Source organism: Paroedura picta, chromosome 1 (genome assembly GCF_049243985.1).
Source record: "Paroedura picta isolate Pp20150507F chromosome 1, Ppicta_v3.0, whole genome shotgun sequence".
Classification (NCBI taxonomy): domain Eukaryota; kingdom Metazoa; phylum Chordata; class Lepidosauria; order Squamata; family Gekkonidae; genus Paroedura; species Paroedura picta.
Window position 1 is genome coordinate 164,442,551 of NC_135369.1, and position 72,089 is coordinate 164,514,639.

Sequence of the window (72,089 nt, forward strand, 5' to 3'; positions counted from 1 at the left end):
ATAGGAATCTGCTGGTTATCCACAGCCCCTGGGAGGCACACCTAGCCTCGGCCAGGGTCAGGGCCTTTTCAGTCCTGGCCCCAACCTGGAGGAGTGAGCTCCCAGAAGAGCTAAGAGCCCTGACAGAATTGTCAGCATTCTGCAGGGCCTGCAAAATGGAGCTCTTCCACCAGGCAGTTGAGGCCGTGCCAGGAAAAAAACGGCTCCCTCCCTAGACAGGCTTAGGGAAATCTGTTGAACCAGACACTATCTGAAGCTACCTCCTAGAGGGTTGACAGCTGTGCATGTGGGGATTGGGGGTGTAGGAATGGAGTGAATATCCTGCGGATAGTGATCTTACTGCCGTCTGGATTTTGATTTGTTGTGGGCATTGCTTTTATGTGGGGTTTTTAAATGCTATGTAAACCGCCACGAGCCAGCTGGGCCTGAGAGTGGTAGTTAACAAATACAAGAAAGAAAGAAAGAAAGAAAGAAAGAAAGAAAGAAAGAAAGAAAGAAAGAAAGAAAGAAAGAAAGAAAGAAAGAAAGAAAGAAAGAAAGAAAGAAAGGAAGGAAGGAAGGAAGGAAGGAAGGAAGGAAGGAAGGAAGGAAGGAAGGAAGGAAGGAAGGAAGGAAGGAAGGAAGGAAGGAAGGAGTGGCAACGGACAGACACAAATTTACCACAATACTGAGAACAAGGGATATTAGGGATAACAGAACTGTTTTGTTTTAGTTTTAAGTTTGATTGTTCTCTTTCTGTACAAATGCTTTACACATTTAGTTATATTTTATAATAATAATCAGTATCAATGAAAAAGCACATATCCAGGTGTAATCTTTACTCTATCCTATTGGAATTAAATTTTGAGGCACTGTGTCATTCATCTAAAGTAAATTTCAGGCATGCAGGAGAACAGGTCCCTATTTTATAGGCAAATGAAACCATCACTTGCGCAGCTGACAGATGTAGATGTTTGGCAGCCAAATAAAGCAGGCAGTAAGTGTAAATAATACATGAACCCAAGAAAACACCTTCGACTGATACAGTTCATTGTCTTTTAAGTTATTTGTTTCATACTGTGACTAGCACTGGCTCTCCAGGATCTCAAGTCAAAGATCTTTCACATTGTCTACTACCTGATTCTTTTAGATGGAGATGCTGGAGAGTGAACTTGAGACCTGAATTCAAAATAGATGCTACATCACTGAACCCTGGATCTTCACCCATATACAGTACAGATTTTCATTTGTGAGTCCAACATTTAGATCTAAAGTTGTCCTGGAGAGCTATTATTTTAATAAAAAACAGGAATGTATTGATGAAAGGGTCTAAACACTCCTGCGTCCTGTACTTTACTTAAGTGAGCTCTGATGTTTAAAGTTTTCATCTCCCAGACAGGATCTAATACAAGGCTGGGTCAGAAGAAGAATGCTGAAAGAAATAAATCACAGTGAGGTAAGGCATAAAGGGGAGCAGGGTGCTTCTTTGCTGGCCTGCACACTCAATTTCTGGTTAGACTCCACTCCACTTTCTGTGCATGTGATAGGGACCCCGCTTCCTGTGAGAGGGCTCTCACTGATTCTTCTTGGTCCCCACTCCAGCTGAGTTGAGTAACAAGGGGAAACAGGGAGGAGAAAATGATGCTCTGTAATACTGCAACATTATTTCTGGCTAAAAAGCTGGAAGCAAGACAAGAGACTTATATTAGATGCCCCAACAGGCACCTAATATATTCAAAAATAGGCATGTGCTGGTTAGAAACATAGTTATGAACTTAAATATAGCAGAGATCCAACCAAGGACACTTGAAGTCTATACTCCAATAGAGTTACTCTGGCACTGGATCAGAAAAAAACCAAGAGGAAGGTGGAAATTAAATGATACCCTTTTACTACAAGATGAAGTACTAAAGACATGTACAAAAGATTTGGTAGAATTCTTTAAGAGAAATAACACAGGAGGAATGCCTTCAGCCACAATCTGAGAAGCAGGAAAAGCTTTTACAAGAGGAATCTTAATAGCAGCCACTGCAAAGAAGAAAAGGGAAAGAGCAGAATAAATGGGCTTAATAGGAAAATACAGAAACTAGAGCAAGAGCATTAGAGAATCTTAATAAAGAAACATTAGTGGAAATAAGACAGAAAAATAATTAGACTTGTTGGAAGAAGAAGAGTTGGTTCTTATATGCCACTTTTCTCTACCCGAAGGAGCCTCAAAGTGGCTTACAGTTGCCTTCCCTTTCCTCTCCCCACAACAGACACCCTGTGGGGTGGGTGAGGCTGAGAGAGCCCTGATATCACTGCTCGGTCAGAACAGCTTCATCAGTGCTATCGTGAGGCCAAGGTCACCCAGCTGACTGCATGTGGGGGAACGCAGAATCAAACCTGGCTAACCAGATTAGAAGACCGCACTCTTAACCACTACACCAAGCTGGCTTTCTGAGAGTGAAGAAGTTCAGAAAATATGAAAGTTTTCAAGCAGAAGCAATTCAAAGATGCAAATAAACCTACAAGATATTTGGTGTACTGTCTCAGAGAGGAGGGGAAAAAAGAATAATAATAACATGCATGAAGAGATGAGAGCAAGGTGCTTTCTGCATTCTCAGCTTAATTTCGATTCTCACTGAATTGAAACTGGTATCCCTTTAATCTACATCCTGTTTCTGCACTATGCACCTAACTTCTTTCTCGGATTTTTCTCCTTCAAATAGCAGAGTTTAACTCTGCATACTAATAAGAAAAACCAGATTGCCAAGATTTTTTTCTTCTTTTTTTTTGAGTGTGCTCCATTTCTAAAGCATGAGCTTTTCAAAAGTTAAAAAAAGAGAGAGTTTTATGTCTGGAAACACCCTGATTCCCATTGCTCAAGTGTTTTTGGGCAGTCTTGTGTGGTCTCTTTAAACTTTGGCTCATGATCATTCTACTCTGTCTGTGTTTGTCCACCGAGGGGAAATTCCATTCAGAAGATTTGTGACCATATGATTGCGAAACAAATCAAGTTCTGCATGACAAAATGGGCTCAGAATCTCGGTGAGAATATAAGCATGGATCAATAGGAGGCATCATGGGTAAACAAGCACAAATTTACCGAATGTCTAATGTTAAAAGAAAACTGGTATAAAATGTCTTTAAGACAGTATATTGCTCCTAGAGATAGAGCAAGAGCTACTAAGGGTTATAATGAGAAATGTTGGAAATGCTAGGGCATAAATGCATCATTTTGTCATATGTAATAGGCCTGTCAGAAAGCAAGGATTATGTTTCATGTTGCGATGCAAAAGATACTGAAAATTAGATTTGTATTAGATCCAGAATGAATGGTATTAAACCTGGTACCAAATAATATTACAAAGTACAGGGAGCTAGTTAAGTATATAACAGCTGCCAGGATCTTCTATTCATCAAGATGGTAAAAAGAAACTCTACCTGATCTCATGGATAGGTCAAATAAACTGATGAAATATATAACAATGGCAGAAATGACATATCTGATATACAACAGATCAATATCAGACCTTTGAAGAGAATGGAGTCCAATCTTAGATTATATCGATCAGTAAAAATGTGACAGATATGTAAACATTGTATACAGACATTTTGAAAAAAAATGTCTTATGTGATATTATGAGGATATCAAACCATCAGAGTTAGGGGTGTTTTTTGGAAGCTGTTTGTTGGAACAAGCTGCATTCTTATGTATGGAGGAATGGCATTGGCACCTTAACGCATTTCAAAATAATAGTTCTGTAACATGTAGTTTATGAGCCTCTTGTGGCGCAGAGTGGTAAGGCAGCGATATGCTGTCTGGAGCTGTCTGCCCATGAGGTTGGGAGTTCGATCCCAGCAGCCGGCTCAAGGTTGACTCAGCCTTCCCTCCTTCCGAGGTCGGTAAAATGAGTAACCAGTTTGCTGGGGGGTAAACGGTAATGACTGGGGAAGGCACTGGCAAACCACCCCGTATTGAGTCTGCCATGAAAACGCTAGAGGGCGTCACCCCAAGGGTCAGACATGACCCGGTGCTTGCACAGGGGATACCTTTACCTTTACCTTTAACATGTAGTTTAATCTTTGCATCATTCTTTTTCCCTCTTTTTTCTCGAATATATAAAATGTATTTTAAAAAAAGAAAAGAAAAGAAAGTTTGCAGCCAAACATTAGCCTATTCTTGGTGGAAGGTAACTTTTGGAGACCTTACATATCCAAACAAAAATTTCAGACAAATAATGATTTTTTAAAATTTTTTCAATGTGACTTCTGCAGATCCCACTTATCAAATGCTGAGTCCAGTAGCACCTTTAAGACCAACAAAGCTTTATTCAGGGCGTGAGCTCGGCTACCCATTTGAATTTATCAAATACTGTTAGATTGTGTGAAGTCACATTAAGAGCTGCCTCCCCTTCTGCCTTCTGCCCTCTTCCTTTCTGTGCAGCCCCAAAGCATTAAGCATCTATTTGCATTTTTTCTTGTTTTTTAGGAAAGGCTGCTGACCTGACCTCTGATTTCTTTGCCAATTTCTCCTGATTTTCATCCCCAACCTCTTGAGGCCTTCCCCCTTTATCATTCTCCGATAATAGCAGCTGCTTTGTCTTCTTTGTTCTTTTCCATTATCCTTTGAAATCATTAGCATCCTTTCATTTTAATAATCTATCATTTTCAATATTATTTCTAGGATGATACAAACTTTTAAGCATAGGCCTTTCAGTGTTACTGTTCCTTTCCTTCATTTCAAAGGAATTGTAGCTCAAAGTTGTAAGTGCTTTGAAAAGAGCTCGGTCCAATCCGGAGCCACTCGCAAATTTACATATAGTTAAAAGTTATGAGTCCATAGCTACTACTTATGAGGGGTTAAATAGAGCCTCCATATTCCGAGACAGTGCACTTCTCAACCCCTCTTGCTAAGGAGTTACAGTAGGAGAAGGCTTTGGGCTACATACTGTGATTAGCCACTATGGGAAATAGGATGCTGGTTGAGAGATGGACCATTAGTCTGACCCAGGAAGAATTCTTTCATGTCCTTATATTCTTATTTAGCTGTCCATGCATTTGCCTCTGTGTGATTTCGCTTCCCACTGTTCAAAACAGACTGTTCTTTAGTTTGAACAGTGCCAATCAAATCTTTGAAGGTGAGCGGGACTTTGCTTCAGTTTCTTCTCGCTCTGTCAAAAGTGATGCTGATCAATTTCACACAGGTGGGGCTCAGAATATGCACATGACGATTTGAGTGGGATTCAGATTTATTCAAGAAGAAGAAGAAGAAGAAGAAGAGTTGGTTCTTATATGCCGCTTTTCTCTACCCGAAGGAATCTCAAAGCGGCTTACATTCGCCTTCCCTTTCCTCTCCCCACAACTGTGAGGTGGGTGAGGCTGAGAGAGCGCTGATATCACTGCCCGGTCAGAACAGTTTTATCAGTGCCATGGCGAGCCCAAGGTCACCCGGCTGGCTGCATGTGGGGGAGCACAGAATCGAACTCGGCATGCCAGATTAGAAGTCCACACTCCCAACCACTACACTAAACTGGCTCTCAGCACCAAACTGGCTCTCAGTTTGCAGAGGTGAGCCGAAGGTCACTCAGCTGGCTGCATGTGGAGGAGCGGGGAATCAAACCCGACTCGCTGCTAACCACTACACCAAGCTGGCTCTCTCAGGACTGTCCCTTTCCCAGACAGCAAAACCTTATCTTTGCAAAGGAAATGGGTAGGCAGCAGTAGGGGCTTATTTATTAGACATGGGAGCACCCTTTTTGGGGGGTTCGCAGATTTCTAGTGTAGATTTCTCTGTCCCTCAATTTGATGCTAGAATGTAATGAAAACTACAAGCCCCACAATACTGTTAGGTGCAACAGAGCAACGGGTCCGCAGAGGCATTAGGACTTCGACTATAACGGGGTTTTATTTCTGTAAATTTTTACTTATATTTATATTTGTGAACCCCCATGAGATGGCTGGGCCATGAGTGGCAGTCTAAAAACAAACAAACAAACAAACAAACAGGAATGTGTTTCTTGTGTAAAGTATGCTTGAGTCATGAGGTCCCAACACTATAATTATATGATTCTATGAAGAACCTCTTGTGGCGCAGAGTATCAAGCGGCAGAAATGCTGTCTGAAGCTCTGACCATGAGGTTGGGAGTTCGATCCCAGCAGCCGGCTCAAGGTTGACTCAGCCTTCCGAGGTCGGTAAAATGAGTACCCAGCTTGCTGGGGGGTAAACGGTAATGACTGGGGAAGGCACTGGCAAACTACCCCGTATTGAGTCTGCCATGAAAACGCTGGAGGGCGTCACCCCAAGGGTCAGACATGACTCGGTGCTTGCACAGGGGATACCTTTACCTTTACCTTATGATTCTATGATTCTATAACTGACTTCTGGCAGCATAGGATATTCAAGACAGGGGACTAACAGAGGAGATTTGCCATTGGCTGGCTCTGTGTAGCAATCCTGGAATTCCTTAGTGGTCTCTGTGAAGACAGGGAACATTTGTTAACATTCGTGCAGCCCTGTTGAGATCAAACAGCTTTGATATGGCCTTCCTGCATCTTTCAGGGAGACTGCTGTAAAACTTTTTGACTGCTCCAGGTACCAACTCTATGCACCTGGGCTTATCCCTTTCAGCTGATATCAATCACCCTAAATTGGTCACCTTAATTGCTTTCTCAGTCCCTTCAATAAGCTTTGTGGTTGGTGAAGCTGAACCTCTCAGACTATAACTGCCCAGTGATTCTAGTCCCGGGGCCCTTAGTCTGACCAAGGGGTGTGTGTGGTTTCACTTTTGGTCTGACTGCTGAAGCTTCACATTAAGAAATCTCTTTCAGCTGGGTTAATTTCTTTAGATCCATCAGCTCCAGGGATGCATCTACCCGAGATAGAATTCTGGTTTTACTGCTGATTTGTTATTGACACTCTGGTTCCTTCTCAATGTGGTTTAAAACATCTTTCATAACATTACTTTTCTAACCTATCTTGGTCTCAGTCTGAATTCTTTCCAGCTCTCCAGGCCCTGTGGGAACCCAGTGGGGCTGAGCAGCAATAACGCTCCTCAAGAGTTGCTGAAGCCATCCAAATACTATCCAGGGCCGACCCTGAGATCTGATGACATCAAGCTAGCCTGGACAAGCTAGGTCAGGACTATAGGTGGGCATGTTGCTGCTTGAGAACAATCCCTGCATTCAGCTTCTCCTTTCTCCAAGAAGTCATCCTCCCATTTAACCTCATCCTTTACAAAGAGAATTGTTTGGAAAGTGGATGAACTAACAGGAAAAGGGGCTACAATCTATTTCTTCAGCTTTCGTGAGTGTTTGTATGCCTGAAAGCCCCCTTGATATTTTGGGGGCTGTAGAGAGATGCCAATTTGTTTTCTAGTGGAGACAGAGGTCACTAGGACTGCCAGCCTCCAGGTGGAACCTGGGGATCCCCTGGAATTACAGGTCATCTGTAGGCTACTTAGACCAGTTTACCTGGAGAAAATGGATGCTTTGGAGAGTGGATTCTATGGCAAGGTATCCCATTGAGGTCCCTGTTCTCCCCAGGCTCCACCCCCATATCTCGAGAAGTTTCCCAGCCTAGATCTGGTAACCCTGCCCCCCCTCCACCATGTTTGTTTGATTGTTCGTCCACCTGTCCGTCTTTCATTCATTCATTCATTCATTCACATTTGTATACTGCCCTCCCCTGAGGCTCAGGGCAGTTCACATGGGACGGAAAAAACAGTACATGGAACTTTATATGTATAATATATAATTACCTAACTCTACATAACATATGAATGGACTACAACAATAATAAGAACACTAGCAACTGAAAACATTCTATTCAAATAACAGTTCAACAGGTCCATAGTTCAGAACGGGTGTGGATTCCTGGGAAGGAGGTAAGGGGCCCCGTATATATTGAAGATTTCGCTTGGCCTCAACCATATGCCTGGTGGAAGAGCTCCTTTTTGCAGGCCCCGTGGAAGTGCTTTAGTTCCGTCAGGGCCCAGTTCTCCTCCAGGAGCTCATTCTGCCAGGTGGGGGCCAGGACAAAGAAGGCTCTGGCTCTGGTTGAGGCCAAGCGGGCTTCTTTTGGGCCAGGGATCCTTAGATGGTTTGTAGTGGTAGAGCGTAGGGCTCTTTGAGGGGCATAGGCCGAGAGACGGTCCCTCAGGTACACTAGGCCCTGACTGTATATGGCCTTAAAGGTAATTACCAGAACCTTTAGCCTGATCTGGAATTCGACTGGTATGGAGAGAATTGCCTGTGCATCGGTTAGTAGCCATTAATTCTAGACTAAATCAGTTCCAGATTCCCAGCACCAAAGATGTCACACTGGCCCCAGCCTGATGGAACGTTCTCCCTGAGGAGATCAGGGGTCCATGAGTGTTCTATAGGGACTGCAGGACAGAGCTATTCTGCTGGGCCTGCAGTTGAGGCCTAAAACAGTGTCGAAATCCTGGCCTCCTTATTCAAAACACCAGCTAAATTTACAACCGTATCTGAAATCTAAACTCGTATCAATCTTCTTGCCATAAGAAAGAGGAGGCTGTGGAATTAATTCAGGGATCTATAATGGATTTTAAATGTTATTATGTTTTTCTGAAATATGTTTTTTTTTTAAGTTATTGCCTGCCCTGAGCCCCTGGGGAATAGCAGGCTATAAATAATTTGTTATTGTTATTAAATTTGCAGATGTTGATCCAATGAAGGGAACTGTCCTCAAAAACCTGGATGCTTGTACACGTCTCCCTTTGTCCCAATTTGCTGGAGAAGGCACGTGTCAAAGTCTGCTTGAGCATCGCCCAGCTGCATCAGAAAGGTCAGCGGCTTACTGTGTTCCAGATATTTGGTATAACAAATAGCTCATTTCACTCTATCAGGCTTTGCCAGACATCAGAAGCGTGTCATTTTATATAAGAGAAAAATATGCAAACAAAATACCATCCAATTATGACTTGTAAAAATCACATTTTTGTCCTGCAAAGGATCAACCATTAAATGCCATTTCTGCATTCAGATGATGTCTCTGTTTGAGTGCCAAATTATGGAGACAAGCACCAGGAATCACTACCCACTTCTGTTCTTTTTACGAACTGCCATTACATGATGGAGGGGAAGGGTTGTGGCTCTGTGGCAGATCATCTGCTTTGCATCCAGAAGGACTCTGGTTCAAACCCTGGCATCTCCAGTTAAAAGGATCAGGTAGGATGAAATACGGATGACCTCTGCCTGAAATCCTGGAGGACCATTGCCAGTGTAGGCAAGACTGAGTAGACCAGGGGTAGTCAACCTGTGGTCCTCCAGATGTTCATGGACTACAATTCCCAGGGGCTCATGGGAATTGAAGTCCATGAACATCTGGAGGACCACAGGTTGACTACCCCTGGAGTAGATGATACTGGCACTGAAGGATGAGTGGTCTGTCTTCAGAGGAAGTGGTTGGCCACTGTGTGGAAGAGGATGCTGGACTAGAAGGACTATTGGTCTGAGCCAGCAGGGCTCTTCATGTGTTCTGAATTCAGCATAAGCTTCATGTTTTCAAGTAAATGGACCTTAATCTCCTCGCGGAAAATATTCAACGTGTTCTAAAAATGTTCAAATGAAAACTGGTCTTGAACACCACAATTTCTAGAAAATGAGCTTTCAGATTGCTAGCTCTGTCTGGCAGAGCAACGTTCGTTGGTCTAAAAAAAAAAAAAAAGCACCGCAAACATAAAATTCTATATTTGGCTTGAACAATTCAGCTGCCGCCACTGAATTATGCAAATCTCAAGGGCATTATGACTTGCTTAAGGAGAAAATGGGTTTCTAAAAGCAGTTACAACAATGGATGAGCCCAATTAAACAAAGAGATTTGCTCAGACCATGTTCAACTCGCAAGCAAGTACTAGTGAAGTTTCAAATTGCATCAGTGTGCTTCCCAGGTTTCAGCCAGAAAGTCCATCTATGTTTGCATTTACCCTTGTTCATTGTGTGCGCGCCACTCAGAATGATGGTGGCAGGAAATCACATGAGCGCATGAAACTGTCTTTCTTCTGACCGAGGCCACTGGTCTATCAAAGTCACCCCTGTCTTCTCTGGCCTCCTACCTGATCCCTTAAACTGGAGATGCTAGGGACTGAGCCTGGGACCTGCTTCATGCAGAGCAGATGCTTTATCACTAAGACACGATGCCTTAAAATCTACCAAGTATCAAATGCATGTGCTGGTCCAATGAATAGGGATAACTGTCCTGCTCCCAGATACTCATTTGCAAGTGAACATGGATGCATTCCAGTCTCCTTCAGCAAACCAAATTCATGTGAAAAGTCTCTGGAGTTCATACTTGATAACCCCCCATGAAAACCATTGTGGAATGCAGTGGCTGGGCCCATATTGTACTATGTAATGTTTGTTGGTTAATTTATTATTAGTTTTATATACCGCCACTCCCGGACTAGCCGGCTTGTGGTGGTTTACAAACATAGAAATAGACAATAACCCCGCCATAAAACAGTATATAACAATAAAAATACAAAATACAATTCTGCCATTGATGGCGGCAATAACTAGCCTATGTAGACCCTGACTCCTCAACTCCTCTCTTCCCAGTTGTGTATCTCAGTAGATGTAAAACAGAGCAATGGTGGGCCCCCGGGGGGGGAATGTGCCCAGTTTTGACCAAGGATGGGGGAGGACCCGCTTTTATTAACCCAGTATTCGGCCCGGCCTCAACCAAAAGCCTGGCAGAAGAGTTCCATCTTGCAGGCCCTGCAGAACCCAGAGAGCTCCAACAGGGCCCTCAGCTCATCCGGGAGCTCATTCCACCAGGTGGGGGCCAGGACCGAAAAAGCCCTGGCCCTGGTGGCGGCCAGGTGCAGCTCCTGAGGGTCTGGGACCACCAACGAATTCATGCCCACAGAGTATGAACCTGTCCTATGGGGAGCTTAAGGAGATAAGCAGTCCCGCAGGTAGGTAGGACACGGGCCACTTTGACACTATTATCCTTGGTAAGTTGCGTTTTTGCATTACGAGGGAACGGCTCTGCAAAGTTTCCAAAATCGCTCACATTCAGAGCTCCGTTATTAATGCACACCAAAGAGCTGCTGGATGCTTTCTCGCTGTAGTCGCTGCCAACACACAGTCCTTGGTGGACAGTAATAAAGACAGATTACTTTGGACTTTGTGCCTGCATGGGGCCGCTTCTCCTGGTTTTCAGTAATGGATTGCCGTGCTATTTACGAATGAATATTCAGGGCACAACAGCATCCCTCATGTCGGGCACTTGTAAATGCCTCACTGCTTTATAGAGCAGGTATCTGAAACCGCCAGCTTCGGAAGCTGCATTTGTGCATTGAGAAGGGAAGGCATTCTGTGTAAATTTAATATCTGTTTAGTTTGGGAAGGGGGGGGGCATGGCAGTCACAAGGCGTGAATATTTACAGGAAGCAAAACCTTAAGCGATTGCTCACTTGTAAATGCCATGCTTTGGTGTTTATCCATTTTATAAAGTCCCGTTTTAGATGATCATTTCTCTAATAGAATGTTGACTTCCGAGAAGCAGGAAGAGTCTTTTTGTTTTTAAACCTGGGAGACTTGCAATTTTCATTCAGCCCCATAAAATCTGATGCAAGGTCGTTAGTAGAATTACATCGTTTTGACCTGAAACTTGGGTCTTTGCTGGATGCCTTAGAAGAGTTAGGGGCCTGCCATAGCTTAGTGACAGAAGGTCCCAGGCTCAATTCACGATATTTGCAGTTAAAAGAATCATTTTGTAGGTGAAGTGAAGGGCCTCCAACTGAGACCCTGGAGAGCCATGCCCAGCCAGTGATGACAATACTGATTTTGAAAGACCAGTGGTCCAATTCAGTATAAAGCAGCGTCATGTGGTTTGCAAAAGATGTGGTTGTCAGGAATCAGGCTGAGCCCAGCCAGTAGAGTCCATGATAAAGGTACATCCAAGATTCAAAAGGCAGTTGAGAATCCAAGAAGAACTTTATTAAACAGAAACTACAGAGTTGCTAGAAAAGCCAAGATCTCCTAAGCAAAAATCTTGGCAGCTACAAAGGAACAATAAACACCTCAAGACTATTATAGGGCACAGTCGATAGGAGAGGGGGACTTAGGTATTTAGGCGGAAGAGCACAGGGCACCTAAGGTGCAAGAATTCCCAGCCGGGCCAGATGGCTTGGCTTTGATCCCAACAATTACATTTCTGTTGAGTCTCCACTGTCTCTACAAGGTCATAGCAGCACTTCGATAAGGTAAGCAGATAGCAACGCCCCGCTGGGAAAGCAGGGGAGTCATGGAGCTAGCAGACAGATTTACAGTTTTACGAGGCCTGGGCTTGCTAGGCATTAATCAGGGTTCATAACAGTGGTGACTACAAAGAGATCTTGAAGCTGACTTCTGAATATCTGTGCTGGGAGGCAGCATCAGACACAGATCAGGGGTTTTCCTCCATGCAAGTGATGCCAGGTGGAAGGGTATAGATTCACTATGCCCTGAGGGACTTTAAGGGACAAGCTGAGCTTGTGCAAAAGAGATGGACCTCACATGAACCCAAAGGGAACCAGTTACTGGAGATTGATATTTTAAAAATAGCAGCTTTTAAACTAATTCCAGGGGGAAAGCTGACAGGAGCTGGAGGGCCTCCAGTTCAGGACAAATCAGTCCAAAAGGGATGATTGCACAAACACATGACAATATTGATAAGCGCATAATAGAATTTGGGAGTGACAGTAAGATGGTGATTGAGGGCCATATGTGGCAACAAAGAGGCCAAGGGAGGCGATGGTTACTGGAAACAGAAACACATTTTAGGTGTTTTTATCTGAGTGCTAGAAGCCTAAGCGCCAACATGGGGGAGCTGGAGGGCTTAATGTTCAATGAAAATTTAGATATTATTATATGTCTCAGTAACATGGTAGAATGCTGAAAATCTATGGGATACAGTCATTCTTGGATACCAGCTTTATAGGCAGGACAGGAAGGGATGGACTGGGGAGGTGTTTCATTGTACATCAAAAAAGGCATAGAATCCAATGTTAGAAAACATCAGGGGAATTAACTCCCCAGTAGGAGTGATATGGATAGAAATACTGAGCCCTCAGAGTCACTTAATAGTGGGAGCTTACTATCAGCAATGTGATCAAACCCTTGAAGCTGATCTTGAGTTAGAGAAGGAAATGAGGGAGGTGTCTAAAGCAGATAATTTTATTGTACTGGGACTTCAAGTACCCCCACATCAACTGGGTAACCATGCTCGAGTCATGCTGTAGAAATGAGGCACTAAAATGACTATGCATTGGAACATTTGGTCACAGATCCAATCGTAGGGGTAGTGATCTTGGACTTGGTTGTTAGAGGGTCTCAAGACCTCATGAGAGATGTAGAGATCATTATACCAATTGTGAACCATGACCACGATCTGATTCAGTTCAGCATTCAGGTCAATGGAAAATTACTCTATAGTCCAAAACTGTAACATATTAATTTAAAAAGGAGAACTTTACAAACAATTAGGGGAACAGTAAAAAAAAAAAAAAGGAGCTGAAGGGGAAACACAGGGTCATCAAATCCCTAGAGGATGCTTGGAAACTATTTAAAACCACACTAATGGAAGACCAGATAGAACACATTCCACAGGTTAGAAAAGACACTGCCAAGTCTAAAAGAATGCCTGCATGGTTAACAATGCAAGCCAAGAAAGCTTTAAAAAGTAAATAGTCTTCTTTTAAAAAGTGGAAGGGCTAGCCTAATGAATTGAACAGGAGGGACCCTAGGAGGGATCCCAGGCTCTGGCAAAAGAAATGTAAGTCAGTAATTAGACATGCAAAAAGAGATTTTGAGGAATGAAAAGCATCGTGACAAACCATAAAAATTTTCACAAATATAACCAGAGCAGGAAACCAGCTAGAGAAGCAGTTGGGCTTCTAGATGACAAAGGACAGACAAGATTGCTAAAGGAAGATGAAAGATGACAGAGAAGCTCAATTGCTTGGACAAGTTTGCAGATGGCACAATATAATTCATGATGGTAAAAACCAAGGCTGACTGTGGAGAACTTCAAGAGGATCTCCACAAACTGGGTGAGTAGGTGAGTGTGTAGCAAATGAAGTTCTATGTTGGTAAGCATTAGCTGATGCACATTGGGACAAAAAATTCCAAGTTCTAATGGCTAATGGGGTCTGAACTTGCTGAGGCTGGAAAGGAAAAAGATCTTGGGTTCGTAGGGGATAACTGAATTAAAGTGTCAATTAGGTGTTCTGCAGTGGTAAAAAATTCTAACTCTAAGTTAGGGATTATTAGGAATGAGATTGAAAATAAAATGGCTGATATTATAATGCCCCTGTATAAGTAAAGTTTTAACTCTTTTAGTTTGTTACTTTCATGATCTTGCCCCATGTCCCCCTTTTAATGAGTGTTGCACCTTCTTTTGATGCCGTTGTCTTGTTAGTAGTTTTATTGGCTGCAGAAGGTAGACTGGGATGGTTTCATCACTGGCGGGATTATTTTTAGTGAAGTAATTTTACTGAGTTATTGTTTTAATTTGAATTCAATTTGTACGCCAGTGCTTTATCTTTTATTGTGAGCTGCTTCAAGGAGATCTCTGGAGAGGTGGTATACAAATACACCAAATAAATAACTATTGTATAAATAAATATCTATACTAGGGGTAGTCAACCTGTGGTCCTCCAGATGTCCGTGGACTACAATTCCCATGAGCCCCTGCCAGCATCTGCTGGCTGGGGCTCATGGGAATTGTAGTCCATGGACATCTGGAGGACCACAGGTTGACTATCCCTGAACTATACTATATCTTCCTCTCACAAAGTTGCCAGGCTGTGCCTGGTGACCAGAGGGAGCTTGGGAACAGGGGCATGGGAAATATGCTGCATGTGCCATGATGCCAGTTCCAACAAGCCTTGTTACCCACTGCTGTTCGGTGATGTCCTGTATGCAGTGATATCAACTTCTGAGAAAACCCATGTTAGATTATTCCAGGAAAACCTGTAATGTAAGCTGTTTTAAGGATTTTTTATGGCAATTCCTAGAGCTGCTCACCATCACTTCTGAGTTTCCTCCAGAAAGGATGTCATGGCCCGCATGACAGTGATGAGCTCTGGTGGGCATCTAGGGCAGGAGGCCCCCTTCTGTAGTGGGAGGCCTGACAACTCTGCCCTCACACCAGTAACCTTTCCCTGTGTCGCCGCAAACATACATCCTGAATCATGATTGGGGACATATGTGATGGGTTCTTGGCAGGGCCGGGTTTTTCCTATAGGCTAACTAGGCTTCAGCCTAGGGCCTCAAAATCAAGAGGGGCCTATATTCCACATTTTTTATAAAGGTTAGTACCAATCACAACATGTTTCATTTAACATATTGATATATATCACAGTAATGATGTATTTTATTATCTCTCATGTAATTAACAAATTTAAAAACGGGAGGTGAAAGGGCCAAATGAGTGGAATAGCCTAGGGCCTCTTTTCATGTAAATCCGGTCCTGGTTCTTGGAGGAAGTGCCGGCGGCAGGTAAAGTATTAAAACCCCTTTCCCATCTGTCGGTTCTGTGTTTCAGCCCCTCCCCCCTAGTTCCCCACTGAATGTGTCATTCTGTCATGAGGAATGGAGGCAAAAATAAACAGGAAACATTACAATTTTGGGACAGGAAACAAACAGTCACGAGGAAACGGAAAACAACGTGAATTTCACACCATGAAGCCAAATCAACATGGGAATTTCCAAATCAAGCCAGCAGGGATGAGAAAATTCAACAGCCTCCCCCAAAGTTATTTCCCCTTTCTTTTGAACTGTTGTCTCCTGGGCCCTAGACGAGGATGAATTCTGCCATTTTGAAAAGCCTGTTTCATTTTTTTATTATTACACTTAGGCTAGCTTGACAGTTTTGGTCTCTACTTGTCTGAAACACATTTACAACAAATACAAAAAAAGACAAATGAGATCAAAGAAATCAAGAGGGAAACAGATGTAAATTTAACCAAAAGCTTTGGGTACATTAGTCTGGGGGAAAAAACACTTTACTGTTCTATTGACATAAATAATACATAACCATGAGGATGGTTACTGTAGCTGAGGAAACAATAATGTGTGTGTATGCATTAAATTGCTTGCCTCCCAAAGCTTTCAGAAAAGCAAACTTTTTTTGGGGGGGGGGAGGGGTGATTCTCTGTTAAAATCCAGCTTTTACTGCATATCTGAACAAAACAACTATTCATTTGCAAGGAAATTATTTATCAAAAGAGACACTTCACTTGAAAGTTGTCGATCTTCTTTTTAGACATAACACAGTGGCTTTCTGCCTTTATTCTTTTTTCCAATGAAGGGGTTTGCTGGTGTATCTGTTAGACATGGAAGAGCCAGGGTGGAGGACGGGTCTTTTGGTAGCAAGGGTCTCTGGGAGGCAATGAATACAAGGGCACCTCAGCCCTGCAAAGATCATGCTTCATTCCTGGCATGGCGATGAAGATGATCTGGGGCCAAGGGACCAAGGCCTATGAAGATAGGTTGAGGGACTTGGGAATGTTCAGCCTGGAGAAAAGGAGGTTGAGAGGGGACATGATAGCCCTCTTTAAGTATTTGAAAGGCTGTCACTTGGAGGAGGGCAGGATGCTGTTTCTGTTGGCTGCAGAGGAGAGGACACGCAGTAATGGGTTTAAACTTCAAGTACAACGATATAGGCTAGATATCAGGAAAAAAATTTGTCACAGTCAGAGTAGTTCAGCAGTGGAATAGGCTGCCTAAGGAGGTGGTGAACTCCCCCTCACTGGCAGTCTTCAAGCAAAGGTTGGATACACACTTTTCTTGGATGCTTTAGGATGTTTAGGGCTGATCCTGCGTTGAGCAGGGGGTTGGACTAGATGGCCTGTATGGCCCCTTCCAACTCTATGATTCTAAAACCACCAGTCACTACATGTCAGTTCACTGGGTTACACATCAAAACATCTCCAGCCTTGCAGCCATCAAGGCTACACCAGTCCTGAATGAATGGGTTCCATACTTCTGCTGGCAACCTCCACCCTCTGTCAAAATCCACCACATAACCACCCAGAACTGAAGCTGAGTTAAAGTTTACCCAACTCTGTGTTGAAACGGACAATGGACCATTGTCCAGCATTCACATGAACTCTCTGAGTCAGGGGTAGTCAACCTGTGGTCCTCCAGATGTCCATGGACTACAATTCCCATGACCCTCTGCCAGCAAATGCTGGCAGAGGGTCATGGGAATTGTAGTCCATGGACATCTGGAGGACCACAGGTTGACTACCCCTGCTATAAGTGGCATTCCAGCGAAAGCTGTGGAGCCATGGCAGTCCTAAGAACCATGTGATTCTCCTTACCTGTTTGGTCTGTTTTGGACTTATGGATCACCAGTAACATTTTATCTGATAAAAGTTTCAGGCCAGATACCTATAGGGCAGTATATAATTAGGCATGTACACCAAATAAAAAATCGGTACTTTTCGGATTCAACGCAAATTGATTCAGTCTTAATCCAAATCACCTAAATCAGCTGAATTCGAATCACCCAGATCAATTGGGTGGCATTAAGGTCAATGGGAAATTTTCCCTTTACATCTATCACATGGGCTGAGGGATAGGGGTTTGAAGTAGAGGCACCAAGTTTGCAACTTAGCTGCAGGAGCCCCCAAGTTTCAAAAAGATTGGACCAGAGGATTCAATACTATGGGCCCTCAAAGAAGGTGCCCCCAATCCAACCTCCGTTGTTTCCAATGGTGAGGGGGAAAAGAGATTCTCTGTTCTTTCCTTTCCTGAGCATTGGAACAGAATATTTGGTAAGATATTTAAATTGTCATACAGATAATAAAGGAATAATCAAATGTGGGAACTGAATGTGTGTCATAGAATCACAGAACCATAGAGTTGGAAGGGGCCATACAGGCCATCTAGTCCAACCCCCTGCTCAACGCAGGATCAGCCCAAAGCATCCTAAAGCATCCAAGAAAAGTGTGTATCCAACCTTTGCTTGAAGACTGCCAGTGAGGGGGAGCTCACCACCTCCTTAGGCAGCCTATTCCACTGCTGAACTACTCTGACTGTTAAATTTTTTTCCTGATATCTAGCCTATATCGTTGTACTTGTAGTTTAAACCCATTAGTGCATGTCCTTTCCTCTGCAGCCAACAGAAACAGCATCCTGCCCTCCTTCAAGTGACAACCTTTCAAATACTTAAAGAGGGCTATCATGTCCCTTCTCAACCTCCTTTTCTCCAGGCTGAACATTCCCAAGTCCCTCAACCTATCTTCATAGGGCTTGGTCCCTTGGCCCCAGATCATCTTCTTCGCTCTCCTCTGTACCCTTTCAATTTTATCTACGTCCTTCTTGAAGTGAGGCCTCCAGAACTGCAGTGTCCCATTGCTCCCCCACCAAACTCCCTCCTCCAATATATGCAATTTCTGAGTATTATTGAGTCTTGAGTTTGCCAAAAATCCTACAGCCTTTCACCCAAGATCATGTTGAGGGCAAGAAACATTGGCTCAGAGAGCTATCATTCATGGCGTTTACCTTCTAATTTTAACTCATTTGAGAATCTGATTTGAACTTTGCACCTTCTGGTCAAACGTTCTGTAACCTATGTCAAGGTACAGAGCTCCATCGTTAATGTGTTTTCATTTAGTTAATTTCTGTGCCACCTTCCAGTCCCTCTTAAGGTCCCCTGAGATGGCTCAGGCAAACAATTAAAAATTATGTAGGACATCCTCACCTTTCTAAGACCTCTTGTAATTACATCACAGACAATAAAGTATCCGGGATCTTCATGTTCAAAGGTGCTAATGAAAGCTTGTGTTTAAACTGAGAACCAAATATTTGGAGGTATCTTTTTTTTTTTTTGCTGAAGTTATTTTGGGGGCCTTTTCGCACGGGGATCTTTGTTGCAAATTGTTTGCGGAATGAAAAATCGCCATTTAAAATAGTGGAATTCGTCGTTATGCATACCTGCCTTTGTAGTGGAATCAGTTGCGTTTTTTAGCGTTTCCCACAGGCTTCCGGTCTCGGCAGAAATCGCTAGAAAGGAAGCGCTATTGCCAAGCTCGTCCCGCCCCTGGCCGTCAAGCAGCCAATGGGCAGCCGTTAGCATGCTCCCAAACAGCCCCTTTCCCTTTAAGAAAGGTTTTTAAAAAAAAAAAAACAGACCCATAGCAACGAATCTAGGTAGATTCTAGGTAGATTCGTTGCTACGGAGAGACCCATCCAGCTGCCTAATGTGAGCTGTCGTTTGATTGTATGATCGTTTGCACGCTGCCTCGAGTGATAAAAAAAAATTCCCCCCCCCCTTCTCACGGGCCCGATTTTCGGCTGAATTTATGTGTAAAAAATAAAGGGACTTTATTTCAGCAAACGGGCTTTTAAGTGGTTTGTACTTAGTGACTAAAGGTGAAGGACTGAATCCAGGGAAGCCTCTAAACAGAAAGAGGCTCGCCGGTGCGTTTATCCCCGCTCGCTCGGAGAAAAAAAAATGGCGATCGCTTCGCCGGAAGTTTGGAGGAGAGAGCCAGGGGGAGGGACTTTGAAGAACCAGCAACAATGGTAACGCACAGGTCTTTAGCGCTACTGTTGCAGATTGGTTGCAGGAGTGTATCGCTATCCGGAGGGTGAATCCACTTTTCTGGATTCCCCTGAAAGCGCCACAACGAAGCGCTTTTTGCGGGTCGGTTTCAGGATTGTTGCAGATTGTCTACGACGTCGTGGGTTATGGCAAATTAGTAGCGTTTCCAATTAGCAACCATTGTGCTATTTTGAAGCCGTGCGAAATGGCCCTGGATATTAGCAGAAGCATGGCTACTAGCTTTCTGCCTCCCCTCAAAAAAAAAAAGTATCACAATGGGATGAAGTTTCACAGAGCACCTCATGGTTAATTAGAAAAACGTCCAAGGCTGAAGAGAAATGGAAGGTCAGCTTACCTGCCTACTTAATACTTTTCAACTATAAACAAGAATGTGCACGGTTGTTTAAAAAATGGTTGATGATGAAACCCTCATGGACCACCACTGGCTTGGAGAGAGTGCAAACCAAATTTTTGAGAACTCTTCTGCAGCTCCCCACACTTGTCTCTAATGGTGCACTGCGTGTGGAGTCAGGTTTGACCCTGATCGAGGCAAGTTTATGGTCAGCTGCAATATTGTGTTGGCTAAGGCCGATCTTCTTTCCCAGGGGTCTAGCCTATTTAATATTGCTTGACTCTTCTACTGCTCCATGGGTACGGGCCATTAACAAGAAGTTAGGATTTTATGGTCTATCCCAACAATTTCTGCTCTCTTTGAGTTTTGACCATGCCAAAGAACTGGTAAAGGAAAGAATATAGGATGTGGAAATACAGCATGATTTAAATAGAATCAACAATCCATTATATGATACCGTTCTTATCTATAGATTATCTTTTATGCCCTATCTTTCTAATATTGACAACTCTGAATTTAGAAGGGCATTTACATTATTGCGCTATGATGCTCTCCCTTCAGCATGGGTAGAGGGAAAATATAAGAAGCTTCCACCCCAGGAACAAACTAGCATATGCCAGGATCGTAACATAGAGAACACCGAACATGTGATTTTTGATTGCTGTATTTACATCCAATTGTATCAGGAATTACTGTATTCCATCTTCACTGACTTAAGAGCTATTTCAGGACAAGCCAAATTAAAGGAACTCCTTTTGAATAAAAATATAACTAAAATATTTCAGATAAAATAAAAATATTTTTTGATTGCTGCATTTACAACCAATTGCATCAGGAATTGTTGTATTCTATCATCACTGACTTAAGGGCTACTTCAAGACAAGCCAAATTAAAGGAACTCCTTTCAGATAAAAATAAGAATTTATCCTATATTATTGCCAAATATGTAAGATTAGCAATGAAATGTAGAAGTGCCTGGCTAAATATTTACAAGGGTTAAGATGGATGTATTGAACACTTGAAGTATTTTGGAACTTTTAACCAATCTTATATTGTGTTTTACTGTTTTGCATTTTGTACTGGTCACTGACCGAAATAAATGCATCTGATCTGATACCTGCATATTTGGTGGAAAAACCTAGAATGATTTACAGAGCAACAATACCCATAAAGAAAGCAATCTTGTTTGCCCAGTTGTTGTTGTTGTCATCAGCCATCCAGTTGTGTCCAAATCTTGGTGAGCCCATGGTTATATAGCACCTTTAATATGAGAAGTATTCATAAATGTTTATTACTTTCCCCCTGATAACAACCATGGGAAATTCCTATTTCATTGGGTAAAATTTTGACAAAGGCTGCCTATTGAGTCGATTGTGATGGGAGAAGTTGTTGTTGTTTTTGTTGTTGTTGTTATTATATTTATTCCCCGCCACTGCTGAAGCCGGCTCGTGGCGGGTTACATAAGTCCATAAAACCAAGTTAAAAAGCCCATTAAAAGGACATAAAAATTCCATTACAATCCCAACAAGATGAAAATATGGCAAAATAAATCTCACCCCCAACCCTACCACTAGAGGGAGGAAGGAGGGCCAGATGGCCCTGATGTGACATAACGCTGCACGATGGACAATAGGTCGACAATTAAATAAGTAGATAGATAAGTTCAGCACACAAATCCAACACCACTACCACATATTTAAGATTAAGGTCAGTCTATGCATTTAGAGAACATTTGTGATATAATCTTCATCAACAGTATCACTACCAGAAGCCAATGGAAAAGAACATGCCTCAACTTTCCCCCTTAATCCCCCTCTTCTTCATAGATGTAGCAAATCATAAAATTGAGGACTGTGTTATGACAGAGCTCTTCTCCCAGAGAGGCTTGGTGTTCAAAGAAAACACTGAACCTGATGGACGATTTTTTTGCCATCAAGTCACAGCTGACTTGTGGTGACCTTGTATGGTTTTGAAGGCAAGAGACATCCAGAGGGGGTTGCCTCTGTTTAGTGACCTTTGTCTTCCTTGGTGGTCTCCCATCCAAATACTGATCAGGGCCAGCCCTGCTTAGCTTCTGAGACCTGACAAAAACCAGGAACCATTCTGCACATGCTAGATAATATGCTCATGTACTTTGTTGTCTAGATACTGCCTCTGTGTACCTGTTGTGTGTCAGTAAACAGAACAATAGCCCTACATTTAAAAAAGAAAAGAAAAGAAACCTTCCCCCTATGATTCTTTGTGTCACTATTTAATTTCAGGCTTGACAAATTTGCTGACAGCTGTATGTGATCCTTCTGGCTTTTAGTCATTTGGTATTTAAGAACTAAAAGAACAACACACTTTAATTTTTGTAAAAAAGAAAACAACCAACCCTATTTTCCTGTGGGAGGCAATCAGAAATTGGTATGCTGAAAGGGGACATCAGAGCTGGAATGAAGCCGATTTGCCTTTGTGAGGGAGAAATCACAAGCAATCTCTCTCTCTATCATTCTGCAAGCAGCCCCCCACTGTTCATCATAAGCACTCTGAGTGCCTTAGTGTTCCAGAGCATCACAAATATTCTTATGCTTTAAAATTCCTCCTCTTTCTTCCTGCCTCAAGGAACTGCTGTACTGTTAGCTGCACACCTGTTTCAGAAATCTCAGATTACAAGTCAACACATTTTGGGGGTAAATAGTTCCCTAGCACCAGCTTCTCTACAGGGGCATATTTGATCTATCCCAAAATTTGATTCTGTGAGAATCAAATGGCTAGAGCAGCCTTTCTCTACTTTTTTACCATTGAGAAACCCTGGAAATAATCCTCACACTTTGAGAAACCCCAGAAGTTGTGTGATTGTGTAGAATGTGGTTGGAAAGCATAGCTGGGTACACGCTCACCTGGGGCCCCTTCCCTCCCCATGCCCTTCAGGGCCATCATGGGCCATTTTGGAAGGGGGCAGGTCAACATGGCTATATGTGGTCGTATCATCTGATAAAAGCTTACCATTAAAAAAAAAACTATTAAAATTAATTAACTCCCACCAGTTCAGGAAACTCTTCCAGGGCTGTCAGGAAACCCCAGGGTTTCATGAAATGCTGGTTGAGAAAGCCTGATCTCGAGACATAGAATCCAAAAGCATGGATGAAAAATGAGTGTACTTCCACACATTGAAAAAAATAGCGATATGCCAGTGTAATGGCGTAGTGCTAAATATTATCGCACCTCTGGCCATTCCTCACCTTCTTGCCATCTTGCTTCCGTCTGCTGCCTTTTTGCACTTCTTACACTCTGCAAGTGTTGCTGGAAATGGCAGAAGAGAGCAACATGGTTTATATGTGACTCTCTTTCACCTGTCAATCAAGCCAGGCATCCAATACCCTTTCTCTTTTTTAAAGGTCCTGCAATGCCCGCCCATTTTTTAAAAATTAATAGTTCTCTGTTGGAACACTTATGTATCTAATCATAGATGCATCATGCTTTTTATAACACCACCACTTATGGAATCACAAATCTTAAATCGTTTAAAAATTAATCTTGTTCCTGAGTTTTTTGGGGGGAGGGGAACTGTAGAGGTGTGTGTGACAACATTGGGAAAAAATCCTTTTTGGCTTTGCCTGCACGCTTGTATGCCTATTCATTGCTCCAGGCTGTTCACTTAAAAAAAAAAAATCCTGTCCCTGGAAGGAGAGGGAAGCGGGTGCGAGGGTTAGACGTTGGAGGCAGAGATAGTGCTTCTTTGCCTCCATACATTTGTTTAGCGTGTAATGTGCTGGTTGTCTGCTGGGGGAAAGCGCCTTTAGTTTGGGGATTCCACTTTATGCAATTCCCCAACTAGCTTTAAAATGGAGGATGCAGCCAGCCGTTTGCTGCCTGGACGCTGGATGTTGACGATGTCATGCAGAGTGGCTGGAATAGAAAGTATTCATTAGTAGTTCAAATGCTAATTCATCCTGATGGTCTTTGGCAAGAGCATCAAATATATATATATGCGATAAGCGTGTGGCCTAAGATTATGAAAGCAATGCATAAATAGTTTAAAATATTCAAATATTACAAAGAAAATTAAAAACACATTAAGGCTTCAATAATGGCCTTCCATACAAAAACAGTTGTCTTAATGTGTTTTTGACTTTCGTTGTAAAAATTACATGTATTTTCATATATTTATTTAGAAGAAGAGTTGGTTCTTATATGCCGCTTTTCCCTACCCAAAGGAGGCTCAAAGCGGCTTACAGTCGCCTTCCCTTTCCTCTCCCATTTATTTATTTGGCTTTTATACTGCCCCTCCCTTTGTGAGCTCAGTTGCTTTCCATAAATATCAGTAAAACATAGTATAAAAACCAACGACCACATTAAAAGTATTTGAACATTTTAACCTATTTACACATTCCATTTTTAAGATTAGGCCACACAGGTAAATATTTTTATGAATTGGGGGTTCTTGAGTGATTTTTTGGGGGGGAGGCTAAGTTTTTCCCCAACTTTTTTCTTTGGCAATAGCATGCATGGTTAAATGTAGAAGTGTCGGATACAGCAAAGTCATCAGGGGAGATGGTTTGAGCAGACTGTACTGTAGTTGGATAATCTAAGACAGCTAAGGGGGACATGATAGAGGTTTATAAAATATGCGTGGGGAGACTTGACAAAGATCTTTTTTTCCCCCCTTCTCCCAAAATAGTAGGACTTGAGAGCATCCAATGAAGCTGACAGACAATAGATTCAGGATAGAGAAAAGGAAATATTTCTTTACCCTGAGACCATTTCCGCACTGGGAACTTTGCTGCCCTGGCTCTCATGTGGAAGCACAAATCTGGGGTGTACAGGGTGCATCAGGCCAAGAAGAGGCAGGGTAACCTGCGCTGTCTCAAACTCCAGCGTGCAGCCTCCAGTGTGGAAACGGTCTTGGGATTCATTAAAATGTGGAATTCGCTGCCAGAGGATGTAGTGATGGCAACTGGAATAAAATCTTTCAAGGGGGATTTGATCAGGCTTTCACAGCTTTTTACCATTGAGAAACCCCTGAAACATTCTTCCAGCTTCCAGAAACTCCAGAAGTGGTGTGATCATGCAGAATATGGTTGGGAAGCACAGCTGTGTACACACCCGCCTGAGGCCCCTTCCCACCCACTCCCAGGGCAATTACTGTCCATTTCAGGAGGGGCCATATCACCAATAAATGGTCAGCGAATTTTAAAAATATTTTAAACATTAATTCATTCCCACCCATTTTTGAAACCCTTTCAAGGTCAGTAAGAAGCCCAAGCCTTCTTTCAATAGATGGGGATTTCCCACATTCTTGTTTTACTTGTTAAGTTCCTGTTTCTTTGGGGTTTTCTTTTTTACTCCATTGCTCCCTCTACTGGTCAATTGAACACAAATCAGGTTTATTCCTAGGTTTCCCCCCTGCAGGTTTAAACCATAGGGAAATAAATTGGAAATAAACCAGTTTTATGTTGATTTGACCACTATAGGGAGCAAAACATGCGCAGAACAGAAACCTCCCTCTGAAGAAACAGGAACGTAATGAGGAAAAATGAGAATGTGGAAAAGCCCATGGATAGATTGAAAATGTTTTAGATACATTTGTGGACAGAATTATCCCCCTTAGTCATTGTGACCTGTCAGTGGCTCCAAGCCATGGTGACTAAGACATTCAGAGACACTAAACCTCTGAATTCAAGAGCCAGAAGGCAACATCAGGGGAAGTACTCAGCCTTTATGCCCTATTGTTTCCCCTCCAGAGGAACTGATTGGCTGCTGTTTGAGAAGGTTGCTTGACTGGATGGAACATTGGTCTGATCCAGCAGGGCTCTTTACATGTTCTTATCATCTGAACAGCTTTCCTGTTAATGAAAATGGGATGGAGGGTCCTCTGTGACCACTAAAAAGAAACACAGGGAGGAACATGAGTCTCAGAAGGACAAAACATATGGGATTGGGGCTGAGGTAATTAAGTGAGATTGAGCAATAAAGTGGGCAGAACCAACCCAGTGGAAGGCGACTGGATATATGATGATGAACTTTGCAAACACTGGACTTCTCTTGTAAATTTTAATGGTATGAAGGACCTTCATTCCAAGTGAGGCACTGTTACATTAAGAGCAAGATGGTAAATGGATGAAACGTGATGGTGTCTGCTTTCTGATTATTAGTGACTCACTTGCTACAAATACGGAGAACAAGTTTAGTTTTAACTTTTGATTTACGTTGTACTGGGAAGTAAACCAAGCAGCTGTCTTTTCTGACAAGTCTTGCATTAGCTAGGGTACAGTATAATGAGTCAATTGTTTTCTTAGCCATCGGTAATGTTTCCTAAAGAGAGCAATGGGAAGATGAACAGGTAAAGATGCAGAAATAATATAAATTTTGCCATCTCCCAGATGAGGAGAGTGGACTTCTAATCTGGTGAGGTGGGTTAGATTCTGCACTCCCCCACATGCAGCCAACTAGGTGACCTTGGGCTCCCCACAGCATTGATAAAGCTGTTCTGACTCAGCAGTAATATCTGGGCTTTCTTAGCCTCACCTACCTCACAGAGTGTCCATTGTGGGGAGAGGAAAGGGAAGGTGAATATAAGCTGCTTTGAGAATCCTTCAGGTAGAGGAAGGCGGCATATAGGAACCAACTCTTCTTCTTAAAGAATAAAATAGTTGCATTGATGTAGGAACACATCTACTGGCATGCCCCCTGGGACGGAAATGAGCACTGATGTGATGTCTGTTGTCCCACTGCATGGAGCGAACCGGTAGGAATGGCGGCAGCAGCAACATAGCAACAGTGGCAGCAGTGATGCTAGTGGGGTGTGCCTTTATTGGGGGATGAGAGGAAGCATGCTGCCTGAAGGGTGCCAGCTTCTCCATCACAGGGGGCAGCCAGGCAGGCTGAGGCAAGGAAATGGATGGAGCGAGGTATTGGGTCCAGGAGGAGAAGGCGAGTGAGGCAGCAGTGGACAACAGGCGGGAAGTGACATGTGAGGGGAGCTGCAGCATGGAAATAGTGGAGGGAGGGAGGGATAAAGGGAGGCCTGTGGAAACAACTGGTGTAGGTGAGAGAAGTGCATGAGGAGGAGGAGGAGGAGCCCCGCCTGGTTCCTGCTGGCTCTTATGCCCATCAGTCAGGGAGCGGCACATGCAAGCCCTTACCTGCTGTAGATGCCTGTAGATGCCTTTGGTGATGCAGTTCTGCTTCAGCAACCACCGGGGTTTGCTGCAGTTGGCACTTGAGTGCTTCATCCTTCTCGACTCGCCCGGGCCCAGCTGCTTCTCCAGCTCCGCCACCGTCAGAGCAACAACATCCATGTGAGGAAGGTGAGGCACTGCAGTTCCCTCCCCCCCCCCCGTAGGAATAGCAGCAGCAGTGGCAATGGTGGTGGCAGAGGACGGGGCTCAGTGCCCACCCTCACCAGCCGCTCTGCCCATTCCTCCATCAGCCATGACCTGCGGCCCCAGTCTACTCCTGCCTTCATGCCAAGATGAAGTAGCCTGGCATGGGGGCAGGCCTGGCTGTGGAAGACAGGCAGTGGTAGCAGTGGCAGTAGTGCTGTAATCAGATTGTGTAATCTGATTCTGAAGCATTTTTTAAGAAGATAAACAACTTTGTGTAGAAAGAGAGGAGAGGATTCTGTCTGTTGTCCTTTTTTCATTCTGTCTGTTGTGGAGGCAAATCTCCAGCTGAGCAAATCAGGACACAGGAGAACAGTATTTAAAATATTTTGTAATATACCTGTACTAAATACACATCTCAGAGCCTCTTGTGGCGCAGAGTGGTAAGGCAGTGATATGCTGTCTGAATCTGTCTGCCCATGAGGTTGGGAGTTCAATCCCAGCAGCCGGCTCAAGGTTGACTCAGCCTTCCATCCTTCCGAGGTCGGTAAAATGAGTACCCAGCTTGCTGGGGGGTAAACGGTGATGACTGGGGAAGGCACTGGCAAACCACCCCGTATTGAGTCTGCCAAGAAAACGCTAGAGGGCGTCACCCCAAGGGTCAGACATGACTCGGTGCTTGCACAGGGGATACCTTTACCTTTAAATACACATCTCCAATGACACCTGTAGGATATTCTTCATATCCTTTTGAATCATGCACAGCACCTATCTTGCATATCAGAGATTCTTGTGTTTACAGAGGTCAAAGACTGAATATAGGATGGCCGGCCTGTGAATACTGAGGCAAACAGTGAATCACTTTCTCTGTTCCATTCAGGTTTTTGTTTTATTTCTTTGTCCTCATAGGATTTACATCACAGCAGACACCTTTTCATTCCTCCTCGTAACCTCGCAATTCTTTCTGACTGAGTTATTTTTCAGGGATTTTTATAGTCATCGAGAGGCGATTTAATTTACTTCCTAAAATGTTCCATTTTCTCTCTCTCTCTTGATGCAAGGGTTGACCTTGAGGCTGGCACTGATAGGCACTTCTTGCCTGGCGGTGTTTGTGGCACCCTGTCTTGATTCATGTCATTTGCTGCTCAAGCTTGATATGCCGTTCAATTTCTGCTCTTGCCGGTTTATATACGGCATTGGGGTTTAGCGTGAGGATGAAGACAAATGCATAAAGCACAGACCATGATATGAGAATAAAAGATATTCTTCAGGATACAAAGCATAAGATTTCCTGTAGGGAGAAAAAAAATCAATGTTCTGTTTACCATAACTGCTCACAAGCCTAAATATATATTGAAGAGAAAATAAGGCCTGCTTTCATTCTGTAGTCAGGGGATGAGGCAGTTCAGGTCCAGAAGCCTCAGCAGCCTTGTAGCAGCTACGTGTGCTAGCAGCTGCTACAGGCTAGAGAGCCGGCTTTTGTCCTCTCCCATTTCATGCTCCAAGAAAGAAGAGAACTGGGGTTTGTCCACAACCCCAGGCTGCACCTTGTTCTTTCTGGCAAAGAACAAGAATAAATACACCTGTGGCCATTTCCATTCTTCATGTTCTCTACTTTGACTGATTTTGTCTGCACCTGGAGATCCACAGACAATAAGCGCATCCAGAGACAGACTGGAAATGTAAGGCAGTAACAATAGTACTTGCCAAACTCAATAATTTTATACCTCTTCTCCTTCTTTTTAAAAAACATCATTTTCTGTAAGTTGATATGTAGATGATATTCCAGTAAGGCAAATCCGTTTATTATTTTTAATCCGGAGATCATTTTAGCGTTTAGCCTTGCTTTCACATTTGAATTTTTAGTATTAAAATACTGAGTTTGAACTGTAAGAGTTTTGACCCCCCCCCCTTTAAAAATGTGCTTAAATTTATGCTTTGTTTCACATGCCTGGCATACCAATGCATATAGGTAGAATTGGAAAATAAGGTATTAGAAAATAAAATTGCTAAAATAACGAATTCAAGGAAAGGATTATAGCCCCTTCCACACACATATACAAAATCTAGAATTAAGTATGGATTTGACTAAAGCTGATCAATACAGATTAAACAAAGGATTATGAGTGATTATGAGCAATGTTTCCTGGTTTAGGCAAGTTCTTATTTAAAGGAGTTTTAGTCTGCTGCCATCAATGTCCTTGCGTAAGAGGGTTAAACTTGAAACTCTATGCATAAGGAAGTGACAAAGGTAGGTGGGAATTAGTAATCCACTTCCAGATTTTCATATTTAAAAAACCTGTCTGAAATGTGGTTGGTTGGTTTTACACCAAACTGAATTCCATAGTTGCTTCTCTGGATTTAATTAAATATATGAATAAATTACAGAAATACCTTTTATTAGAACCAAGTAGTGCTCTCTTGGAAGTAGTGTTCTAGGAGATGATTTTTTTGGATTATACGTGGGCCATTCCTGAAGGTCAACATGACCTTGGAGGCCAATTGACAACATGACCGGTTATCAGCATGACCGGTCAGGTTTGCTAAGGACATTCTGGGGGGGGGGGGACAACATACTACCCTCTGTAAGACTAAGACCACCTAGCAAGCATGCTGGAATCATGCCAGCCATACCAACCAATCAGGTAGGGACACCGGATGAAGTCTGTCCGAATAGTGCACAAAGTGGCAGCCAACTACCTCCTGTTAATGTGGCTACTGTCCCTCAACACCATATCCTTGCATGAAGTATCCAAGGACCAGAAGGTAAGTGCTAATACCCCAGAGACATCTGGCCTGAGTGTTCCCTCTCCACATCACCAATGGGGACAGGGGGGTACTCTCTCCACTTCATAGGCAGCCTGTATACCCACTGGTCTGATTGGCAGAAATGTGTTGCCACACTCATCCCTGCCCCAAACCACCGATGCCCTTACGCTAAAAATTAAAAAAAAAACAGAGCGAAAAGAAGACAAAGGACTGGTTATAACCCACAGCCGCCACCCCCAGGACTCACATCTTTACTATTAGGCTAAGAAGGTAGATGCAAGGGAGGCATGCCACCAGGTACTAGGGGTCAAGCACAGAACACTGAAAAGAGAGTTATTGCTTAGCAAAAAGGCACTGGGATCACATGTATAAGGCTCCTGGCTTGATCCCTAATTAGCTATGTCTGGGGCAATGATGCTCTGTATTGTTGGTGCTTGGGGGACAACAGTGGGAGGGCTTCTGGAGTTCTGGCCCCGCTGATGGACCTCCGGTTGGTACCTGGGCTTTGGCCATTATATGTCACAGAGTGTTGGACTAGTTGGGCCATTGGTCTGATCCAACATGGCTTCTCTGATGTTCTTAGATACTCTTGGAAAGGGGGCTGGTTGGATCCTTGAGTGCCCCCCTCAGGATTGCACAGATCGTCTTCAGACTGGATATTCAGGCCAAAAGAAGACAAGGGAAAATATTTATGAGCAAGAAGAGGAGGAGGAAGAAGAAGAGTTGGCTTTTATACACCACTTTTCACTGTCCAAAGGAGTCTCAAAGTGGCTTACAATTGCCTTCCCTTCCTTTCCCCAGAATAAACACCTTGTGAGGTAGGTAAGGCTAAGAGAACTCTGACAGGACTGCTCAGTCAGAACAGCACTATCAGGGTTGTGACGAGTTCAAGGTCACCCAGCTGGCTGCATGTGGATAAGCGGGGTATTGTGTCGCCAAATTAGAAGCAACCAGTCCTAACCACTACACCATGCTGATTCTATTATTGTTGTTGTCGTTGTTGTCATCATTTGTTGTTATTGTTATTGTTGTTATTATTACATTTATTCCCCGCCACTCCCGAAACTGGCTCCTGATGGGTTACAAACTGTCCTTTGTTAAAAACCCCAATAAAAGCCCCATTAAAATACAGGACATAACAACAATAACAGTACAGAACATGGCGGTATTAACAATCCCCCATCCCCCAAATCATCTAATGATAGGGGCTGGATGAGGGGCCATCGATATCACCTGGGCTTAGATCTAGACTTAATTTTTCATCAGAGACATGGAACTCTCCTGCCCTCCCCATACACTGCCTACTTTGCATTGGGAAATTCCTGGAGATGCAGGGAGTAGTGGGGCCTAGGGAGAGTGGAATTTGGGAACGGAACTGAGCAGGGATGTGATGTTACAGAGTCCACTCTCCAAAGCTGCCATTTTCTCTGGGAAAACTGATCTCTGTAGTTCTCGGAGAACGCCAGGTCCCACTCAGGACTGCTTCAAAGAAATAATGGGCCCTGAGGAAATAACATGAGGGAATGTCTGAAGAAGGAAGTGGAGGGTGGGGGGATTGATGGAGAAGGCCAGTTTTGTTTGTGCTTGGATCTCACACTGAACCTAGCTTATCTTGTATGGCTTGCCCCAGAGGCAATCACCTTATGTGCCTTATTTGAACTCTAGAACTGGGACACCGGCCTTCTCCAGACCCTCCCAAGAGTCCTGAGCTAATTGGTCTCTTTGAGAATTCCATCTCTTTTGCATGAGAAGCGTCATTTAAAATGCTTATATGCCAATTTATGCAGGGAACATTCAACTTGTCACATGTGTCCCCCTTCAGAAAGCAGAACTGGACGATAGCACTGGCTTCCTACCATCCTTTCCAGATGCCTCGGATGACTGTTCGGAATCAGGAGTTTTTGCTCCGATAAGCCTCTCTCCTTCTGGGTTGCCAGCCTGCCAAAATCTTTTCAGTCGATATAATCAGAGGCAATTAAGGCTCGAGCGAATATTTTGCAAATGTTGCCGCGTGTAAAAGCTTCGGCGGTGCACACAACTGTGCGGAGTTCTTTTTAAAACATATTAGTTATGGCTAACTCAATTAGCACCACCTGAGCAATATTCTTTGTATAAATAAGCGCGCTCAGCAAAGAAGGGGGGAAAGTGTCAATAATCCATTGGCAGCCGCTCAGGTTCTCAGCACCATGCCTTCAACACACAGAGGCTCCATAATTAGAAGCTTAGCCGTGTACACGCTCCACTCATTAACTGCCTCTTTACTGAAAAGGAATAATGAGCAGAGCTCTTTAATCTGACATTAATAAATTGCCACCATTTTGGGGAGTATTTGAACGTGAAATGGTGATGTTCATTATCAGAATGGTGTTAGATGAGATGGTTTTGTTCCGGCTCATTTGGAGGGATTGTCATCTCCTGTGGAGGGCTCCACGCCAAGGTGGTAGACACCAAGCAAGCCAACCGGCCCCGAGGAAAGGCTGGGACGATTTGTGTAGGGGAGTCATGTCATTCCGTCTGTCATTTCAGTTTGGCTGTCCCCTCGTGAGAAGGTGACATCTCCCTTGAAAAAGAACTCATTCAGAAGAATTATTGGCACCTCAATTGTGCATAAATGGCATGCACGTATCAGTAGGGCTAAAGAAGAAAAGCTGATTTTTTGGAATCTTATTTTTTTCAGTACTCAAAAGAGACTCCAAGTGGCTTACAACCACCTTCCCTTCTTCTTCCCACAACAGACATCTTGTGTGGTAGCTGAGACTGAGAGAGCCCTGAGAGAACTGTGCCTGGCCCATGATCAATGACCCCTTTTCCGCCCCCTTGGCTGTGGGTGGGTTGGGTTTTTTCCGCCGCTTGGTTACCCTATGTTTTGGGTTTTTAGGTATTTACTGAGAAATGTTGATGTATTAGGGGGTAGTTTTAATTGGGGCTTTTAATATATATTGTAATCCGCCATGAGCCTCTTGGGAGTGGTGAGCTAGAAATAATAATAATAATAATAATAATGATGATGATGATGATGATGATGATGATGATGATGATGATGATGGTCACCCAGCTGGCCGCAAGTGGAGGAGGAATGGGGAATCAAACCCAGTTCTGATCAGAGGGCACTGCTCTTGACCATTCCACCAAAGCATACAAGTGGCTGAAATGGTGTGCAAGAATCAAAACAACCATCAGCACAATAAGGAAAATGAGGGAGCCCAAAAGCAGAATCAAAAATAAATTACCAAGGGTGCATCTGCTCATCTGGGAAGCGAACATGAAATATAGCTTGGTTTCAAGGACAGTGGAGTACCCAGCATCTCCTGGTTGGTGCTGCCATGGTTTTGGCAGGAAGGCAAAGTGGCAGGTACTTGGAACTAATGCAGTCAGAAGCTTAGGCTGTGCATACCCAGCATCCCTGAGAACTACCAACGATTGGGTGGTTTGGATGCATAATTCAACTATGCCTAAAATCCACAATTTCTCTGTCAGAATGTTGCATTTCTATTGCTGTCACTGTAGTGCTTCCGTTGGCTATTAAAATAAGCATAAGTCCCGCAAGCAGTTACAGCTAGTTCAGCACAGTCTTCATTTATCAAGAGTTACAGTCATTCAAGTTTCTGTGTTTTAATGTTTATAAAGGCGTACCAAGACATCATGAATGCCACTTCACTCGTTAAAGCATCCCTGAATAAGTCCAGCCACACCGATACCGTCCTTCTGTCATGGCTCCATTAATTGCAACAGACCATTAATCTTGAAGACATTTTCTACCATCTTCTAAAGGTCTCCTGGTGATCCAATGTACACATGAAGATAAATGAGCTTTTCATGGAGATATTCAAAGGGATTCAGCAAAGCAAACAACCCAGGTCAATGGTTACCTCTCAAATGTCTATGTTTCTAATACAAAGTTTCACTCATATGACGCCATAGTCGACGGGTAAACTGGTAGGACGTTTTTAATCTAGGTAACATTTTGTGACCTGAAGTTATTATGTAACTGCTTCATCCAATCTAGGGTTTTTGTTTGTCACATTGTGTTATGCATCTTGGATGTGCGAATCAGTTGTACGCTTAGATACAGATGACCACATGCTATGGAAGAAATCATTTTTGGATGGTGCATGTGTGAATTCCGTCAAGTCATGTCCCTGCCATGCTCCATCAACCTTCATTTCTGGTCTATTTAGCAACTTCACAGGACAATGTTATGATTCTTTGGGCAATATCAGATCATCCAGAATCAGTGAACTGTCCTTGATATTACTGCAGTGCTAGAGGAATGGATCAGTCTTTTTTGCCAATGAGGTAATTGTCTTTTGTCCTATGTACCTATCCATTGGAATGTGTGCATAAAATAAAGGGGGGGGGGCAGAGTTAAAAACTCAAGTTGGATTCTTTAGCAACTCGTTCTTTAAGGATATCCAGCCCATTCCTGTGTCCACTGGTTTCAACAGATATTTCCTTCATTTCCTGAGATCTTTTGATGGTAGGTGAGGTTTTTCCTTTGGAATGTCATGTCCATGCAAGAGGACCCATGCCCTGAATGCACCTTGCTTTCCTAGGTTTAAAGTGAAGTGTAAATCATAGCGGTTGAATTCCTGTGCAGTCCAGTTTTAGCCATTGCTGCTTCTCTTCTTGGTGTAGAGCCAGCTTGGCATAGTGGTTAGGAGTGCAGACTTCTAATCTGGTGAGCCAGGTTTGATTCTGTGCTCCCCCACATGCAACTGGCTAGGTGACCTTGGGCTGGCCACAGCGCTGAGAAAGCTGTTCTGAGCGAGCAGTGATACCAGGGCTCTCTCAGCCTCACCTCCCTCACAGGGTGTCTGTTGTGGGGAGAGGAAAGGGAAGACGATTGTAAGCCGCTTTGAGCCTCCTTCGGATAGAGAAAGGCAGCATATAAGAACCAACTCTTCTTTTTCTTACTATGCTCAATCTGCCTAGTTTGCAGGAAGCAGAAAGCCGGGTTTAAATGGTCCTGGGCCATGTAGGTGTAGACATGAACAGACTTAGTAATGTTCTACTTGCGCAAGATCTTATGCATCACCTATTGCTTTCCTTCCAATTTTAGTGCTCAGAAATTAGTTTCACAAGATCTTGCACAACGGGGAAAACTGAATACAATATGTTTGACAGTGCAAGCAGCTACTGGGGTCATTTTGTGCTGGATCGAGCCCATTGTGTATTCGTGCACACCCATGTTTGAGTGGTAGAACCATGTAGCCATTCTTCAAAATGAGTTAAAGCCCTAAAATTATCACAACTTCTGCTGAATTTAGTTACTGCTCTTCAGATATTGAAGAAAAAGAAGGTGATTCATTATCAGATTTCGTTGTGGGTTATTTATGTGAGAAATCAATATCTAAATCTACCACTATTAATCACCAATCAGGATTTCTTGAGCCCATTAGTGTAGTTTTAATAGAAGGTTGGATGCTTTCAATTTATGTTGTACTATCAACTATTAAAAGTGCAATTAGATCCTAAGTACCAGTACCACAAATAGAAGGCTCTCAGGGTAGCAGATATTTCCCCACCTTCTCCTTTCCCCAATAGCCCATTAAAGGTAAAGGTAAAGGTATCCCCTGTGCAAGCACCGAGTCATGTCTGACCCTTGGGGTGACGCCCTCTAGCGTTTTCATGGCAGACTCAATACGGGGTGGTTTGCCAGTGCCTTCCCCAGTCATTACCGTTTACCCCCCAGCAAGCTGGGTACTCATTTTACCGACCTCGGAAGGATGGAAGGCTGAGTCAACCTTGAGCCGGCTGCTGGGATCGAACTCCCAGCCTCATGGGCAAAGCTTTCAGACGGCTGCCTTACCACTCTGCGCCACAAGAGGCTCGCCACAATAGCCCATTAAGAGCCTCATAAAGCCATATTTAGGCAATCTCACTAACAAAACTGGAAAATGGGTCTTTTTCCTACTTCACAAATAGAAAATCTGTTCTGCTGTATTATCCATGTCTATAGAAGGGTTCTTAGATCTTCCTCTTCACATGCATCCAGATTTGTACCTTAGATCAGTGGTCCCCAACCCCCGGTCCGGGGACCAGTACCGGTTCGTGGATCAGTCGGTACCGGGCCGCGGCTCCTCCTCCTCCTCCTCCTCCTCCTCCTCCCTGACTGCTGCCTTGGCAGCTGCCCTGCCACTCTGCCGCCAGGTCACCTTTGGTGCTCTCTGGCGGCCGCCATGGCTGGGGCTCCCCCTCAGCGTGGCAGTGCACAGGTGCTGCTGGCAGCGCCCCTCAGCGGTCAGTGGGAAGTCAGGGGCGCTGGTGGGAAAGCAAGTGGAGCAGGGGCTCAGGTGGTGGTGGCGGCGGCATCCCTCGGCAAAAGACTACCCCCCCCCCCGGGCCTCAGTAAAATTGTCAAGTGTTGACCAGTCCCCGGTGATAAAAAGGTTGGGGACCACTGCCTTAGGTGTACTCCTTTTCTACACCATGATTTTGCTCTAGTTTAGGAGATACTTGCGAGAGGTCCTCCATATGATAAGAAATTATTCTTTGGGTCTTCCAGGGTGAGAATGATAAGGGGTCATGAATGAAAGGTACATAGGGCTGGACAGTCCCATCTAGGACTTGGTTAGGAGATCTGAACTAAGCACAAGCACTCATCAGATGGGGAGTCGCAATCTGAGTTCTCTTCCCATGGTGCTCCCAGCATCAGCTATCTAAAGAACTCCTGGCCTGTGTCTTCAGAGATGTGCAAAAAGTGGCATGCTGCTGCACATGGTGATCTTAGGGTTGCACCTGTAGAATTTATGGCAGCTGAAAGGATCAGTGGGCCACATTCAGCCATATCACTTGGTTTATCACAGGTAAGGTGCTCCAGGAACATAAAGATCACAGTTTACAAGTGGTGCGATGTTTTGTGTTTTGGATTTTTCTTTCTGAACAATTCCACATTACAACATGGCATAATGGTATTTGGTTGTCCGTGCAATTTATACAGACCCTGACCCTATATGCAATAGTTATCTAAGAAGGGAATTAAATGAATAATTTATTCTTTTTATGCCCTTAGAACAGGCTTCTAAGAAACCCTGGAGTTTCTTGATGGGAGTTAATTATTTTTTATATATTTATAAAATGTATTAAACATTTATTGGGCAATATGGCCATATATTGGTGTCAGCTTGGTGTAGTGGTTAGGAGTGCGGACTTTTAATCTGGCGAAACGGGTTTAAATCTGTGATTCCCCATATGCAACCGGCTGGGTGACCTTGGGCTCGCCACAGCACTGATAAAGCCGTTCTGACAAAGCAGTAATTATCAAGGCTCTCTCAGCCTCACCCACCCCACAGGGTGTCTGTTGTGGGGAGAGGAAAGGGAAGGCAAATGTAAGCCGCTTTGAGCCTCCTTTGGGTAGAGAAAAGCGGCATATAAGAACCAACCCTCCTCCTCCTCCTCCTCCTCCTTCTTCTTCATGTTGTCTCATCCATCCCTCCCAAAATGGCCAATGATAGGCCTGGAAGGAGTGATAAGTGGAGGGGCACTGGGCGGTCATGTACACAACTATGCCTCCCAACCATATTCTGCAAGATTGCACCACATCTAGGGTTTCTCGAAGCCTGAAGATTGTTTCAGGGGTTTATCCATGCTAAAAAAGCTAAGAAAGGCTGCCTTAAAAGCTTATTGATTAACAAATCTTGAGCAGCAGAGGATTATTATTCATAATTCTTTGGACACATGAGCTAAAAGTACTGAAATGTATTTTGCTCTTGCCAAAATAGCAGGCTATCTAGGAGCCAGAGCCTTAACTACACGGAGCAGATAAGTAGCTGCAACAACAACAGCATTAATTATTTGAGGGAGAACTCAATTCTGTCTGTCTGTCTGTCTAGATCGAGATCTAATCTAGATCTATCTATCTATCTATCTATCTATCCATCCCCCCTTCACCAAAGTGGAGAAGGAAAAAATGCAAAACAAAATAAAGATAAAACTAGGAGTAACATTAAACAAAACCATACTCCTTTGTAGCAGAATGCATCCTGTAAACGCCTAATCACACTCAACTGGAACCAATGGATAACTTCTTATGACGAAAGATTTCTCTGTCTATGGGTGTGGTCTTTGGATCGCTTTAGGAAAAATATCACTGCCATATCAATATGCAAAAGTTATCTCATGAGAAAGTCAAGCACAACCAAATTTTAATTTTCAGCCGTTTCTTCGCGAAAACTGCTTCAAAGATTGCCAGACTATTATGCCAGTAAAACTGGGAAGATTCTATGCTTCTATAAGTTCATCCTCCATATTCAAGTAGCTTAACATTTATTAAATTAAGTAACTATATGTCATTGTCCTAAACATGGTATATACAGCCTTTTATAGAGAAAACTGGGGGAGGGGGATGCACACCCTTCTAGAGAAATGGGGGAGGGGGATGCACACCCTTGTTATTAGAATCCGCTACATTTGTTTTATGAAACTTGTATTTTATCTGGCAGGCTGGATCTTTAAGAGAAGAGCATCCAGGGCACCAATCATTCTGAAATGTTATTAAAAATCTCCTGGCTTGCACGGAGAGGTGCCTTTGAGGCCTCATTTAAGGGTCGACACTTTTATTTGTACTTCGGCTCTTTTTCAAGGCATTCTGGTTCTCTCCGGAACGGATTTCAGGTTTGATTAGTTTCCATTCTGAAATTTGGATACTTCCCACCAGAAAGTAGAATTTCACTCGGAGCGATTCATTGGGGGGGGGGGGGGGATAGAATTACTCAAGTGCTTTGCTACATGCAACGTCTTTCTACTTATTTGTTTCCAGGATACTTCAGGCAAAAAACAGGCTTTCGCTGCTAGGATCCTGCCGACACCTTCTGGAATTGTTTCTGAAGAAATACAAGACTAATTCTCACCTGTTCAAAGCAACGGATGTTCCTGAGATAAAACTGCACACCTCGTCTCTCCCAGCCTGAGGTTTAATTCACCGCAGCTTTAATTTTCTGAAGGTAGGCCGTTTGCTGAAATTATGGTTAGTGGTGCATTGATCCCTTTGCACCCTCAACATTTCATGCAAGAAATGCCCCTTCCAAAAAAGTTCAGAATGATCCAATCGGATTCTCTCCCAAGAGTTTCCACAAAGTGCAGGGTTCTTTTTCCCCCCAGAGGCAGACTGTCAAACACTCAAATCATTTTCCTTCCCATATAAATAGGGACCCCACCTGGAGTCCTGTGTAGAGTTCTGGAGGCCTCACTCCTAAAAGAAGTAAATCCCCTTCAATTATTTCTCTTTCTTTCATTAAACGAAGTGATCGCATCCAAGGAGCATCAAACAAAGTCTTATGAAATCTGTGCACTTTAGGTATGAACAGCTCAGTCGGCTATTTGCTAGAGACAAAGGTGTCAATCGAATAGCTTTAATCATATAAAACAAACTGTGTTTGTTCCTTTGTTCTTTACCGCCTACCCTTGTTCCTTATTGCTTTCGCACACGATGCCGGGCTTGGTTCAAAACATCCCACGAATGCGTTTCCTTCTGGGTCCTGCACATCTGGTGGCATGTCGTCATTCACGTTCTTTTCTTTTGAACGGGTTTCGTTTAATAGTTCAGCAAGTCTTTTTGGACACTTAACATAATTCTGGGTTTTCGCAACTGAAACCTAAGGGCATTTGTTGCACTTACAAAATAGGGAATATCTGCAGTTAGCTAAAAAACAAATGAATAAATAAATAAACCAAAAAAAAAAGAAACCTTCATCTCAGGGGCCAGAAAGGAATTGCCGGCACTGTACTGGCAAAACAGAGCACAGAATTTTTCTCTGGAGCTATCTGCAGCAGGAGTTTAACGTTTAATTCCTTTCACATAATAGACTAAGCACTAATCCTTAGATTATTAAACCTCACTGTGTACGCCTCAAATAAAGATTTCTAGCAGGCTGGGTGGAATTCTCGCTTAAGGGCTTATTACAATTGCAGCTGCTGATCCACGGGAGCTGAGCAAATCTGATGCTGGAATTCTGAAGAGGCTTTCCATTCTGAACGGAGAGGAGCTCGGCATCATCATGGTGTGGCGCACTCTGGGTAGCAAATACCCCAGAAGATATAGAGTTCAGCTGGACCTGAACACGCTGGAAAACTGGGCAAATGAGAAGAAAATGCAATTCAGTAAGGATAAGTGCAGACTCCTATGTTTGTTTCATAAAAAAGAAAAGGATGCCTACTGGGTGGGAGTTATACTTCTGGGCAGCTGTGTATGTGAACAGGATCTTGGGGTTCTTGTGGACTGTAAGGTAAATATGAGCAGACAGTGTGATGCGGCGGTAAAGAAGGCAAATTCAGCCTTGGGCTGTTTCAACACATCCAAAATCACACGATGTCATAGTCCCACTGTGTACTGCATTGGTCAGCCCCCACCTGGAGTCCTGTGTAGATTTCTGGAGGCCTCACTCCAAAAAGAACGTGGAAAAAATTGAGAAGGTGCAGAGTAGAGCAACAAGAGTGATCTGGGGCCTGGGGACCAAGCCCTATGAGGAAAGGCTGAGGGGCTTGGGAATGTTCAACCTGGAGAAGAAGAGGTTGTGAGGGGACATGATTGCTGTATTTGAAAGGGTATCACTTGGAGGAGGGCAGGGAAAGGTTCCTGTTGGCAGCAGAGAACAGAACCTGCAGTGATGAGTTTAAACTATGTGGAGAACGATACCGGCTAGATACCTAAGGGCCTAAGGGCTCCCCCTCACTGGCAGTCTTCAGGCAGCAGCTGGACAGCTACTTATCCTGGATGCTTTAGGCTGATTCTGCATTGAGCAGGGCGTTGGACTGGATGGCCTGTGTGGCCCCTTCCAACTCTATGCTTCTACTAGAAATATAGCCCATTGCCGTCTGAAATGCAATGGGTGCTAGCAGCCCCCAGGAAAGGCGATCCACGCCTTTCCCAGGGCACGGAGAGTTGTTTAAAGCAGCAGGGCAGTTTTAAGAAGCTCTCCGAGCTCCGGGGAAGGCGATCCACGCCTTTCCCGGGGCGCGGAGAGCTTTTTAAGGCGGCAGGGCAGTTTTAAGAAGTTCTCCGAGCCCCGGGGAAGGCGATCCACGCCTTCCCTGGGGCTTGGGGAGTGTTTTAAGGGCCGGGGGCCAGGGACCCTACCTTTGCTCTCGGCGGCCAGCCAAGTAATGGCCGCCGTGGAGCAAAGGAAAGCTCTGGTGGGGGGTGGGGCGGAAAATGGCGGCGGTGGGTGCGGGAGGCTTCTGCCGGACCTGGGCGCTCCTCCACGGCAGTGGAGGAGCGCCCGGGTCTGGCAGAAGCTAGAAAATGGCGGCGGTGGGAAAGGAGCAGGGATGCCGCGTCTTCGACGCGGCGTCCCTGCTCCTTTCCCTAGTGGCAGGAGGGCGGCTGGAGGACTCACCGGGCAGGCAGCGTCTTCTGTCTGTCTGGTGACTCCCCAGCCAGGGCAAGCGAGGCTCGGGCAAGCGGCCAATGGGGAGCCGTGCTTCGCGCGGCTCCCCATTGGCTGCTTGGCCTTGGATGGACACTCGGGGGGCCCAATCAGGAGCCGCGAAGCGGCTCCTGATTGGCCCCCCCGAGTTTTTATCCCGGACAGGGCCCGCCCTAACTCCTCCCCACATGCCCTTACTCTTTTATTCCTCCCGCTCCTCCGGAGCGGGGGGAGGGGTTTAAAGATGATAAAATGTATTTGGGATCCAGTGGAGGGACACAGAGCTTAGCTGGCTCCTTCTCCCCTGATCAGTGGTGTTCAGGCTGGATTCAAAAGCAATTTCAGCACGCCAGCAAGAGCCCAAAGGGGAAGAGTTTTCTGTTTCTCCTGCTGCTCGCGCCTCTCCTGCTTGCATATGTATGCCGTCCCGCCTCCCCTCAAATTGCATATTGGGAAGCTTTCCTGGCATAATGGCCTGATTAAGGTCTCAGAAGCACCAGGAGTTGCAGTCATCTGACATCATGCAAACAGAAGCCACTTACTGAGGGGAGGGCTTATGGGATATCTGAAAGGAGCAAAATGCAGTTTGTCAAAGGGAAAATGCCTTTGTGCCTTAGCCAGTTTGTCCTACAGGCACAAGCTTCCTTGGTTCAATTTAATTCCCCCCCCCCCCCGAAAAAAGCTTTGAAAGAGCCCGTTCTATGAATTGGGACTTCTGACCGCTCTCCTGAGAGGATGTGAGAAAGAAAGGAGAGGGGCTTGTATTTGTGGCACTACATCCCATTCCTTCCTTTTCAGCCCCAGTTGTCAACATGACTTAAATAGCTAAGTCTAAATGGGCATGTCGGATTTTGTTCTTAGCAGCCACTTTGAAACTGTTGCTGCTTCTGGAATTCAGATAATTTGATTCTGTTTGGGTTTGAGGCAGTTTCGAAGATAGCTGCAAATGCTTCAGCCCCTTCCCAGACTTTCATTCTAGCCTGAATATGTGCGTGAAGTAAGCATGGGACAGGTGCCCATAAAACTGAGAGCCAGTGTCGTGTGGTGGTGAAGAGCGACACACTGTAATCTGAAGAACTGGGTTTCATTCCCCACTGGAGCCTGGAGACGAGTAGTCGCTGTAGAGTCCCCCTTCCAAAACAGCCATATTTCCCTGGGGAGCTGATCTCGAGTCCAATTCTAGGAGATTTCCAGGCCACAGCTGGAAGTTGGTGATGGCTTGGTCAGAAATGTTCCTTGGGGTTTGCAGGTGGGGCCTCAAGAGTCTAAGGGTGGGCAGGAGCTTTTGCCGTGTAGCCAGCCCCCAGGAAGGTCACCGTGCAGGTTTGCATCCTAGTGCCCATTGTATTCCTGGGTATAACGGGCTTTGCCTCTAGTGCTTTTATGTGTCTCAGGGTTTCAAAATGGACCATAAATGCTCAGGCTTCCTTTTTTATGTGTCTTTTTTTTTTTGTACTTCAGAAACTCAGTTTCAATGGAAGAAGTTCAGTGGGCTTCATTGCTTAGTGTTTGTGTGTGTGTGTGTGTTTTAAGGTCCTGGGCTAATTTCTGTCTGCCACATCATTATGGCAAAGATAAGGGAAGGACCACGAGTTGTTTGGAGAAAACCCAAGATAAACTGTATTCAGTGTGGAAGCACACTGGAAACCAATGCAGAGACATTTAGGGGGCTGGCATCACCTGCATAGAATCACAGAGTGGGAAATGACCTCCAAGGTCATCTAGTCATCCTGTAGAATGCAGGAAATTCACAACTACCTGCCCACCAATTCCATATGATGCCCCCCCCCCAAGAAACCGGAATCCATATTGTCAGGCCTGCAAAAAATTTTCCTCCCGGCCCCAAAGTGGCGATCAGCATTTCCCCAGGCATGCAAGAAATGGCCACAAGAGCCAAGTATAGACACAAGCCCCTCTGCCCACCCACTCACAATCTGCCTACATTCACAAGATCAGCATTTCCGTGAGGTGGCTATCTAGCCTCTGCTTAAAAACTGAGGAACCAAGTGTCAGGAACTTCTTCTGGATGTTTAGCTAAAACTTCCTTTGAATTAATTTCAATCCATTAGTTCTGGTCTGCCCCTCTGGAGCAACAGAAAACAACTCTGCTACATCCTCCATGTGACAGCCCTTCAGGTATTTGAAGATGGCTATCACCTCTTAAAGAGCCTCTTGTGGCGCAGAGTGGTAAGGCAGCAGTCATGCTGTCTGAAGCTCTGCCCATGAGGTTGGGAGTTCAATCCCAGCAGCCGGCTCAAGGTTGACTCAGCCTTCCATCCTTCCGAGGTCGGTAAAATGAGTACCCAGCTTGCTGGGGGGTAAGCGGTAATGACTGGGGAAGGTACTGGCAAACCACCCCGTATTGAGTCTTCCATGAAAACGCTGGAGGGCGTCACCCCAAGGGTCAGACATGACTCGGTGCTTGCACAGGGGATACCTTTACCTTTACATTACCTCTTAGTCATCTTCTCTTCAGGCTAAACACAAGAATGTCCTCAACCTTTCCTCATATGTCTTGGTCTCCAAACCCCTCACCATTTTTATTGCCTGTCTATGGACACACTGTTTTTTTTCTCCCAGCAGTGATGTCACATCACTCTCGGTGAAACCATAGTGTTTACAGTGATTCCTGAGAAAGCCTTGATTTCAGCTTCTCTAAAGCAAGGCATTGCTAGCTCCTAAAGTACAGATATTTTTATCCACAATAACCCCCCTATCTTTACAAAAACAGTCCTGTGCCTCCTAAGAAGTTGCTAGAAAGACAAAGAGGATCGATTGAGCTTGAGAACTTGGCAGCTTGACCAGCTTCATGATGCTGCCCAGCAGCCTGGGCGTGGCATTAATCACACTGGGTAATACAGGAGGGCTGGGTAGCCGAAGGAGGGGCCTTGCCACTGCCAGTAAATCCAGGTTGGGGCATTAAACCCGCTCCCCCCTCCTGAAATTTATATGCTGTGGAGAAACATTCAATCACATGAGTAGGGATTGCTACAGTACCTTTGTGCAAACTAGGTGGAAATTTTCTATGTTTGAAGCCTGTATCTTTTACTTTTTCATGCCATTTCCCAATAAAATAAAAACAGGGTTCCCAACACCACTTTGGGAATGATGGGAGGGGGGCAGTGCCTGGGTTGGATGGAATTTGGAGAGAACATTGTATAATTTCCAAATGACACTCTAGTCTGCCTCCCCTAATCTCTTCTTCTAATCACTGTGGTTGTTGCCATAGAGACTAGGAGAAATTCCTAGATCTTCATTGTGTAAATAGAGATTTTTTTTCTTCTTTTCCTGCTCCACAACCCTTCAGGGCCAGAAAATTGGAACTGGAGGCTACCAGCTACCCACCACCAGTAGGTAAATGGGAGGCCTACATGCAAAGGCATTGTTTTCTTCCTCCTTTCAGGTAAGTTCCAGGAATGAAATAAAGGGCAACACATGGATGTGTACACACTACTATACAGGTTGGGCTGGGAAGTTAAAATGGCCCGGGGGCATGCCTTGCTGAGCAGGTGTGCAGAGGGGCATTTACTTCAGACTCAACTAAGGCCCATACCACCACCAGCAGAGGTGGAGGAGGAGGAGGAGAGAACTGGTGATCTGGCACCAATAGTCCCTGTACGGTCTGAGCCACGCATGCCCTGAAGAACTGGTGGAGTTGGTCGGCTTTGCTGCATTTGTCCTTGCTCGCAGCACGCCAGGGCAATAACTCACCAGGAGCTTTTTTGGTAAATTAAGTGGCCGCCCCATCCCTGTACTGGTGAGGAGTCAACGAATTATGAACATTCGTTCAGTTCTCGGGAGCTTCTGTCTTGTGTTTCTCAAACAGTAGCCATTGGAGTCTGTGGATATATGTTATTTGTTTAAGACACGCACCCATACACACAAATAAGTCCATAGGATTTACATCCCTTCGCATAGTCCCAAGTAGTTATGGACAGTGGACATGATACCAAGCAATGAATATGTAAAGTGCATCTTGTAGTTGGATGGGGGGGGGGGACCAGATCCTTAGTTGTGTTGTTGTTAGGTGCGAAGTCGTGTCCGACCCATCGCGACCCCATGGACAATGATCCTCCAGGCCATCCTGTCCCCCACCATTCCCCGGAATCCATTTAAGTTTGCACCGACTGCTTCAGTGACTCCATCCAGCCACCTCATTCTCTGTCGTCCCCTTCTTCTTTTGCCCTCGATCGCTCCCAGCATTAGGCTCTTCTCCAGGGAGTCCTCCTTCTCATGAGGTGGCCAAAGTATTTGAGTTTCATCTTCAGGATCTGGCCTTCTAAGGAGCAGTCAGGGCTGATCTCCTCTAGGACTGACTGGTTTGTTCACCTTGCAGTCCAAGGGGCTCGCAAGAGTCTTCTCCAGCCTCAATTCTTTGACGCTCGGCCTTCCTTATGGTCCAACTTTCACAGCCATACATAGCAACCCAATATATTATTTGAAATCTGGGTCTCTGTGTGCTTTGAGTCTTTTTTTCTTTTCATTTTAAGTGTACCAGTTTTTCTGTATATACCATAATCCTTTGGAAATTGGGAATGTCACGCATGTCATCTGAACAAACAGGGAAGATTCCAGTGGGCCAAACGTATGAAATCATCAGACAGATAATGCTGTCCAATGTCAGCATTTTATGCTTCAGTGACAAAGCGCTTCAATAATAGGTTTTTTCTGCGGAGATATATTCCTTGGTCCAGTGAGCTTACAGATTCTAAATCACAGACCTGAAAATGAAGAAGCAGAACCTCCTCTTTCTTACTGAATTCTTTCTTGAGGAGGGAGCCACAAATTATGTCCCATGCAATTAATTTCTTCCTAGTGCCAAGGCAATGCATCAGCAAAAAAAAAAAAAAAAGGGTAAACACAGTATTTCTTTTAACATAATACGTGTAAATATGCAGAAAATAATCTCCAAACTTCTCATCTGACCAAAATATTCTGGTCAGATGAGAAGTTTGGAGATTATTTTTTGCATATTCACACAATACGTGTGAATATGCAAAAAATAATCTCCAAACTTCTCATCTGACCAGAATATTTTGATTTCCAACAGGGCTGTAAAACAGATTCCTCCTGCCAAGACTTCAGGATATCTGTTAGCATTAATCTGCTCTTTTCTTTTAATGAATGAGGCTCCTGGAAGTAAGAAGAAGAGTTGGGGGTTTCAATCTCCTTCCCTTCCTCTCCCTACAACAGATACCCTGTGAGGTAGGTGGGACTGAGAGAGTTCTGAGAGAACTGTGACTAGCCCAGGGTCACCCAACTGACTGCATGTGGAGGAGTGGAGAATCAAAGCAGGTTCTCCAGATTAGAGGCCACTGCTCTTAACCATTGCTCCAAGCTGGCTTCTGGAAATAATTGCATTGATATCATGTCTGACTAAGATATGAACTGCACCCTCGAAGCATTGATGCATTAAGGCCAGTGTACATATTGAAGCCCTGATGCCTCAAAGGGAATTGTGGGGAATCCTGAATATAACAAGAGGCTGGGTAACGCAAGATCTTTTCTACCCATTTTTACAGGGTCCGTTCCCTGGGAGAAACCCTTCTTAAATGAAGATGGCAATTAAGCTTATGCTCAAGGGGATTTATTTGGGGAATATATTGTGGTACATTCAAAATGCACACAAGCAAAAACATACATACACTACATTCTACAGTGGAAAAGGTTAGGGAAATATTGCACCTGTCTTGGGTCTGAGCAGCAAAGACACGGGGCTGACGACATCAGGGGTGGAAAGGATGTCAGGTGTGGAGGGATCAACGCAACACGTACAAACATTTTTGGGGGTGTGCAGGAGTTGATAGATAGAGAATTTGAAATTCCAGCCCAGTGACTGCCCATGAGGAGGTACATGATTGATGAGTGGTTATGAGTTATGTATTAATCTGACAGGGCATACGAGGACACTAGAATGGGAAGTATGGAGTAAGCTCCTCAAGTAGAACAATACCTTGGCTAGGTGTGATGCGTTGCTAATGGCCCTGTATTGTTTAATCCAGAAGGACTCTGGGGAGAGTACAATGGGAGACATTTATGGGCAGGAGATGTTGTTGTACTGGACGAAAATGACAAAAGAAGTTGCAGTTAGTATCTGAAGGGAAATAGCTTTCCTATTGATAGGCTAAGGCTCTTTGGCTGGGACTTCCGTAATGTGCACATTTAGCTCAGTCAGTTGAGCAAGCAGGAAATGGAATACAGGGTTCTAGTCCAGTTCAGACTAGATGGAAATCTGGCCTGGTTTTTCTAGGCAACAGAAAGAAATCTTGTGAAGCCAAAACAAAGATGGAGACCTGGGCCTAGTCTGCACACAACAGATAATGCACTTTCAATGCACTTTTGAAGTAGATTTTCATGTTCCGCACAGGAAAATCCAGCTGCCAAAGCACATTGAAAGTGCATTATCCTGTGTGTGCAGACTAGGCCCTGGCCTGACTTCCTAGGTTTGTTGAGGGGCCCTGCTGCCTCCATAGTCACTCTCGGCCAGGCTGGTTTCTGCATGTACCAGGGACTCAAAAGTTGAGCTGCAAAACAATGTTAAAACTAAAATTATGACAAATTTTTATTAAAGTGTACCAATAGTATATTAAAAACAAAGTAAAAACAATACATATCCAACTGCACATGAAGAACAGACCAAATGCATTTCGACCCACAAGGGTCTTCCTCAGTGGTCAATATATACTGTGCAATGCTCTCTTGTCTAAATAACAAGTTCTAAAGTTTTGTTGGGTGGTCAAGAGAAATCTGTTTGCAGTGACCAAGTTTTGTCTGACATACATGAAACGCACTCTTGATACAGAATAAGACTACGGCTGAGAGTGGTGGTCCTAGACAATATATATCTTAGAAGGTGGGCTCCAAAAAGAAACACTTTAGAAACATTGTTTGGGGCTTCACCAAACAAATTTCTCTTGACCACTCAACAAAACTTTAGAACTTGTTCTTTAGACAAGAGAGTATTGTACAGTATATTTTGAACACTGAGGAAGACCCCTGTGGGTCGAAATGCGTTTGGTCTGTTCTTCATGTGCAGTTAGATATGTATTGTTTTTAATATATTATTGGTGCACTTTAATAAACATTTGTAATAATTTTTAAATATTGTTTTAATGTTGTCTTGCAGCTCAGCTTTTGAGTTCCTGACTTTGTTCAGGTTGGGTTTCTGTTCCTTTTTGGTTTTGCATTGTTATGCCTGGACCAACCTGCTCAGAGTCCAGTCAGAGGATTCTGGGCGTGAAGGTGTCTCTGTGTGAGGCACCCTTCCATTATGGGCTACCTTTAGGGCAGGGGTAGTCAAACTGCAGCCCTCCAGATGTCCATGGACTACAATTTCCATGAGCCCCTGGCAGGGGGCAGGGCGTTTGCTGGCAGGGGCTCATGGGAATTGTAGTCCATGGACATCTGGAGGGCTGCAGTTTGACTACCCTTGCTTTAGAGTAACAGCCCCCTCGTGGCAGAACGGAGACCTGTTTGTGTGCAACCAATCAGCATGTGGACTGGGCTAGTTGCAAGATGGTTGCAGCTCCCTTCCCCCACTCAGAGCAAATGTTCCAATTCGCTGTCCTGTCAAAGCTGTCAGTGAAGATGGATCGCCGCAGCCAGCTCACTTGGGGAAGAACAGAAAGATACTGATGGAGAAGTGCGGGACGGGAATGAGAAATTCATTGCATATCTTCCGGAGAGCTCTCCCAGCCAGGAGGGGAAGGCTAGTCCAGGAGAAGGAACATGAAATAATGCTTGGAAGCATTCTCTTGAAAATTCCTCCTGTGCTGGACTTTCACTACCTGAGGGTCAAAAAGAAATTATTTTTAAAACTTAGTACAGCCTCTGGGTGGCACTTTTGAAAACTGGCACTGGGAGAGATAGGAGGTTTAGGATCTTCTTCCTGAGCCGCATCAAAACCCACCAAAATGCCACTGAAACAGTGAGAAGTTTGGGGAGGGACAGACACAGCATTTGCCAATGATCTGGATTTGTCCTTTATTCCCACTGCAGAGTCAACTGCACATCGGATGGGTGGGATTTAGGAGGAGGAGGAGCTGGTTTTCTATACCCCCCAAATCGCCTTCCCTTTCTCTCCCCACAGCTGACACCCTGTGAGGTAGGTGGAGCTGAGAAAGTGCTGAGAGAACTGTGACTAGCCCAAGATCACCCAGCTGACTGTATTTAGATTTCAAACACTCCCTTTCCAACTTTGGCCATCTTCCTGGCAGTCCCACGGAGCTGCTCTTTCGTCCTTTTGTTGCCCCTGCTTTAATTACTGAGATTGAGGCTCTGGAGTCCCCTCAGCTTGACTCCTGGAAAATTGGCTGTAGAATCCGAAACAGAATTACAATTTGCTGTACCCGTTGAAGTCAGCGGGGTTAGAAGGGTATAACTCGATTTATGATTGGACTGGAAATCAGATCCCAATAGCTTAGTTCAAACAGCTGGCTTCTGCAGCAACAGGGAGAATGCTACATGTCAAAGGCAAAGCAAAAACTATTTTCTTTTTCTCGGTTCAGCCATTCAAACTGTTCGTGAGTGTGCGGCATTCCTTTCACTTCAACAGATATTGCAGGTCAGGCAAAGGGCAACAAGCCCATTACTGAGCTGCACTTTCCAATGAGCTGAGTTGCAACCCAAAGTCAATCAAAGTGCTTTCATGCATTGTGGCAGCTCCCCTCTCCTCTGATTGAGATCCAAATGGATATCAATTGGGGCTACTTTATGCCCTAACATTTGGAAGACCTCCCTGCAGCTGACACATACTAGGGCATCTGTAGACAGATTGTCCACTTTGTCCCTGGATATGAATAAAAAAGAGGCAAGGGAGCCATAACAACACAATTTATAATGCAGGGAAAAAAACACATGGATGAATGATTCAGGCTGCCTTTCAGCTTTGTGCCTTATACACTTGACTTGTTAGTTGAAATGTTTAAACACAGTTCACATGCAAATGGATCACATAGGTTTGCATATGTGCTTAGTTTAGTTGAGGCAACCTAAATGCAGAAACCAGCTTCCAATAGGCGTGATTTGCAAGATCAGGAACATGGATGTAAATATGCATGTACATTAGGAAGAGCATCTGATGTTATCTGATTGGGGGAAGTTTGAGAATCATTTACATTCCCAGACTGTCATGTTTTCTGGCAATCCTCCCCTCAAAGGCAAACTTCGAGTCCTGGATGAAACTCAGTAGTTTATTGAGGAGACTACAAATGGCTACATCGGACACTAAAGATCGACAAAAGTTTAGAACAGATACAGAGTCAGGCACCCTCCCCACTCCTGTGCCATTTGTTTCCGGAGCCAGTGATCCTACAGGATATACCACCTTTTCATCAAGGGTATGAATGGTTTACAGTTTAACACCTAGAGGCAGGAAAGAGCACCCATAACGTTCAGAATATATGAGGAGTCCAGATGGCCCCAAAAGCCTAAGAACCAGGAGGGGGGGGGAGGAGTTGAGAAAGGAAGCCCTCCAGTTTCTCCAAGAGGATCCTGAGATTCTGTCAAGGCAAGCATGCCATGAGCCAAAGGCGAATATGACACAGACCGACTGTCCCCCCTCAATTAAACTGTTTGCAAAACTTCAAGGCAACAGAGAATAGAACTCTTCAGCCTTGGAAACACCAATCGGAGACATCCCCCCAACTCCAAAGCTTTGCAGACATGGCTGGTTGCTAATAGCAGAGTTCCCATTTTGCTCCACAGAGTCAGAAACCTATATATATGTTCTCAGCCCATTTTTCCTTGGCTGTTCACGGTTACCAAGTGAGGCCGGGAGTTTCTCAGCCGTGAACTAGCAGAGCACATTCCTTCACGATTGATAACACTCTGCTGGAGTTTTGGTGTTAAGTCAACTCAGGGCTCTGAGCCACCCATCCCTCTGCTCATGCCAAGTTCATGTGAAGCACAGGGCTTTAGCTAATGGATTTTGGAGTAAGGACCCGCTTCATAATGTAATTCCTCTCCTCTGCTGGGGTTTGGGGAGTCTTGGTGGACTCAGGGCTCTGAGACACGTGTCTTTCTGCTGATGTCAAGCAGAAGGGCTTAGCTAGTAGGTTCTTCAGCTGAGGACCCACATTTTACAGGCTTCCACCTGTCTTGATTGTGAACTGGGGCTTTGCACAGAGAACAAAGAGTAGTTAGCACCAACCAGAGACCAGCGGTTGATAACATTCTTTGGAGAAGTCTTTAATAGTTATTCAGAGGGGGTAGCATCCTTGCTTTCCACCCAACTCCCTGTTGCTACTCCTGCCTTCAGTGTACACCTCTGACAGCCGTCCCAGCCCAGTGCCAGAGAGTAGCTATCCCTCCTCCTAGTTTTTACTGATAAGAGTATCTGGCTTGACCTTGGTCCATTGGAAACAGTGGAAGATGGGGCACCTTCTTGTGGGGGCTGTAACTAAGACCCTGGAAATCCAATTCTCACCAAACTTGGAAGGCAGGTAGGAGAGTATCAGCCAGTGAACTACAGCAAGGTTTGTGTCTCCATCTTGCACATGATCCATTCTATTCACTCCTGAATCTCCTGGACTTGTGCCGGTAATTCCCCCAGAAAGCACTTCCCTGGGGCACCTTCTCTGGGGGCATCGTAACTCAAGCCCTGTAAAACCAATCCTTATCAAACTTGGAGGGCAGTTAAAGGAGAGTAAGCCAGAGATTCCCTGTGAATTCACTGTCTCTAGCACACTGGGGGCCATTCTACTACATCATGAACCATAGTGTTTTCTCCAGCACAAAAACATTTGTGATGGATTCCATGAATCACAAACCAAACCGTGTTTTCCCAGTTTGTGCCCATCTTTAACAAAGAACACCTGGTTGTTTCACAATTCAGTCTTGAATATAGCCCAGAATAGCCCTTTAAACCTTGTTGTGAATCTTGCTCTGCTCTCCACTACTGGAATCTCTTTGCCAGCCCCAGTGCAATCTGAAGGGGAACCTTCGGCCAGATCTCATGAATACTTCAGAGCTGTGTGTGATCTTGCAAAGAGAAAAATCAACATGCTGTATCAAACCTAATTCTGAAAATAAAAGCTGTTTTTTTTTTGTTAATGGTATTCATTATGCAAATGAAAGAAAATTGCATACATTTTCTTAATCAGCTGCTGGCTTGGGAAATTTTATTAGTGTTTAGTTCCCACTTCCCTCTGAAGAGTTCATAATAACATCTCCCCCCCCCCAATTTCACAAGTCTACATAGGTTGAGAGATAATGGTCTAAGGTGTGAAGTTTCTACAGATTGCTTCAATAATGAATCACTGAAATAGTCCAAAAATCGAATTATTGAAAATACGCAAGCATACCAAAGGGATACATTGCCAAGACTGGCTCACAGAGCTAAAATGAGGCTTATATCACAGTCCCCACACCCTGCCCCCAGAATCCCATTTCAGGCGGGAGAACTTCAACCAAAACATGGCATCATGAGAAGAAGCAAGCATCCTTATCCAAGGACATCAAACTGTCCACTGCAAAGCCTTCAGAAGACAGATGAGGGGAGGGGTGACAAGACAGATGGCATGGCAACCAAATAGCAAAGCAGTAAAATAGAGGAGAGGGCATGGTAAACGAACACAGGCACATTTCACATTCTACATTCTTTACATAATGATTGGCAGAGAAAAAGGTACTTCTGACACAAGGGCACTCAGTGGAGATTTCAATAGAGATTCCCCTGTCCATTGGGAGCCACTGACACCCCCTGTTGAAAGAATGCCACAAGACTATTGGTATCCCCACTAGAAAACCTTCTCTTCCTCCCCCTCTCAGCCCTAGTGGTTTCAAAGATTCCCCATTACCTTGGTGATCCTAACCCTGTGTCAAACGTACAGAAAACTCACAACAGGCTTCTTAGTTAAAGAAAGCTTTATTGGAAAAGTACTATACGCTAAGGACTGAAAAGTCAAATCTGACCAGAGTTCAGATTTGCCTCTGCTTATCAATACAATTCTCCCGCCCAAAACTTGACAGTTCCCAAGGGAGGGGAGACAAGAGAAAAGACATATGTGTAAGAAAAACAGGAATACATTCTCACAACCTTGAGGAGGTGACAACAATCCCGAGAGCCCACAACATGTGATAAGGTTAACATAACAAACTATTCACTTTTATGGCTAGCAAGGATACAGGGCCTGGAGCAAGCAGGCGCCAAGCAATATAAAACAATATAACTGACATGGAGGAACTCAAGCTAATTTATGACAGAGATTCTACAATCCTGACATCCCTCCACACTAAGAGGACCTCCCCCACCCTAGCCTGCATCAACAGGGCGAGGACAATCAGGGAATGCTCGGTGGAAAGCCCGGAGAAGGCAAGGTGCTTTCACATTCTCTGCCTCTACCCACTCCTTGTCCCCTGAGGGGAAATCCTTCCAATCAACCAAATATTGGAGGCGACCCTTGTGCACACGAGAGTCTAAAATCTGGTTGACTTCGTAGTGGGTGTCTTTATCGATGTAGGTTGGCACCGGCGTAGATAGTGGGGGGTGCCACACATCCGGAACAGGGGCTCTCCGCAGCAGGCTGGAATGAAAAACCGGATGTACATTCCTGTAAGTTTTTGGCAAAGATAGTTCTACAGTTACAGCATTGATAAGTTTCACAATAGGGAAGGGCCCCACATATTTGGGACCAAGTTTCTTGGACTTTTGCTGGCAACGCAGGTTCTTTGTGGACAAATAAGCCAAGTCCCCCACTTTCCACGCGGGCGAAGGTGCCCGTTTCTTGTCTGCCTGGGTTTTATAAGCCTGTTTTGCGTCCTTGAGGCTTGAAACGATTACAGGCCACCCGGCACTAATAGTCTCTGCCCATTTGGTGACTTCTGGGGCCTCGGACGAACTTAGCTCCCATGTGGGGGCAGCCACCAAATCAGTCCCATACACCACCTTAAAAGGTGACACACCCGTGGATGCATGGGCCCCGTTGTTATAGGCAAACTCAGCTAGTGGCAACAGGGCAACCCAGTCATTTTGCTGATGGTTGATAAAACAGCGCAAGTATTGTTCAAGGATTTGGTTCACCCTTTCCGTCTGGCCATTCGATTCCGGATGGTAGCCCGATGTTAAAGCTTGCTCCACCCCCAACAGTCTCAGGAGCTCCCGCCAGAACTTGGCAACGAACTGGGGGCCCCGATCCGTGAGCAGGCGCCTCGGGATCCCATGTAGGCGTATTATGTGGGTCACAAACATCGAGGCCAATTTGGCTGCTGAAGGCAGGCCAGCACAAGGGATAAAGTGGGCTTGCTTGGAAAATGCATCCACTACTACCCAGATGACAGTTTTCCCCTGGCTGGGGGGTAAGTCCGTGATAAAATCCATGGTGACATCGGCCCACGGGCGGGAGGGGGTGGGCAGGGGCTGCAGAAACCCCCTTTTCTTCCCACCAGCAGGTTTGGAGACGATGCATGTGGGGCAACCCTGCACGTACTTTTCTACATCAGAGCGTAAAGTCGGCCACCAATAATGTCTCCTGACCAGGTGCAGAGTTTTTACAAACCCAAAATGTCCAGCGGTTTTTGCATCGTGGCAAAGTTTCAAAACGTCTCCGCGCGCCGCCGCCGGGACATAGAGACGCTCCCCCTTGAAAAACAGGCCCCCCTTCTCAGTTAGGTCGGGGCGGAGAGAACCAAATTCAGAGTCCTGTGACACCTCCTTCTGGACCCACCCTCCCGGGATTGAATTTCCCTGCTTGGTTTGGCTGCGCGTCACTGCGGCCATTCCCAGTTGGGCGGGGGTAAAAACTGTGTCCACCAATGGGTCGCGCTTGCTATTATACTGGGGCAAGCGAGAAAGAGCGTCCGCCAAAAAGTTCATTTTGCCCGGCAGATGCTTGAGTGAGAAGTTGAAGCGAGAGAAAAACTCCGCCCACCGCATTTGTTTTGCTGAGAGCGAGCGGGGCTGCTTGAGCGCCTGAAGATTTTTATGGTCTGTCCAAACTACAAAGGGGACGGCGGACCCTTCCAACCAATGTCTCCAGGTGGCTAAGGCCAATTTAACTGCAGCCGCCTCATTTTCCCAAATCGCCCAGTTTCTTTCTGCCCCGGAAAATTTTTTAGACAAATAGGCCAACGGGTGCAATTTCCCATCCTCCCCCTCTTGTAGGATCACAGCCCCCATTGCCACATCCGAAGAATCTACTTGCACGGAGAATTGCTTAGCGGGGTCGGCATGGGCCAGCACCGGCTCAGAGGTAAACAACAGCTTCAGATTCTCAAAAGCTTCCTGACACTGGGGAGTCCACTGGAGTGGGGCGCCTGGGCGGCTCGCTGTCTTTCCCCCCTTTTTTGTTTTTAACAAGTCAGTGAGAGGCAGCGCCACTTTGGCGAAACTGGGGATGAACGTTCTGTAAAAGTTTGCAAATCCTAAGAAACTTTGCAGCTGTCTCCGTGTGCGGGGTGGTTCCCAGGACAGCAAATCCCGCACCTTGCCTGGGTCCATCTCAATCCCTGCTTGGGAGACCCGGAAACCCAGAAATTCCACCGCATCCCGGTGAAACTCGCACTTTGAAAGTTTAGCAAACAACTGATGCTTCCGCAGGCGGCGGAGCACCTCGCGGACCAATTCAGTGTGCTTGCCCACATCCTCAGAATACACCAAAATATCATCAATGTACACCAACACCCCCTGATACAATAAATCATGCATAATTTCATTTATCATGTTCATGAACACGCCCGGAGCGCCGGCGAGGCCGAACGGCATGACGGTGTACTCAAATTGGCCCAAGGGGGTGTTAAAAGCAGTCAAATATTCATGCCCCTTTTTTATCCGGACCCGGTAGTAGGCTTCCCTCAAGTCTAATTTCGTAAAAATCCGTGCCTTCCCCAAGTGACCAAGCAAATCTTTTATCAAAGGCAACGGGTAGGCATTGCAAGTAGAAACAGCATTCAGTCCTCGGTAGTCCGTGCAGAGGCGCAAAGACCCGTCTTTCTTTTTCACGAAAAGAACCGGGGCCGCCAGGGGCGAAGTGGCGGGTCTGATGAACCCCCGGGCTAGGTTTTTGTCCAAAAACTCCCTGAGTTCAGCCATTTCCCTCGGGCTCATAGAGTAAAGTTTGGCTTTAGGGAGGGACTCCCCTTTCTTTAACTCGATGGCACAGTCAGTTTTACGGTGGGGGGGAAGTTGGTTACACTCAGCTTCAGCAAACACATCTGCAAAGTCCCGATACTCTGGTGGGAGAGTCGCTTCCCCTGTGGACCCCACCGCGGCCACGACCCGGTCGTTTAGGGAGGGTTGGGGCCGAACGTGCTGCTTACAACCAGGAGAGGAAAACTCCACTGTTCCTTTTTTCCATTTCACCGTGGGATCATGCTCCCTCAACCAATCCAGCCCCAGGACACATGGGAATGCTGAGTGGGGTGCTACAAGGGGTTGAATCTGCTCCCAATGTTTCTCTACGTCCAAGTCCATCGGGCGCGTCTTTACGGTAGCTTCCCCCCCGGGAGCGCATTTCCCATCCAGCTGGGTGATAGGTAGGGGCTCACCCAAAGGCACTCTGCCCACCCCCAGAGTCTCGGCTAGTGCTGGGCTTACTAGAGTCTGGGTGCACCCTGAGTCCACAATGCAGCGAACCCCCACTGTCTTCCCGGACTTGGGGTTGGAGAGGGTTGCGGGCAAGAGTATCAGGGGGGAATCACTCACCACACGTTTGCCCCTGTCGGAGGCCTGCTGGCGGGGCGCCTTTACAGCAGACCGTCTTCGTTTCCCGACTGCTCCTCCGCTTGATCTTCGCCATCCTGGCCACTGCCCTCCTCCGATTCCTCCACAATCGCTGCGGCACCGGATGGGACCAGCAGAGACTTGGCACTTTTCTTCGGGACCGTTTTCTTGGCAGGTGAAGCTTTCGGAGGGGTACTGCCCGTTGCTTTTGCACCGGTCACTGTCTTCGAGGGGCATTGCGCGAGGAAGTGGCCAGCCTGACCACAACCCAAGCACAAACCCTTCTCCCTGCGCCGAGTGCGCTCGGTCGGCTCCAGCTTCGCCTTTGGCTTGGCCTTCACGGGCGTAGAGGTTTTAGCCCCTGCCTTCCCTGCAATTCCTTGATACTCTGCAGCCCTTTCAAGGCGACTCTCCATCTCCCCAGCCACCTGGACCCATCCGGCTACGGTGAGGGGGTCTTCCAGAAGGAGGCACTTGCTGGACAAGTCCCCAGAGAGGCCCCCCACGAACGCGTGCACACGTTGGGGCTCGGTCCAGTCCGGCACCGCTGAGGAAAGCTCCTTGAATTCCCTGGCATATTCAGCCACCGTCAGTTTCCCTTGCTTCAGAGCCTTGAGTTTCTTCTCCGCAGTCTCCTTTTCGAACGGCTCCATGTACATCTGGCGCATGGTTCTCAGGAAATGGTTGTAATTGCGCATGGCTCTTGGGTTGTAACGGTACAAGTCCATGAACCATTTTGCTGCCTTCCCCTCCAGGGACTCTCCCACGAAGCGCACACGCTCGGCATCATCATGGAAGGTGAACCCCATGTCCATTATGTAGGCTTGGAGATGCACCAGGAACGAAGGAAAGGTCGAGGGGTCCCCCGAAAATTTTGCTTTGAATTTGTAGGTGCTTTGCATTTCCACTCCCCGGAGGTGGGGAGGCAGTCGTCCCTGGCCCCAATCCACCGGGGCTCTCGCTCCACGGCCGATGCCTCGACCGACTCCTGCCGCCGCCCTCGCATCCGCCGCGGCCCGCGCCGCCTCCGCGGCTCGCGCTACTGCTGCCGCCGCCTCTCGCACCACCGCTGCTGCCGCCGCCTCCGCTCCGGCAACGTCCGCTGCTGCCGCAGCCGCTCCGGCTGCTGCTCCAGCGCCTTCGGCCGCCCCAGCGCCTTCAGCCGCACCCGCACCACCTGCGCCCTCGAGACCGCCGTCTTCTTCCTCCCGTCGCGCTCTCGCCAAGGCTGCGGCCTCGGCCTCGGCTGCCGCCTGCATCGCTGCGTCCTCGCGTTCTCGTAGGGTGGGCAGATCTCCCGATCTCCGACCGCTGGGTTCGCGGGCGCCTCCGTGCACCTCCCGCAGCAGGCGTCGCGTCTCGCGTTGCTCCTCTGGATCCAGCCGACCCGAGAGGTCCTGTAGCCAATTGGTCACCTTGTCCAACTTGTGCTGCAGGTCACGCGTCTCACTGGCGGGCTCCAGCCCATAGCTAGGCATTCCCAGCTGATCCGGCCTCTGCTCATCCCCTGTCAGGCGGTCATATTTCGACAAATGCCTGCGCTCGGTGATGTGCCTTTCTAAGAATTCGGCAGGCCCAGGAGTCGCTCCCTCCACGGCTCTGAGCATGCCCGAGCTGTACGGACCCACACCGGCTCCATCGCTCTGGGAAAGGTCCCAATCCAGGCCCTCTCCCTGTTCCGTATAGGTGTTTCCTTCGTCCTGCATGTTGGCAGGCGAAAGGAGTTGTGAGATTTGACTTAATGTCAAACGTACAGAAAACTCACAACAGGCTTCTTAGTTAAAGAAAGCTTTATTGGAAAAGTACTATACGCTAAGGACTGAAAAGTCAAATCTGACCAGAGTTCAGATTTGCCTCTGCTTATCAATACAATTCTCCCGCCCAAAACTTGACAGTTCCCAAGGGAGGGGAGACAAGAGAAAAGACATATGTGTAAGAAAAACAGGAATACATTCTCACAACCTTGAGGAGGTGACAACAATCCCGAGAGCCCACAACATGTGATAAGGTTAACATAACAAACTATTCACTTTTATGGCTAGCAAGGCTACAGGGCCTGGAGCAAGCAGGCACCAAGCAATATAAAACAATATAACTGACATGGAGGAACTCAAGCTAATTTATGACAGAGATTCTACAATCCTGACACCCTGTAGATGAGGTCTATCCAAAGCCCACAAATTCAATACCTATGAATCAATGTGAGGAGGGTTTGATACAACACCAGGAAACTCAGAAGATGTTAAATAACTAGTTGGAAACAAACAAAAACATTTTTTTAAAAAAGAGAGAGATGGTTTTGTCTTTATTGTATCATCCCCACCCCACCTCCAAGTCTGGCAGCCCACATGCTTCATGTCCAGATTCTGAAAAGAAGTTTACAAAGGAGATATTGTAAAGTATGCTTTCCTTAGTAATGTTTTAGCACTGATATTTCTTCCAAAGGTCAAAGTAAATTGTTATCAGAGCCTTTGTGGGCAATGAGCATGAGAAAACAATATGTTCTCCTTCCCCTCCTTAATGGTTCTCCTCTATCGTTGCAATAGACACTATTTGTCTTGTTTTTACCATCCGGAAAAAAAAAAGGGACAAGAAACGCTGAAGTATTTGCCAAGTGAAGCCATAAACCTTTTTGACCACAGTGGCTTTTAAAATGGTGCAACTTTTTTACTTGCGTACTTGGAAAGTTTGACTGTTCGATAGGGCAACGACGCTTGCTCACTAAGTTATCCGACCTTTGAAACAACCTGTGGGAATTAGAAAAGAGCAAGACTTCAGTAGCAACTTAAAGACTAATAAAATTGGGGACCGATTATGCACGTCGGATCAGCTGGATTTGCAGCTGGATTTTCCTGTGCATTACATAGGGCAGGAGGGAAGGTTTTGTGAGTCACTACTCACTTCTTCAGAAGTGAGCAGTGACTCACAGAACCTCACACCCTGCCACCGATAGTGTTAATCTAGAAGGTGCTTCTGGATTCCTGCTCTTTTCTACTGCTGCAGACAGACTAACATGGCTACCCATCTTGATCTGTCTCCGTGGGAATGAGAAAGTTATGTAAGGTTCATTAAAAACTACTGGCAACCAAGGAGTTGAAGAACCATTTTAACTTGGAAGAATGCTCTTTAGGCTGGAATAAGAGCACAAACAGTGAGCAGTAGGTTTATATGCTACTTACATTAATTCTGTGTCGCAACATATGAACATAGGTTTATAGAAGCTGTTCCCAGATTCCCAGAGCATCCTTTGATCTAAAGTCTGTGGAGGATCTATCCTGAAGGATATTAAGCATTGGTAAGGTCTTAATATCCAGAAAATTAGCAGGGTGCCTTAGTATGGCAAGTAGTGCAGCGTGGGCAGAGTGCACACAGGCAGAAGACAACAAATGAAGAAATACATATTCACCAATGTGGTACTTAACTAATATAAGAACTATTTATTAGAGAACTTTTATCAGAAGCCTCAGAAAGTGGAGGGAAGGGGCTTAGGCTCATCCCAGGCCTCCTCCCAAATGGAATGCCCATTGTCGTGCTTCATTGCTGCCGCTTTTTCCTCCCCAGCCTCAGCCTCAGAGCCTCCTATTATTCCCTCCACTCTTGCCTTGACCTTGTTCCCTGTTTATCCTGATGGGGGGAGGGGTCTCCTGCTTATCAGCTCAGGACTCCCTCCACTGATCCAGGCCACATCCTTCCAGCCCCTGAACCCCAACTCTTTTGGTGTGGATCATACCTGCCTCCTTGAATGTGGCTTCCTGTTTCTCAGTGGTATGGCCTCTTGTCACTGTGTTGTGCTGCTGTCTCTGGAGGGCAGGAAGCCCTTGGGTGGGTCACCGCCTGGCTTCCTGTCATCCTGGTTGGTCTTTGTCCGTGTCCTCACTGCCCAGCTCACTGGATCCCCCACCCCTCGTGCTGACCCCACTGCCAGTCTTGCATCTCAGTCAGGACAAGCTGTGCTGGTAAGTATCTTATCCTGAGACCAAAGTGAAATTCAAAATTACACTACATATTACTAACATCACATGTATTGTAATTTTGAATATAACTCTCTGGTCTCAGGACAAGCTGTTACTTGCCAGGACAGCTTATCACTTGCAGGGATGTTTCCACGCTTGGGTGGAGATAGATGGGGCAAGCAACGAGTCTCTTTTAATTATTTCTTTTTATAACTGGGAATGTGTCTGCCATTAATTACTACATGGACACTTTTATTTCTCCCATGTTTTTGTGAACTACAACTGAACGCAAAAGGACTGACTAGCTGTTTTAGCAAAGGATTATCATATGGCATCATATGGCTTAATTTGGATATTGTGACGCTAATTTACTAATTTGTCACAATTTATTTTGCCTTATATCTCTACACTTATGATGGTTGTTCATTTAGTTTGAGGATGTGTGCCTGCACTCAAGAGCTCATGCCTTGAATAAATCTTTGTTGGTTTTAATGGTAGCATTGGATTCAATTTTTGTTGTGGTACTTCAGACCCAGTTTAATTTTTCATAATTGTTATGTTTTTAAGTTTTATATAAATGGAATTGGATTTTTCCCCTGGTTAAATATTAAGTGGGCCCAGTGGATAATTCTAAGTTCATGCATAATTTTGGCATTCTGATATTATGGCTTTTGCCACTTTTCTTGAATGGAACAGGGTCAATATGCATGCAGGGCATTTATGCTTCAGGTGTCTGACCTTTGTGTATAAGCCTTCCAACAACAATGCCTTTTGTAGTTTTGTGGTGCACTGAATATTAGGTTAAGATTCAATTGAAGATCGGTAATATCTGGCCTAGATAGTCTCCAGATGTGTTTATATGTTTTTGTGTGTGTGTGTGTTTGTGTGTATACATGCACATACACATCAGCCATAATCTCCTATTTTGTCTGTGTCAGAAGTCTTATCAGTTCCAATTTCATTTTGTGAAAGTAAACATACATTATTAAAAGCAGTGGAACAGAACAATTCCCCCCTCTCCTTTTTATTCTTTTCTTTGCCTGGCTCTTTTAAATAAATTCAGCACTGGAAAATAAATTTTAAGAAAGAATGCCTTCAGTCTTTGGATTTCTTCAAGATGCTATCAAATACCTAAAATGACAGGTGTGGTATTTGTTCTACTGAATATTGATAAGGCCTTGGAGGAGGAGCATGTCTCATGGCTTAAGTGCCATTCAGCATTTAACACCCACTCAGGGTGGCTGTCCCGCCCCTGACTCCCTTGTACTCGAACTGGCTTGCATGGCTGTGCAGTGGCCAGCCAATTGCCTTCCGTTCCCCACCCCTGATCACCCCTCCTCCTCCCACTTCCATCTGAGGCTCGGAGGCTGCAGATCCCTGCTGGGTGAGAGCTGCCCCTGCTGGTGAGTTCCCTAACAGCTGCCTGCAGCCTTTCCAGGTCCTGGGGGGAGGGGGAGGCCATCCACAGAGTTCTTCCACTCAACCCATCCCCCACTCTAATACCTGTTGTATTCCTGAATGCAATGGGCTTGGCCCCTAGTAAAATTCATAATGCTCAGATACATCTGTGGGGGCATAACAGTGCAATCCTAAACAGTCCATTGACCTCTATGGATTAGAAGGGCATAATTGCCTCATATTGAACAGCATGTTACCTTGAAAAATTCTGCTAATAATGTTAAAGCAAATTGTAAGTGGGTGTGTATGTGACCCTTTGAGAAGGGGGTGCTTTTCATGCAGAAGGTCAATTCTTCTATGTGAGGAAACGCATCCTGCCCCGGAGAATCCTGAGCTGGATGGCCAACATGGCAGAAATGGACAAGTGAGAGGAAGAAAACAAGCCCTGCATTTTCTTCCATCTAGAAAATGCTAACTGCAGGTTTGCGTGTCCTCCATCTTTGGGCCATGATCTCTTTGTTCCTTTGCCATGCTAATAGCAGTGCCCCTGCAATCGGGCAGCCATGGCTGTGGTGAGATTTGAGCCAGTGTGGGGGCTGCTCTTCAGTGAGCAGCTTTCAAAGGGCGCTTTAGTCAATTTGCACCAGTTTGGGGGTGGTAAATTAATTCGGTTATCCAGTTTGGTGGTGCTGCAGATGAGCTTCATTAGCCTAGATCAGGGGTAGTCAAACTGCGGCCCTCCAGATGTCCATGGACTACAATTCCCAGGAGCCCCCTGCCAGCGTTTGCTGGCAGGGGGCTCCTGGGAATTGTAGTCCATGGACATCTGGAGAGCCGCAGTTTGACTACCCCTGGCCTAGATCCTGCCAGTGGCCAATATTCCTGCCTTGCTTCTTCATTTTGGGGCACGGGCCTACCTTATGAGCCTATGCTTCCATTTTGTGCCTGTGATGGCCGTCATCTTCCACACATGACAACGTTCTGTTTTACACTTCGCAAAATATGAATTTTTTTTGGGGGGGGGGAGGTTTGTGGTATTAAAAATATTCCCTTTTTGATTTCCTTTTGGTTTGTATGTCGTTTTTGAGCCTCGCCCGTATTCGTTGCCGGTTTTCCCAGTCTGTTTCTTTTACCTCATGTTTACACAGTTTGAACCCTGTTTGCCCATTGTAAGCAACGGATGGCAGAAACACGGACAAAAGACATTGAACATTAATATTTCTACTGAATTTTATTAGGACACCCATGAAAAAAAAATGACTGGCATTTTATCCCGGCCGCCTGTCAGAAACTGGATCAAAACAGCATGGCTCCGAACCCCAGCGGCACTTTTAATACGACTTCCTTGTGAAAGAAAACTGTTTTGTTGTGAATAGCCAAACAATTAAAAATTTCATTAAAAATAAATTTAAAATGCCTGTCATCCAGGGCTTCAGCCAGTCATGCGTGGAGACTATGAAACAAAAATGTAAATTTGGCTCAGGGAAGACGGTTAGAAATGTTCAAGGTATGCTATTAAAACACTTGTTTGCTGCCGAGTTGTTCTGAAACAACACTGCAGTTCCCAAATGATACAAGTTCCTCATAGAAGGTACTGTGCTTGATCAATAAAAAATGAGCCCACTGAAGACTCTTGAAACAATCTCCCCCCCTCCCCTCCCCTCGAAAACACATTTTTCATAGATACACGAGATGAAGAGACCACTCTTTATCTCATGTATCTATGTCCTCAGATGAAGGGCATGGACTAGAAATGGCTAGATTCAGAATTTACCTAGATTCATATTTGCCTTTCCATGAAGCAGTAATTAATTACTTCCATCTTTAAAAAGCCACTCTGCTTCTCTCCATCCATCTCTTTGCATGTGCACGAGAGGGGATTTTTGATCAGGTAAAATTAATAATGCCTCATATCCAGAGTAAGTTAATCATAATCAAATTTCCTTAAAATTAGTGGGACAAGTCAGAGTTGATTAACTTCATTCCCATGAGTTTCAATGGAACACAGTAAGTGGGTTTAATGTGTTTTTAAAGCTTTGTTCAACAGGTCCGTGTCTCTACCTCTTTAGGAGGGAGACTCATTTTACAATGAATTAATGTGAAATTCCTCATAGGGCAGTGGCTTAGCCTTTAATGTCAGGTCTCATGCCAGAGATATGCCCAAATTTGAAAACAATAACTGGTAACGTGTGTTTCTCTATAATGCATCCCCTTTTAATTCAGAGGCAGTGTAAATACACACATTGTTATTTTCATATGCCATTTTGCTAACCAGGAAAAAATAATATTCAGAATTTAACACGTGTAATCTGCTTTGCTCAACTCAAGTTCTGAGGGAGACATGGAAATGCAGTTGATAGGTAAGCACCACGAGTAGGGTACAAGTCATCAGTAAACCTTATTAAATCCAAACTGACTGCTCACCCATTACCTGATTGGCCCTCATCCAGGAAATTTAGACCCAATCAGGAGGTAGCCCTCATCCAGGAAGGGCTTAATAAGGGTTCAGCTCTTTGCTTCCAACTTACTGCTGGTTTCAGAAATTTGCTGGATGAAACAGGAGCCAGCCTCTGTGCTCCTTCTGAAGGTGGGAGGGGGCTGCAGGAGGCCCAGAAACAGTCTCCCTATTGGCCCTCTGGGACCCAGGGTGACAAGGAAAAACCTCTACCCTAGGAATATTAACTTATGAGTAAGTCATGTGAGGTTTGCAATTTGCAGTCTGAGAAGTGAGAAATGCTTTGGGGGTAGCCATCATAGGCAATTGCATCAGGGAAAATAATGCTGATGTGGGTGGGACTGGGAAGTTGTATACGTTCCTTTTCTATATGAATACCACCTTCGTCTTGCTGCAGTCTTCCCAAGACCATCATGACAAAGCACATTTGAGACCAATGACATAGAAGACTGGGACACTGTAGAGGGGGTACAGAAGCACCATGAGGTCATGGGGACATGTGGAGGGGGGCACTGTTTCCCAGTAAAAACTTCCCAGTAGCACCTTCCCAGCAGCAGAATAGTTGGTTTTTATACCCTGCTTTTCACTACCCAAAGGTGTCTGAGTGGCTTATAAACGCCTTCTCTTCCTTTCCCCAAAACAGACACCCTGTGAGGTTGGCGAGGCTGAGAGAGCTTTGAGAGAAACTGCTGCGTGAGAACAGTTTCTGACAGGACTGTGACTAGCCCAAGGCCACCCAGCATGTGGAGAAGCAGGGAATCAAATCCAGCTTATCACATTACGAGCCGCTGCTCTTAACCACTACACCAAGCTGCACAAATGGCCATTGCCTGAAAGAGATCTAGATAGAGCACAGGCAGAAGAAGCTGTTGCAGGAGGAGGAGGATGTAAGACTTTTTTGACTTGCTCACTGTCTTCCGTGTGCATGCGTGTGTGTAGAGGGGAGTGCCACACAGCCCACCTCCCTGTCCCAAGCAGCCCTTTCTTCCGGAGAAACTGATCCCTGCAGTCTGGAGAGAAACTTTCATTCTGGAGGTTCTCCAGGTCCCACCTGGAGGCTGGCACCCCTGACTAGTAGTACGGATACTGGCCTCCAGCTGGAACCCGGAGATCCCACTTCTGGTGTTTCTCAAAGCCTGAAGAATATTTCAGGGGTCTCCCGATGGAAAAAAAAAAGTTGAGAAATGCTGATAACCAATATTTTCATGTCTGATTGTAACGTACAACTGTTTTTTTTTAATTGACTGTGATATTAAACTGAACTGAAGAACTTAGACTGAAAGCTTTTCTGCTCCTCAAACAAATCTTGCCATCTATTAAATATTTTCATTGGAGGAAGAAACTGTGACAAGTTTATCAATGATTTGATGTGTATTGTTATTAGCCATTACTGCCACCCAGCATTACTCTTTCTTTCCCACCTGGAGCCTGGAATCTCTGTTCCTCAATGAGATCCAAAGGCAGGGCTTTTCTCCAGGGGGACTGATCTCTGTTGCCTGGAAATGAAATTTACTATAATTCCAGTAAATACCCGGGTCCCAACCTCTCTGCCACAGAGTTCCCCCTCCTAAGTAAGCCCTTTCTTTTCCAGGAGCCTGGAGATGAGTTGTTGTAGAATCCCCCCTCCAAAACAGCCATATTTCCCTGGGGAGCTGATCCCTATAATCCAATTCCAGGAATTTTCCAGGCCACAACTGGAGGTTGGTGACCCCTGGGCAGGAATTTTCCTTGGGGTTTGGAGAAGGGGCCTCAAGAGTCCAGGGGTGGGCAGGAGCTTTTGCCATGTAGCCAGCCCCCAGGAAGGCCACAGTGTGGGTTGGCATCCTAGCGCCCGTTGTATTCTTGGGTACAACAGGCTTTGCCTCTAGTTCAAGTATATAACAGAAACTGATTAAAACAGTGGTCCCCAAACTTTTTATCACTGGGGACCACTCAACGCCGGGGACCACTCACCGGGGACCACTCAACGCCTTTTACTGAGGCCCGGGGGGGGGGGTAGTTTACTCCTCTACTCTCAACCACTGCCCTAACGCTCTCTGATCGCTGTGGTAATGTTTAAACATCCCTTCAAAATAAGATACAGACACGCCACAACAATGAAGTGGGTTGTAAAGGGCTGGGGGGGGGATGAAGTAAAGGGCCGGGGGTGGGGGAGAAGGCGTCCTTCGGGGCCCAACTCCAATTAGTCGTAGGACCACATGTGGTCCGCAGCCCACAGGTTGGGGATCGCTAGATTAAAAGATTGGGGGAAAGGAAGCTGCACCAGTTGTGCGATATGTGTAGATTCTGCCAAAACAATCCAGTAGGTAGAGATGTGATTTTATATTTTTTTGAGCCTGCATTGGAACACTTCCTTCCTTCCTTCCTTACTTCCTTCCTTCCTTCCTTCCTTCCTTCCTTCCTTCCTTCCTTCCTTCCTTCCTTCCTTCCTTCCTTCCTTCCTTCCTTCCTTCCTTCCTTCCTTCCTTCCTTCCTTCCTTCCTTCCAATATACTTCTGAATGAGGCCAGCTAAAAGTTATCCTTGCACTGTCCTCCCACCACTGGAAAAAAAAAAGAAACGTGCCACTGAGCCAGTGGGAAATGCAGATGATTTCAAGCGGAACAGCCACTGAAGCTGCTGAAACAGGAGTTAGCGGCAAGCACAGCATCCAGCTCTCCACAGTCTTATCCTAAGCATGATTTCATCTCAGGGCTGTTGATGTGAGCATGGCTTCAGGCAGCAAGTGTGCCAAAGGGAATGAATGGGAGAAGAGGGATTTGAAAAGCAAAAGGTGAGAGCAAGCAAAGCAAAGTCAAGGACTAAAAAGGACACATGTTTGGAAAGCTTGGGGGACAGTGTGTAGATTCTCATTTGGCTCAAAATCACGCAGATGAATGAATAGAGAATCAAGTCTGGGCATGAATGAGGGGAGGGGAATTCTTTTGCAGAAGTCAAAAAGGCTATAATGTACTGGCTCTCCTCCACATGACCAGCCCCCTAAAACGTTCAGTCAAGCACTTGACATTGTTCTGTTCCTGGGACAGTGGGATCGCATGGCTTCCATTGTCCATAAGGGAGCAGACGGAGGCAGCTCAAAGTTGTTGATGCGGCAGCTACCCAGTTTGATGTAAAATACCGACAGAGGGGAGCTCATCATGATTACTTCATCAGGCCCTTTTGGAAATTCGTTGCAGCGGTGGCCAAGAGGCAGCCCCCCCCTCTCTAGCCCCCTCCTCACAGTCAAAACAGCTTGGTACAAGAGCCACAATTACCCTGGGCAAAGCTTCTTCCGATAAAAGCATAGTGGGATTTATTAAATGTGTAAAATTGCCATCGTTAAATGTCAGGGCTTATGCTAATAGGATCGTTGCCATAGTGGTTGGGTAGGCTTCTGCCATTTGTGCAAACAAAGCCCATAGCTGTTGAAGCAGCACACCAACTGGGCTCCACTCGGTGACCTGCCTGCATAAGCAAGGTAGAAAATGACCTACAACAGGGCTTTCTCAGTAGTGGTCCCTCACCTTTATTTATTTATTTATTTATTTATTTATTTATTTATTTATTTATTTATTTATTTATTTATCTATTTATTTATCTATTTATTTATTTATTTATCGATTTGTATATCGCTGCTCTCGGAAAGTCTCACAGCGGTTTACAAATATAAAACAGTAGTTTCCGTAAACTCCCCATTAAAAAACAGCCTTTATCACAAACCAAGCAGACGGTCTTTACCACAGTCCAAGCAACAATGGCCCATTCAGAAAACCCTCCCAAGATCCTCAAGATACCCCTTGTCTAGCCACATGTCCACATTTGACAGTTCTTGCTCTTTCCATCTTGACGTGATCACAAGTCTAGCTGCTGCAGTTGCATGGGGAAACATTCTCTGGCACGCATAGGCAACTTAGAGGAGAGAGATGCCCTATATGTTTGATCTCTATATAGGACACCAGGGCAGGGGTAGCCAACCTGTGGTCCTCCAGATGTTCATGGACTACAATTCCCATGAGCAAACACTGGCAGGGGCTCATGGGAATTGTAGTCCATGGACATCTGGAGGACCACGGGTTGACTACCCCTGCAGTAGGGGACAGTCTCTGGTTTACAAACTGGGCATGCCACAAAACCATGGACTGAACAGCATTTTTCTGACTCATGCCCATCTTTTTATCAGCTGTTTTGATAGATGGGCTATTGATTGAGGTTTTTTGATTCTTATTGATATGCTTGTTTTTTTCTTTACTATTTTTATTACGAACCACTTTGTGCTGGCGTGGAGAGTTAACACACACAATTTCTGAATCAGTAATGCTGAATTTGCAAGTATTCAAAACTCTGGGTAGCCCACAAATAAGGCCCAGCACAATGGACACGTCAGCGGCTCAGTAAGACCATTTACGCACTGGGAACTTCACTGCCCCAGTTCCCATGCAGGAACACAAATTGCGGGTGGATGAGTTAAAGGTAAAGGTAAAGGTATCCCCTGTGCAAGCACCGAGTCATGTCTGACCCTTGGGGTGACGCCCTCCAGCGTTTTCATGGCAGACTCAATACGGGGTGGTTTGCCAGTGCCTTCCCCAGTCATCACCGTTTACCCCCCAGCAAGCTGGGTACTCATTTCACCGACCTCGGAAGGATGGAAGGCTGAGTCAACCTTGAGCCGGCTGCTGGGATCGAACTCCCAACCTCATGGGCAGACAGCTTCAAACAGCATATCGCTGCCTTACCACTCTGCGCCACAAGAGGCTCTTGTGGATGAGTTACACCAGGCCTAATCCCCCCCCCCCCCGTGGGTGCAGGAAGAGGTGGGGCAACCTGCCATGACTAAAACTCCAGCCTGCAGCCTGGCATGAAACCTCCAGTGCGTAAACGGTCTAAGTGGTGCTCATGCAATGACTGGACTTTCCTGCCAAACCAACTGCACAGACATAAACAACTTAAAAAATTATCCAGGTTTGCAGGTAAGTGCATCCAACAATAAAGAAAATGGGCATTGTGAGCAGGTTGAGAGCATTTCAGAAAACTCTTTTTGGGGCCAAGTTTGCCACATCTTTACTCTGCTGCTCTCTCTTTGTGCTAAGCCATTACACTGCAGTTTCTTCTCTCATTTCCTTAATTAAAAATCATTTTTTTCTAGCGGTAGATATTAACCGAATGTTTATCCGTGAGCCTGGAATCAAAGGGAAACATGGCAAAACCAGAATGGAATAAAGCTGTACAATATTTACAAGCTCATAATCCATGAAGCTTCCTTAGACTGAGTTAGACCATCTATCAAGGTTGTTACTAGTTCGGTTGAGTGGGTAAGAGTGCAGACTTCTAATCTGGCGAGCCAGGTTTGATTCCGGGCTCACCATGGCGCTAATAAAACTGTTCTGACCGAGCAGTAATATCAAGGCTCTCTCAGCCTCATCTACCTCACAGGGTGTCTGTTGTGGGGAGAGGAAAGGGAAGGAGACTGTAAGCCACTTTGAGACTTCTTTGGGTAGAGAAATGTGGCATATAAGAACCAACTCTTCTTCTTCTTCTTCTTCTTCTTCTTCTTCTTCTTCTTCTTCTTCTTCTTCTTCTTCTTCTTCTTCTTCTTCTTCTATTTAATCTGACCATCACTGGTTCTCAGAAACAGCACAACAAAACTAGAGTCCAATAGCACCTTTAAGACCAACAAAGATTTATTCAAGGTGTGAGCTTTTGGATGCATGCACTCTTCCTCGAAAGCTCACACCTTGAATAAGCCTTTGTTGATCTTAAAGGTGCTGTTGGATTCAGACCAACACGGCTACCCACTACATAGATTCATCCTCTCAGAAAGAAGACTTTCACGTCACCTAAGTATTCATCCTTTTAGCTGGATAGGCCGGGACTAAACCTGGGACCTTCTGCCAACAAAGTGGATGGTGTACCTTTGAGACACACTCACCTCACTGGAGATGGTTGGGACTGAATTGGAGACATCCTAAATAAAAAAGCTGATAGCTTCCGGCTCCACCTTCCTGATCACAAAAAGCCGTGCTTCAGGATATAATCAGCAGGGACTCGATAGGCCATAATGGATGCTACTGTTCATTGTCACTTTGGATTTGAATTACCGTCTGTGCCTTTCATTGCAGCTGAAGGCTGAAATCAGAACAGTGCTAAAAGAGATACCAGGAAGATTTGTAATCAGTTCGAAATCAAACTCGATTCTTTTCTCCGAATGAAGAATAGAAAGGGCAGTGAGGCGGCCAGGCACACTCGAAGCTAGGAAACAATCTGATGATTAATAAGGTCGAGAAAGCATTGGGAGCCTTCAGTAAATAACATTTTGCTCCTCTTTGGTATCTTACCACCAGGGTCTTTTAAAGGGACTAGGGCAGTTTGCATCCAGGATCTGACCGCGAGCATTTGACTTAAAGTGGGGTTGCTTCAAAAGTATAAATGCAGGATGCCAAAAATCAGATCTGGTCTTAGGGGCAGGTATCATTCTTGCCTATCTAAACATATTAGAAGTGTGCAAACCCCTCCCACCCTCTCTTGAATAATATCAGTATTTAGTGATTCCAATTGGAATCCCAATACCAGCATGTTATTCAGAACTGGAAAAATTTTTTGGCTTCACTATAGCCTATAGGCTGTTATTTGTGGTAGGGGTATCAGAATTGCAGCATAGCTATTTGTGCCTCTCCTCAAGCCCCCCAAATTTGAAAAAGATTGGCCCAAGGGAATGTGATCTTATCCTCCATTATTTCCAGTGGGTTAGGGTTAGGGTTTCCAATGGAGGAGGGGGGGGTAAGGCATTTAAATTTTCAAGAGAATGTGATTGTTTTAACATTTAAATGATTTTGCAGTGGTGGCGCTAGTGAACTCCAAAGGTATTTAAAGGGTTTGCAGTCACTTTAAATGCCTTTTCCAGGCTGAGAAGTCATCCAATTTAATGTCATTTAAGTAGACTTCGAGCACTTTAAACGTACTTTAACTGCAGCCATCTGGCGGATGTGAAAAATCTCAAATATTTTCACCATTTTTCAGGCTTAGCCATTTTGGATAGTGAAAAAAATAGCAAAAACAAAAAACCTTTTGCAGTAGTGGTACAAATGAATTCCAAAGGCATTTAAAGAGCCTGCAGTCACTTTAAATGCATTTTCCAGGTTGAGAACTCACTCAGTTGAATGTCATTTAATGTCATTTCAGTGGACTGAGAGCCCTTTAAACGTACTTCAACTGCAGCTATCTGGCGGATGTAAAAAATCCCAAATATTTTCACCATTTTTCAGGCTTAGCCATTTTTGGATCACTAAAAAAATAGCAACCCCCTCCTCAAAAAACAAAACAAAACACCTTGCTGA

The 72,089-nt window shown here is 45.1% G+C and overlaps 1 long non-coding RNA gene across 1 annotated transcript; it reads left to right on the top strand.

Annotated features, from left to right (window-relative positions):
• Positions 1 to 8,642: 8,642 nt before the first annotated feature.
• Positions 8,643 to 40,204, top strand: LOC143819512 (uncharacterized). Its single transcript, XR_013225001.1, has 3 exons — positions 8,643 to 8,770; positions 38,712 to 38,895; positions 39,863 to 40,204. It is a non-coding gene; the product is annotated as an uncharacterized LOC143819512 (long non-coding RNA).
• Positions 40,205 to 72,089: the final 31,885 nt, after the last annotated feature.